Here is a 72,089-nt window from a genome sequence, read left to right as displayed (position 1 = left end):
TGGAATCAGAGCCCAGATGACAGGAGTCTGCTGCTAAGGAAGACATTTATAGTCACATCACAAGTTAACAAAACACATCTAAATGGCCTTGATCTTCTTTTATACTTCCTGCCTAGGTAGGAGGATGTGGTCTCAGGAGCTAGCACTGCAGATATGAATAAAAAGTGTTAGCTGCTTAAGGAAGTAATATATAAAGTAGCAGCTGTATTTAGCTGTTATTATAGATAATTGTGTTGTAGGTGTTACCAAATATATTTACTGCAATTGGTTGGGCAGATTCTCCAAATATCTTACTCAATACTCACACTTCTTTATTTCTAGCAGAGTTGCCTCTCGTGATAAAAGCTGAAAGTACCAGATTCTTGCTTTCCCAGGTTCACTTGAAGCTAAAGACGGCCACAAGAGCCAGTTCTGGCCAATGAGAGGTAAGAGGAAGACCATACTGGAAATGTCTGGGGACATTCTTCTTCCAGTTAAAAGGATGAGCATCGTGCCTGTGAACATGGTTGTGTGAGGACATGATTTCTTCAACTATGGCAACCATAGTTCCACGTCTAAAGACCAAGAGCCAGTGATGAAGCTAAAGAAACAAAAGGATAAAAGAAGTCTGGTCAGCTGTAGTATTTTGCAGCTGATGAACCAAAGTAGGACCTTTGCACTTCTTTTGTGAGACAGTGAAAGCTGCTATTGAGGCTTTTAAATATTCTTGTTACCTGCCAATGAAAGCATTTTGATATATTAAAAATGTGAAACTATCCAGAAGCTGGAATTGTAAATATATAAAATATGTTAGTGTGTGGATAAGGACAGGATGGTATAATGACTGATACCAGGATATTCTATAGAGAGGTGAGAAAAGGAGGCACAGGGCTCAGTTCTGGACATTCTGATTTAATTAGCCTGGGAGGACCCAAATGTTGGTTTTGAGTTGTTGGGGTTTTTTTTAATGCCCTCTGGGTGATGCTAATATGTACAGGCAGGTTTGAGAACCTGCAATCTAGTCCAGCTCACTCTTTGTGTTACATTTGAAGAAACAGAATCAAGCAATGTGATTAGTAGAAACCATATTATGCAAAGGTGGCTTCTCTGGTAGCTCAGCTGGTAAAGAATCCGCCTGCAATGCGGGAGACTTGGGTTCAATTCCTGGGTTGGGAAGATCCCCTGGAGGAGGGCATGGCAACCCACTCCAGTATTCTTGCCTGGAGAATCCCCATGGACAGAGGAGCCTGGCAGGCTACAGTCCATGGAGTCACAAAGAGTCGGACATGACTGAGCGACTAAGCACAGCACAGCAATCCAAGAGAGCATTGTGCAAAAGTCTTCAGGGTCACTTCTTCCTCTTACCTCAACCCTTCTGGATATGCAGTGTCTTCTAAATCCTTTCTGCACTGAGCCCTCAAATATTGCACCCTCCAGGGCAAGGTTCTATGTCCTTTCCTAGGCCCCTATTCTGGTCAAAACTCTCATTCCCTCAGGGATCTGCTGGGCAACCAGCAAACTAATCTTGAATGAATTCCAGCCAAGGTGTTAATGACAGATAATGGCTTAATGCATTACTCCTCCCAGATAACATTTCCAGTTTAATAGAAGTCTTTCAATGCCTAACCCAAAGGAAGCAGCCTGAAAAGTGCAGAGGCTGCAAATACCTGGCACCTCTGCCCCTTCTCTTTCCCTAGAGGTCATCTCCAAATTGTGACCGAGGCTTTCTGAGAAGTCAGTCCACAGGGCTCTGGACAGCCCTCACCAACCAGTGGTGGGAGTGATCTTGTAAGATGAAATCTATTGTCGAACAAATATTTACCAAGGAGTAAGGAGACTTGAATCCTACTCTGGGGCTTTGACATTACGTGGATATATGGCCTTAAACAAACTATTAAACATTTCCAGGTCTCAGTTTCCTTATCTGTAGAATGGCATTAGAATTGAGCTTCTCCACTGAGTAGCTCATGATCTGCCAGAGACTCTCAAAACTTGACCTGATAGCACTCCAAGCTGCTTGTTGCTACTAAGTACCTCTTCCCTTTACTCCTCACTAAGGAAGGAACATGCCCCTGAAGTAGGGACATCACCTTTCCAGCTCTATTATGTCCCTAAAAGGCCCTGGAGAAATAAAGTAAACCAGCATTTGAGGTGCCTGCTAAGAGGCCAAATCCCATGACACTGGGAGCCCAATGATGTGGTTCGAGGAGCCCAAGAGTGGCCCAGTGGAGAGTATTCTATCAGTCAGAGGTGCAGAGCCTCTATGCAAGATCTGTCAGGGATGGGTGTGACCGTTATAGAAGACACATCAAGTGGGGAAAAAATCAGGTGTGCAGATAACGTTTTGTAAATGCCTTTCTAATTCTCAATGCTTCACGAAGGAATCTCAGAGATTAAATTAAGCTGTTAACCCTCTAGGCGCTCCTGTCGTTTATTGTTAAGGAATTAATAGGAATGTGGGAATGCAGATGGCCTGGCTGTCAGCTCGGAGAGGCGATTTTTCTGATCTCCACGGACTTTTCCAGCATCTTTCATTAAGCGCTCATGTACCAATTTGTCATTTTAACCGAGCAGGAAAGAAACTCCCACTGAACTCCCTGGCTCAGGTGCTGGGAGTTAAATCCTCCCACGACAAGGCCTACAGGGTCGCATCCGCGGGGGAGGCTCTGGCTTCCAGGGGTGGTGAGTGGCCTCTGATGGAGGTGGGGTGGAGCGGAGCCACTCCAGGAAGGAAGTCGGGAATCCCCAAACCTAGCTGTCCTGGGCACAGGTTTCAGGGGACTGCAGAAGAGCCGGCTCTAGAAATACTAGAGCAGAGATGTAAAGAAACTTATTTCCTCTAGCGCGCCCGGGCGCAGGTAGCCTGCTCAACGAGTGGAGGCGCCACCTACAGGAGAGAGAAAGGCCTGCAACCTGGTCCGGAGAATTCAACCGCTCGATGGCAGGGACTGACCTGCCCCTCCTCTTTCTCAGCCTCTGACGTGCCTCTGACGTTTATCCAGTGCTTTTCTCGTGTCAGACACTGTCGTAAGCGCTTAACATATATTAACGCTTTTAAACTTGACAACCACCCTATGAGGTAGGTTTTTATTGTCGGCCTTGTTCTACAGACTAGAAAACTACAGCTCCGAGAGTAACATGCCCAAAGTCACACAGTTGATAAGTGGGAGGTTGAAATCCCAACCCTGAGAGTCTGGCTCAGAGCCTGAATGCTCACCAAGCATTACCCTAAGGAGTGTGTGGTGGAATACAGTCAGTCCTAACTCCTCCCATGATTCACAGTGTAACTCAGGGCCAAGTATTTAACTTAGCCTTCAATTCTGCACCTTGGTGTTCCCATGTTTTTGAGACTCCCTTAGGTAGCTCAACATTCAGAAAACTAAGATCATGGCATCCGGTCCCATCACCTCATGGCAAATAGATGGGGAAACAGTGGAAACAGTGGCTGACTTTATTTTTGGGGTTCCAAAATCACTGCAGATGGTGACTGCAGCCATGAAATTAAAAGACGCTTACTCCTTGAAAGGGAAAGTTATGACCAACCTAGACAGCATATTAAAAAGCAGAAACATTACTTTGCCAACAAAGGTCCGTCTAGTCAAGGCTATGGTTTTTCCAGTGGTCAGGTATGGATGTGAGAGTTGGACTATAAAGAAAGCTGAGCACTGAAGAATTGATGCTTTTGAACTGTGGTGTTGGAGAAGACTCTTGAGAGTCCTTTGGACTGCAAGGAGATCCAACCAGTCCATCCTAAAGGAGATCAGTCCTGGGTGTTCACTGGAAGGACTGATTTTGAAGCTGAAACTCCAATACTTTGGCCACCTCATGTGAAGAGTTGACTCATTGGAAAAGACCCTGATCCTGAGAGGGATTGGGGGCAGGAGGAGAAGGAGATGATGGAGGATAAGATGGTTGGACGGCATCATCGACTCAATGAACATGAGTTTGGGTAAACTCCGGGAGTTGGTAATGGACAGGGAGGCCTGGCATGCTGCAGTCCATGGGGTCGCAAAGATTTGGACATGACTGAGTGACTGAACTGAACTGAACTAGGTATGTGAAGAGAAAACTGTTGTTCAGGTAATCTTAATCTTTTGTAATAAGAAAAGGAGGGAGGGAGGGGGGAGGGGGAAGAAAAAAAAGAAAAGGGGGGAGGGAGTAGGGGTGGGAGAGCTGTGTAGCTCCCATCTTCAGTTAATAGATGAGAATTAGAGAGAGAAGGACCCAAGCCTGATGACATTCTCAGTGACAGGGCAAGAACTAGAATCCAGGTCTTCTGAATCCATGTTTTCCACCCATACAGCACCTCCTCTTTAATCATGATAGCCAGGATGGGCTCTGTGGATGGAAGAAAGCTAATCACACACATTGTGGCTTCAGAGGCTCCAGGTCCACCCTCTGAGCAAAAAAAAAAAAAAAAAAAAAAAGCTTTTTTTTTTTTTTAAACCTGGTGGCTGTTATCTGAAATCCCACCATTAGTGATTCATGTCTTTCACTAAGACTTGGATCCTATCCTCTCAGGACTAGTAAAACTTTTACTGTTGGCTGTCATTTTATGTGTATATGATTGACTTCTAAAGCAGTGCTCCTGAAGTGTGGCCAATGACAAAAGCATCTCTGTCATCTCCATATTGTTAGCACTGCAAGTCATGGCTTCTGCCCCAGACCTACTGAGTCAGACCTACCTTGGTTTGCAAATTTCAGTGGATGTGCTTAAGTTGAAAAGTTTATTAAAACACAGCTTCCTGGAACAACTCCTCCCTACCCCATCCCCAGAGATTCTGATTCAACAAGTCAGGGAGAGAGGCCCAATAATTTGCATTTCTAACAAGTTCTCAGGTAATGCAGTTGCCATGGTCTGCAGTCTATACCTTGAGTAGCACTGAAACAGTTCCTGGGAGCAGATGCTGAGAGGGGAGGAGAATGAGCACCTTGGGGTAAAAAGACAGAAACAGGTTATTGTTGAGGGTACAGATTGAAAACTTGAAGTGAAAAGCTGCTGAGGGTATGGGTTCACAATCATGCCTCTATCTTTCCATTTGAATAAGTTCAAATATTAAAACCATTAAGGGATTTAATACGATATATAAATGTGTGTAAACTGAATTTATCTAGCCATGGTAAAGTCTATTCTTGCCTTGCCTTTTGCTGAGCCCTGCCTCTCTCGGTTACAAATGGAAATCTTCCCGGTCCCCTCTGACCATCAGTTAGCTCTCCAATTTCATTCCAGATTTAACTGCACTGCAGTGGCAGACAAAGCTGACCTGATGGCAGGAATACTGTTCCCCAATGATATCAGAACCTCTTCTGTATTTATGTTTGCTCTGCGACTGTCACTTGTATACAATCACATAGAGACTCTGATATTAAGACTTGGGCTACAAATCACCCCCATGGCACAGCTCTGGTGGAAAAGGAAAAGGGGCTTCAGTGGCAACCAGATAGGAAACACGAATTACATTGCCCTTGTACCAAAATAGGCATCTTTAAGAAATCATGTCTTCTGGTCCTCCTTTGCTGTACTTCAGCTAATATGGTACCCAGAGGAACCCAGATAGATAACAATCTCTTCTATTTGTAAAGACCACTTGTGAAGGAAACACCATAACCTCCTGGTGCTGGAGTGTATTATTGTTCAGCAAGTATTCACTGTCCTCTCTGCCCTTCCATGGGGGGAGAAAACTTACCACTCCACGGGTGATGGATTTAACCATGTGACTTGCTTTGGCCAATGAAACATAAGCAGAGATTTATTTCAACTCTACTTGCTTGGTCTGGCTTGGCTTTTCCATTTCCATCCTTGGCTGTGAGAAGAGCACACTCCTGTCACTTTGGCCTGGGTCCCAGAATGAGAAGGTACACAGAGTGGACCTGAACAAGAGCCACAGCCTGCAACAGAAGTACTGTAGCCCATCTGCAAACCAGTAAGCAAGAAATAAGTGTTGTAACCTCTAGGATTTTAGGTTATTTGTTATACAGCATGCTAAGTCACTTTAGTCGTGTCCGACTCTTTGTGACCCCATGAACTATAGCCCTCCAGGTTTGTCTGACCATAGCATTCTCCAGGCAAGAATACTGGAGTGGATTGCTATACCCTCCTCCAGGGGATCTTCCTGACTCAGGAACTGAACCCACATTTCTTACTTCTCCTGCACTGGCAGGCAGGTTCTTTACCACTAGCACTAGCTGGCAAGACTTCAGAAGCCCCGGGAAGCTACCTGGGAAGCCCTGGGAAGGTATACAGCACTATTAGTAAAGTTGACTGATACACTCCCTCAGGCATCTGTTCCACTGAAATTTTGCCAGTAAGTTTTTCCCTATGTCTAACCGGAATCCCTCATATATTAAGGTAAAGATTCATTTCCATCTGCAGGCCAAACAAGGAGTCACTAGGTTATATCCTTGATTCTAAGTTCAAGAAATGTAGCTTGATTTGTTTGATATCTATTTGGGCTACAAAAATAGAGATGCACTAGGGGCATGAGGCTTCCCAGGTGGCACTAGTAGTAAAGAACCTGCCTGCCAATGCAGGAGAGGTAAGAGATGCTGGTTCCCTCCCTGAGTCAGGAAGATCCCCTGGAGGAGGGTGTGGCAACCCACTCCAGTATTCTTGCCTGGCAAATCCCATGGACAGAGGAGCCTGGTGGGCTGCTGTCCAGTGGTTTGCAAAGAGTTGGACACGACTGATGCAACTTGGCACACAGGCACAGGGGAATGATTTATTTTACAAAGTATTATTTATGCCTGACTTTTTTGGAGCTATTAGAGGTTGGTTCTTCAGAAGTGACCATATCCTTCAGGAACCAGAGAGGTAGCAGTGGGAGAGGTAAGAGTTTAGAAACCTGATGAAAATACCATTAAAATGACTCAGTCATGTCCAACCCTTTGCGACCACATGGACTATAGCCCACCAGGCTCCTCTGTCCATGGGATTCTCCAGACAAGAATACTGGAGTGGGTAGCCATTCCCTTCTCCAGGAGATCTTCCCAACCCAGGGATAAAACCCTGGTCTCCTTCATTAGGAGGCAGATTCTTTACCACTAGTGCCACCTTCCTTTTTTCTCTCTCAACTCTTACTTAGCACTTATCACAGTTTCCAATATTTCCATTATTTGCCTGTTTTCTTTTTTTATTTGTCTCCCCTACTAGAAAGTGTTTTCATATGGCTAGGGACAGTGTTCATCATGCTTATTATCACTTTATCCTCCAGTTCTCAGCAGACCCTGGCATGTAGCAGTAGCTCAAAAAATATTTGTTGAATAAATAAATGAATTCTAATTAGGCATGTCACTAGCCAGGTAAGGGGAAAACAATGAAAAAACAATGAGATCTACAATATAAAAATATAACTCCAGCATTATGTAATTTTTGTTTAATGGGCACCTAATTATGAAAAACTTTGAATAATAATAATATAATAATATTAATATATAATAATAATATAATAATAATAATGTCAGTGGGGAGCCACAGAAGAATTTTCAGCTGGGGAAGGACATGATCAAGACAGCATCTTTATACTGTACATAGAAAACCCTACAGATAGTATCAGAAAATTGCTAGAACTAATCAGTGAATTTAGCAAATTTATAGGATACAAAATCAATACACAGAAATCACTTGTATTTCTATATACTAACAATGAAAAATCAGAAAGAGAAATTTAGGAATCAATCCCATTCACCATTGCAACAAAAAGAATCAAATATCTAGGAATAAACTTACCTAAGGAGACAAAGAACTGTACACAGAAAATTATAAGACACTAATGAAAGAAATCAAAGATGACATAAACAGATGGAGAGATATTCCATGTTCCTGGGTAGGAAGAATCAATACTGTGAAAATGACCATGCTACCAAATGCAATCTACAGATTCAATACGATCCCTGCTAAATTACCAATGATATTTTTCACAGAACTAGAACAAAAAATTTCACAATTCATATGTAAATACAAAAGACCCCAAATAGCCAAAGCAGTCTTGAGAAAGAAGAATGGAGCTGGAGGAATCAACTTTCCTGACTTCAGATTAAACTATAAAGTTATAGTCATCAAGACAGTATGGTACTGGCACAAAAACATAAATATAGACCAATGAAACAAGATAGAAAGCCCAGAAATAAACCCATGCACCTATGGGTACCTTATTTTTGATAAAGGAGGCAAGAATATACAGTGGGGCAAAGACAGCCTCTTCAATAAATGGGGATGGGAAAACGGGACAGCTACATATAAAAGAATGAAATTAGAACACTTCCTAACACCATACACAAAGATAAAACTCATAATGGATTTAAAGACCTAAATGTAAGACCAGAAACTATAAAACTCTTAGAAGAAAAAACATAGGCAGAATACTTGATGACATAAATCAAAACAAGATTTTCTATGACCCACCTCAGGAACCTATAAGCAAGGTGAAAAGACAACCCTCAGAATAGGACAAAATAATAGCAAATGAAACAACTGATGAAGGATAACTTCCAAAATATACAAGCACTCATACAACTCAATACCAGTAAAACAAACAACCCAATCAAAAAGTGAGAAAAAGACCTAAACAGACATTTCTCCAAAGAGGACATACAGATGGCTAACAAACACATGAAAAAATGCTCAACATCGCTCATTATTAGAGCAATTCAAATCAAAACTACAATGAGATATCACCTCACACCAGTCAGAATGGCCATCATCAAAAAGTCTACAAACAATAAATGCTGGAGAGGGTGTGGAGAAAAGGGAATGTTCTTGCTCTGTTGGTGGAAATGTAAATTGATACAGCCTTTATGGAAGACGATATGGAGATTCCGTTAAAAACTAGGAATAAAACCACCATTTGACCCAGCAATCCCACTCTTAGGCATATACCCTAAGGAAACAAAAATTGAAAAAGACACATGTATCCCATTGTTCATTGCAGCGCTATTTACAATAGCTAGAACATGGAAGCAACCTAGATGTCCATCAACAGATGAATGGATAAAGAGGTTGTGGTACATATATGCAATGGAATATTACTCAGCCACAAAAAGGAATGCCTTTGAGTCAGTTCTAATGAGGTGGATGAACCTAGAACCTATTACACAGAGTGAAGTAGGTCAGAAAGAGAAAGATAAATATCATATTCTAACACATATATGTGGAATCTAGAAAAATAGTACTGAAGAATTTACTTACAGGGTAGCAATGGAGAAACAGACTTAGAGAACAGACTTATGGACATAGAGGGGAGGAGAGGGTGAGATGTATGGAAAGAGTAACAAGGAAACTTACTTTACCATATGTAAAATAGATAGCCAATGGGAATTTTCTAAGGAAATATGGCTAAGCAAACTCAATCAGGGGCTCTGTATCAACCTAGTGGGGTGGGATGGGGAGGGAGATGGGAGGGAAGTTCGAAAGAGAGGGGATATATGTATACCTATGGCTGATTCATGTTGAGGTCTGACAGAAAACAACAAAATTCTGTAAAGCAACTATCCTTCAATTAAGAAAAAAAAAGCACCTGGGGATAATGTATCTAATTGCTGTGTTCGGGGCTGGTTTCACAGAAAGACCAGGTAGGAGGAAATTTCAAAGTGAGATGATAACAGCTTGGAGTGTGGGCTGGTGGTGGAAGTTGAAAGGCATGAGATTGGGATAGAAGATTCAGTGAGCTTCTCACCAGATTGGAAAGGGGGTCAGCAGATGGGGAGTGTCTGTATAGTTGAAAGCAGAAGCACACTTTAGAAATATGGAAGTTTGGAGAACAGGCCAACTGTGTTTGGATGAGATGATAGGTTAATTTAGACACATGGAGTTTTAGATAGTGGCTGGTCATAAAGTGAAAACACCCAGTCCCCGGTTAGAAATTCAGGACTGGATCTTGAGAGAGAGATCAGAGCTGGAAACCTGCACACAGACATTAGACTCATGGAAGTGATGGAGTAGGAAGAGAAAAGCCAAAGACTAAAGCCAGCCTTGAACACTGACTAGTTACAAGTAGCAGGAGGATCGGGAGTGGCTGATGAAAGGGCCAGAGCAAGCAGAATCAGCAAAGGGTCTCAAAGGCCAAAGTAAGGGGGTGGACAGTATTTTGAGGTCCAGCCCCGTCTCTTGCTCTTTGGCTGTCAGACTTTGTGAGGCCTCTTTTAGGAGCAGAGGGAAATATCCTTCAACCTGACTCCCTTGCCTCTAACCACCTGGGTGGCTGGGGGCCCCAAGGCTCCATGAGCCTTTGAAGAAGATTCTAGGGAAAGGAAAATGGAGAAATATGATCAATAACAAGTCTTGTTTTTGTTTTTTTTTTCCCACTTCATATGCAGGAAGAAATCCAGGGCTGTAGCTGGTGCTATGATGGGTGTATTCTGCATGTTCAAAAGGTCATCTGGCATGGAGACAGGCTAAATTATTGCTGGAGTGTATGAATCTGAGGAGGTTCTCCATTAACATTTATTAGGAATTGTCATCGCTTCAACCCGAATGGGCCCCAGATGTGGAAACCCCGGCTGCCCCAGACTTCTCTTCCGGGCTGCAATCTCTCCTCTGATTTATTGTTATTAAACATGACCAGATTTTGTAGAGGGGAAAATTGAAGAAAGCAACACACACATGGGGAACTGTTGGGTGCAGGCTGCCAAGAGAAACAAGCCATTTTATTCTATCTGGTGACAGTGGGAGCACATGGAGACACAAACCATTGTGCCTCTTTCCTAAATCAAAAACACACAGGCCTGAACCTCTAGGCATCTGTTCACAGGGCAAATGTCTTCACCCTGAGGGTGAGCAAGGGTCAGTTGAAGGTAATGAGAAAGGCTAAAAATAGTCTGCTCTTAGAATTCTAGAAGCCACGGCAGGGACCCTCTTCCTCAAAATATATTACCTTCCAGGGCAGACTACTTCTTGGGAGTAAGTCACACCCTCTGGATATTAGGTCATTTTTCTTATCAGTAATAGTTACTCTTCCACTGTGTAATGATTGTGAAAGATCCCAAGAAGTCAAAGTTAGAGCCCCACCTTCAGGTCTCTTATAATCTATTTCATTTATTCACTCATTCAACATAATTTTATTAAGCACATATGATGTATCAGGCACTGTCACAGGTGTTGAGGAAATATTAGTAAACCAGAGAGATGAAGTCCAGGCTATCAGGGCACCGACATATATGTGAGGGAACAAAGTCAGAAGCTATGATAACAGTAGCTGATAGGCAAAGAAGTGTGTGAAAAGGAAGGCAGCAGAAAGAAAAGATACTGTATTAGGAATTAGGAAACCTGAATCCCAGTCCTGGCCCCACTCCCTAAGAGTCTTGTGCCCTTACATAGGCTATTTAACTTTTTGAAACCCCAGCTTCTTGATTATAAAATGGTGATAAACCTGCCTCACCTTATCTCATAGATTTCTTGTAAAAATTAAACGATGTGTTTGAGAGCTTCCCTGGTGGCTTGGTGGTGAAGAATTCGCCTGCCAATGCAGGAGATGCGGGTTCAATCCCTGGGTTGGGAAGATTCCCTGGAGAAGGGAATGGCAACCCACTCCAGTATTCTTGCCTGGGAAATCCCATGGACAGAGGATCCTGGCGGGCTACAGTCCATGGGGTCGCAAAAGAGTCAGACTTGACTTCATGACTAACAATAACAATAACAAATGGATTTGTAGAGTTCCTTGTAAATTGCAAGTTGCACTATGGTGTCAGGAGCTTTTGTGATAAGTGCCAAATAAATGAAAAGGCAAGTGTTATAGGACAGTATGTTCCTGAGCCAGAAATCTGGGGACTCTTTTGCTTTCTCTTGGAAGAAGGAACAAGGATTATCCCCAGGCATAGGACACATGTCCCTGTGCTGTGCTTAGTCGCTCAGTCGTGTCCAACTCTTTGCGACCCCATGGACAGTAAGTAGCCTTCCAGTTTCCTCTGTCCATGGAGATTCTCCAGGCAAGAATACTGGAGTGGAGTGGGTTGCCATGCCCTCCTCCAGGGAATCTTCCCAACCCAGGGATCAAACCCAGGTCTCCCACATTGCATGTGGATTCTATACCATCTGAGCCACCAGCGAAGCCCAAGAATACTGGAGTGGGTAGCCTATCCCTTCTCCAGGGGAACTTCCCAACCCAGGAATCAAACTGGGTTCTCCTGCATTGCAGGTGGATTCTTTACCAGCTGAGCTACCTGGGAAGCCCCATGTGTGCCTAGGGGAGTCTTTTAATCATGGGATCTGGATATCTTGCTGATCTTACTAACAGACCTTCACTATGCCTTTTCCTAGAAATGATTCTATGCAGGAGTTGTGGCAAGTGAACACAGGTAATGAGGAAAGTCTCAAAGGCACTGAATCCGATTACCTTTGTCGCTGCTTTGTCCCCCTTTAAGATTATCTAGGTTCTGAGGAGAAGGAATTATGTTCATTCATTTCCTTTATCCACTTTCCACCTTTACATCCCTTGGCCACCCCCAATGTATTTAGAGCATATGTATAAGTTAGCACACACACACTTGCATTGTATCTGGAATTAATGGGGATATCCCTAGGGCCTGACTTTCTTATACCAAGAACCAAAGCCACAGCTGCTTCCTCCTGTTTTGGAATGTGGCTAACCTTGTGGTATCCTTCCTAAGCCTCACAAGCCCATACATCCTTGACATATAAAGGATAAAGGCTTAACCTGCTCCCTAGCACTCATCACTCGCTGAGTGAGGATTCCCATTAATCCAAAAACAGGAGCATCTCTGGCTTGTGCATGTTCAGGAATGGGAGTACCGCCCAAGAGTTTTCTCCTGGTGGCCATACTTCCAACACACAAACACAAGCACATTTGTTTATTCAGTATTTAGGGTTTCTGAATAGTTTCTAGAGCTGTGCCTTCAAAAGGGCTTGCATTATGTGCCAGCCATGGAGAGGGGCCTGAATCATAGCCAAGGTCCATCAGTAAGGACACTCTGGCAGCACCAAGGATACAGTGGCCCTTGGGTTGTTATTCTACCCAGGGGAAAATTCTGGTGAGGATTTGGGGGCACTTCCCACTTATTCCATTGCAGAGTTTGGCTGAAAATGTTTTCCTTTTAGGAGATCACTGACTTTCTCAAGCCACTTTGACTGTGGGGGTGAGAACAAAGAGAGGAGGAAATAGAGGAGGTTGTAGGGAATTGGAAATATTCTCTGAGGGTTTCCTCCAGTGGAGAGGACTGCCTTCAGCGAAGCCTCTGCAAATCCACTTCTTTCTAGCTTGGTGCTGGGAGGAGGGGGCAAACAGAGAACAGAATCCAGGGAGACAACTGAGATTATTGAGTTACACCAGAGAGTATCTGGATAGAAGGAAAAGAAGAGGAGGTAAGAAGTGGGAAGGGAATGACTAAGGGGGATTTTTACAGCTCTGATTTTTCATTAGACAAGCTCACTGGGGCTTAGATGGTAGGATGAGTGTGGCCTAAGAGCCTGTTATCCAAAAGGTAGTTCACAAGCCTCAGCATCAGCCTCACCTGGGATCTTAGGCCACGACCAAAACCTGTTGAATCAGAAATCACCTTCTAACCCCTAAACCATTAGTTTGGCCACTGAAGTTTCAAAAGCCTAGGATCCTAGGGTGGGAATGACTACTTGCAATGACCCACCAAAGTCTGTGCTGGATGACCTCTCCTTCCTTTTCCTCCCCTGTTCTTGAAGCTAGTGTGGGGAAGTGACCCCTAAGAATAGCTTCAGCAGGCTCCCTTGCCCTCTGATTTCTGGTTGGGTTCAGCCAGTGTTCAGGAAACAGTGCCTTTACCTGAAGTTTTTAAAGGGGAAAGTGAAAGTTGCTTAGTCATGTCCGACTCTTTGAGACCCCATGGACTATGTAGTCCATGGAATTCTCCAGGCTAGAATACTGGAGTGGGTAGCCGTTCCCTTCTCCAGGGAATCTTCCCAACCCAGGGATAGAACACAGGTCTCCTGCATTGTAGGTGGTTTCTTTACCAGCTGAGCCACCAGGGAAGCCCAAGAATACTGGAGTGGGTAGCTTATTTTTTCTCCAGGGGATCTTCCCGACACGGGAATCAAACTGGAGTCTCCTGCATTGCAGGCAGATTCTTCACCAGCTGAGCTACCAGGAAAGTCCTTTTAAAGAGGAAGGAGGACACATTTGCATCATACAGTGAGTCCTCAGAGAAGACTGAAGATGGGGGAGTGGGAGATGGGGGTCCTTGTTCCCCAGGTCCCTGCCAACAGGGCCTCAGGTTGGCAGTGGCTGTGTTCCTCAACTGAAGGCCACAGCTCCTGTGGGGCACCCTCTCTACAGCTGTCTTCAGATTCTGGGGAATGGGTTCCCCACTCTGGCTATCTTCACTACCCTGTACCTTTCTCTGAACCTTGCCTGTATCTTCAGGGATACGCCTTTATTAAACTCTTAGTAAACAGGCCCTGTCCGAATGTGCCATACCTTCCCCAGGGGACCCTGATCAATACAGGACCCTGGAGAACAGACTCAGGAAGAGTTCTTGCACATGGTTAGGGAAGGGGACTAGATGAGCACCTCCAATTTGAGGATCTTTGAGACTGAAGGAGCCATTTTCAATCCTACATACTATTTGTTGTGTGATTCTTTTCTTAAAATAATTTTTAAAGTTTTTGTTGAATTTGTTGCAATATTGCTTCTGTTTTCAACTTTGGTTTTTTGGCTGTGAGGCATGTGGCATCTTAGCTCTCCAGCCAGGGACTGAACCTGCACCCCCTGCATTGGAAGGCAAAATCCTAACCACTGGACAAGGGAAGTGGAAGTCCCTGTTGTGTGATTCTTATTTCTGGAATAGAAAAATACATCACAGGAGCGCTTGGGACTTTCTCTAACATGCCTTGGCTTCTGTGCAACAGTCTTGTCTGTTTTTGTGTTGTTGTGTGAGCCATAGAGGGGTAGACTGGAGCTGCTTTGTGAACACTGATTTTTTTTTTGTTTTCAAGAATTTTATGAAACAACTGTTTAAAAAAACTAAAATACAGCTGAATTAAATAAACTATATTTTTAAACAAAAATAGTAAAAACTCATCCCTTCGTAATTATTTTGCTAAATTTTACTATAACCTAATCTTTCGGAGTTATTTGTGTCTATTGTAGCTATATGGTAGAAATACTGTGTGATGATGTGCTACTACACATCTCTTCCCAGTTCTGTGCTCAATGATGTCATAATGATAGTTTGAAAGAAAGCATGGTGGAAGTATTTACACCAAGGAAATTGGCAAGTGCTACAAATCAGGACAAGACTTTTTGTTTCTGGAAAGCTGTTTATTAAACATTTTCTAGCCCATCACGGGGGTTCGTTCCTGTCTTTGAAGGAGGCTGGAGAGATGAATGGGAAGAAGGGAATCCTTTGATATGGTCATGGTATTTGGTCTTGGGTATTTTTAGGAGGGATCCATATGCTCTGTTTCTGCAGAGAGAGAGCGAAGTGGAACAGACTTGGCAATTGACAAGAAAGGATAAACAGAGAGGGAAATGTCCTCTAGGGCTCCTGGGGGCAGGGTGGATTAAGCAGGCTTTTTAGCATGTGAGATGTGGTATTAATAATAGCTTACTTTCACAATGGGGTTGTTTGTTTAAAAGCTCTCAGAGTACTTTACATCTATTACCTCTTTCATCTTTCAAGTATTTGAGTGAGCAAGGGAGAAGCAATAGAGACATTTCTTCTTAAAGATGGAACTTAACCAGGGAGGTTAAGCGACCTTTTTAACCTCAGAAAAGTGAGGCCCAGGGGCAACAAGGTCCAAAACCCAGAACTGGACACTGATAAAAATCCCTGCATTTTCTAAGCAGAGTTTCTCTCCTATGAGAAATTCTGTCAATGAAATGATTTACAGTATAATTACATTTTCTATTATACATTATATTCCATTATACATATAGAGTGATTTGCAGAAGTTTATCCCACCACTTTTTCTAGGAACCTCAGAACCCTTTCTCTATGAACCCTGTGGCAAGAATTACAATTATAATCACTTTACATTGAGAGAAACTGAGGCCTGGCGAGTTGCCCAGGGTCTCGACTTGTAAATAGCTGAGTCAGGATTTGAACCTGGCATTGTACACTGCACAGCACCATGCTTGGTATGAGTTTTCCTTCCTCAGAGTAGACATGTTCTAGTCTGCCTTCTAGTCAGTTCAGTCACTCAGTTGTGTCCGACTCTCTGTGACCCTGTGGACTGCAGCACGCCAGGCTTCCCTGTCCATCACCAACTCCTGGAGCTTGCTCAGACTTGTGTCCACCAAGTAGGTGATGCCATCCAACCATCTCATCCTCTGTCGTTCCCTTCTCCTCCTGCCTTCAATCTTTCCCAGCATCAGGGTCTTTTCCAATGAGTCAGTTCTTCACATCAGGTGGCCAAAGTACTGGAGCTTCAGTTTCAGCATCAGTCCTTCCAATGAATATTCAGGACTGATTTCCCTTAGGAAATCTTCTGCCTTCAAGAGGAAACTTTTAATTCTGCTCTGCCATTTAGTTAAACTGTCTAGACTGAGAGCCTGTAGTGGGTAGACTCCTGAGCTAGATACCAGGTCCTGGATAAGAAGTTAGGAGATCTCGGTTGGAGTTCTGACTCCTGCCCTGACATGCTATACAGCCTTGGGCAAGAAGAGAAGTCAAGAGGCAGGAAGGTACCGTGTTGTGGATGATGCCATGTTCCAGGCAACTTTACATCATTCTTTTATGTAGTCTTCACTACCACTCTGTGAGAATCATTATTTTAATTTTTAAAATGTGGAAACTGAGTCTCAGAGAGCTTAAGAAACTTTTTCAAGGTCATCTAGGTAGTAAGTGATAGAGAGAGCATTTGAACCTGTGTCTCCAACTCTAAGCACCACCTTCGCTTCCCATACCACCTTACTCCTCTACGTCCTGTTTTCTGAGACAAATCCAGGCCCCTGACCTCTCTGGATCCCAGCTCACACTTTCCATCAGCTGCTAGGTTATGTCCCTAATCTGGCAGGAGGCACAGGGCTGGGAAACTTTCTTGCCCTCATCAATCTTCTCCCCAGTTCAAAGGTCAAAAGTTAGGGATTTTGATTACCCCAGCCCTCCACCTCTGGGATGACAGCGCATTTTACTTGGGGTCAGCAACCACACCTCTCCACTTCTGCAACATTCTTCAGAATGTGGGCTTCCCACCCACAACTCATACCTACCCCGGGGCCAGAGTGCTCATTAAGGGGCAGGCGGGGCAGAGGCGAATCGCACAGAGATCCATCAGGGTGCTGAGCTGACAGGTGCAGGCACTAGCCTCCAGCCAGAGGAGAACCTGCCTCATCCAAGAGGACTTTGTCTGGAAAAGGAAGGGAGGATGGAAAAAGAGAGAGACAGAGAGAGCGAGATCAGATCACTCTAATTATACGGTTCTAAATCACCGAGAATCTTGGCTCAAACACCCAAGTGGTGGAGGATAGATTTTTCACCTTGACTCCTGATAATTTTCATTGATTTATGTGGCCTGAAAGCCGTTATTTGCTACTTAGAGGCAGCGTGCTTCTGCATGGGAGGCCCGGGACTCCCCTTGATGCTCCCGTGGTAGAGAGGTAGGAGGTAGAGCAAGGGCCAAGTTTCCTGCTTGGTTTCAGTTGCTGCCTGAGAGCCATGGGGCTTAATGGGAGCCGCTGGCCCGCCACAGCCGCCTCCCTCCTCCCGTCCCCTGAGCCTGCCTGCTTCTGGTCACAGCTCCTTGAGTTTAACACTCCTGGCAGCTTAGCATTCTGGTTTTTATGTGCTAGGCCATAATATTTGGTGAGCTGTGAGATGAGGTGGAAGCATTTGCAACTGGCACTTCCCTTCCAGCCCTGACCTGTGATTTGGGCCAATGGTGTGACAAAGCGAGGCCAGCCCTCCCCACCACTGTGACTCCCACCTGTGGCTATTTGGCCCCAGGTCCTTCCTTCGTTTTCTCCTCTTCCCCATGATCCCATGTCGGCTAGACTCCCATAGCTCCTGGCTCTTGAAAGACAGTATTCTGTCCACACATTCTAAATCATGAGCTCAGTTTAAACGTTTCAAAGAGCAATTCTGAGTCTGCCCAGGACCACATTCTAAAAGGGGAGGGGTGCGTGTCAGGAGGAAGGCTTTCTAAATGTCACAGGCTATGTAAAAGTCTTGACTGATGATGACAAACCGATGAGGAAGCCAGTGAGTCAGCCAGCAAAGGTCAAGTTTTCTTGGGGATTCGAAGCATAAGAGAGAAGTGGGCAGACTGAAAATTCCACTTCCTCTATCAGAGGCCCTTGATGAGTCATTTGGGCACCTCTGGTCCATTTCTCTCGGTATATGGCCCCTGAGTTTTCCCTGGCCCGGGTGAACTACAGTTCAGATTCCTGTGGGTCCTTCAGGTGTCCTCCATCTACAGTTCTCTTATTTTCTGCTTTGTGTTCCCCACCGTGGGCTTCTACTTGCAGCTACTTTCCAGGAATAGAGTAGGTTTTGTTATGACAGCATGGTACAAGGAAATGTACTTGTTATTGTTAGGGGGTATATAGAGCCGATTATTCTTAGGGGGTATATAGGCCAGGAGTTCTTTAATAAAGTTATTACCAGAAGATGACTCCCACCTAGATGCAAACCCAGCCTTCAGAAACAATAGGAACAGTGGAATCTCCTAAAGTGTCTTCTTTGGCACTTTGACCTAGACATAATAGGATGTATAAGGAAATTTCTGGATTTCTGGGGGAGAAGCAATGCAAATAAATAATTAGTATGAAATAGTTAACTCATAAAAAGATGTCTCATGATAGAAGTTTAACAAGATTAACAAGATAGAAGTTTATTTTTCTCTCTCAGAACAATCCAAGTTCCAGGTTGGCAAGAAGCTCTCCTTCATGCAGTCATTCAAGGACCCAGGTTCCCTCATTCTTGCTTTTCCACCATCCCCACCATCTTGCTTTTCCACTGTGGTCTTTGTCTGCTTGATCCAAACTGCTTTGAGAGTACATGTGTGTCCTGGGTCCCAGGAAGAACAAAAAGTATAAAAGAGGCATACCCATTTGTTAAGGTCCCAGCTTGTAAGTAGTCCACATCACTCCTTCCTCCATTCTTTTACCGAGAACTTAGTTACTTATGTACGTATATGTGTGTGTGTGTATACACACTCATCTATCTATCCATCTATATATATATATATATATATATACAGTCTTGTGTCCAACCATTCAATTATTCTGAAAGAAGAATGACTGGATTTTTTATAGTGTTACCACATCAACCTATATGTGACACAAACACCACCAAATAGAGAATCTTCATTTATTATAAGGCTGGAGATTTTGTTAAAGCTGGAACGCAGAAAAGTGTGATTCATAGAAGACATAATGTCTCAGGGGTTTGAAAAGAACCTATTTGATTTGTTTTTCCAGACATGAGACCTGGGGGCAGTCAGCAGTAAGCAAGAGTGACTGATACCTATAATATTGCTTATATTTGAACAATGCTTTATATTTGAATAATGATTTCTATCTTATGAGGACCTTTTCCACACATTATCTGACTGAATGTGAAATCATTCCTGATTCAGGAAAGCAAGGTTCAGAAAGGTGAAGGGTCTTGCTTGAAGACTCATAAGCTGCAAAGGTGGGATCAGAACCCAGATCTTCCAAGTTCAAGTCCTGGAACTTTCTACAGAACAATATGCTGCCTATTCAGGTTATAGTCCAGGAAGGTGACTAGTTGGATGTCCTGTGGGGAATCAGGGCTTTACTTTTTTTTACTGGACTACTTTTTCAGTCTCCATGTGATTTAGGTGCCATTATTAAGATATCAAAAGTCTGCTGAATAATAATAGTACTGGCTCTTACTTGTCGACCATAAATCTTATCTACTTGTCATGATGACCCAGGAAGGGAGACATAATTATCTTACAGAGAAGGAAACTGAAGAGGCTAGGTAACTTTTCCCAAACACACAGCTAATCAGTGATTGAGCCAGGACGTGAAACCAAGTTGATCTATGTCTTTTCTCTCTGTTCTGGCTTGAAAGATGAAAGGTATTTGCTGCTTGGGCCTTAGGAAAGGACACACCAGCAAAATTTGGTAATCACAAGCCTGAATTAGACCAAATTATTTAAGCTTATCCCAAACTCCTGACCTCCCATTGGATATCTTAGAAATTGAACCTATAGTCAGGTCTTCACTTGCCATGACCTCCAGATGCCCTTGTGCATTGGACTCACAGATGTTTTTGGTGTCGGAACTGGGAGAAAACAAAGTTCCTCTGATCCAACATGTCCTTTTTATAGATGGCAAAACTGAGACCCAGAAGGAAAAAAAATAGCTTGCCAGTGGTATCAGGACTAATTCTTTGGCAAAACAAACACATCCATTTGATTCTTGAGGCTCCAGGCCCCTGATGACCTCCTGGACTAAGTACTGGCCTTGGCTACCACCTGTCAGAGCTTTCTTCCAGCCAGGAAACAGAGGGGCAGAACTCACCAGGCTCTGTGCAGCCATAGCTAGAGCTGTCCCTTCTCCCTACTCCATCCCCACCCAGCTGGGCGGGCTTGCAGTTTTTCTGAGGCAGGGCCAACCTGTCCTGAGCTGCAAGATGTATTAATCAATTTGATGAGGATGTTAAAGCTTTCTCTTTGCAACTAATTATGGCCTGATTTATAGGCCTGGCCTTGGTTTGATAGAGCTCTCCTCCTGACAGGGATGAATGTGGTACTGGCATAGACCCCTTCATCTCTTCCATTTCTCTCTCTTCCTCCCTCCTCCCTCCCTCCCACGTCTCCGGCCTCCTGCCTCTGCTCTTGGTTCCCACAGGAACACCCTAGTGACACGTTGACAAGCTGGGGAAGCATAGCTCCCTCTCTGGTGCATCCACCTCTGGCAACACCGATCCTACTGTATTCTCTGACGTGGGCAGATGGAGGCCCTGGCAGGCCCCAGCCATCACTCAGGTGCTGAGCTTGAAGAAGCTCTACACCCCTTCTTTTTGGAAACAGAGAATATTAAAACAATTTGGGGTTGACACAGCATCTTCCTTCCCAAACACTTGAAGAGCTTGAACTTCATCCCCAGTTGAATTGGGTTGAATGAGGGTTTCAGATAAGTTTATTCTGGCTATTTTACAGATGGGAAAACTAAGGCAGGGAAGTGAACTTGCCTGTGATTGCATACACGGTAAAAGAACAAAGGTGAGAATGGATTAGTGTCCCGACTTCTAGCTCCAAGATCTTCACCCTGGTGTACTGCTCCTAGGAACCCCTGCCTCCAGGCTGGCTTCCTTGTACCCACAACAGTTTGACAGAAGAGGAACCCCTGTGTATACACTGGTTTCCTAATCTTAAGCATGAGTGGTTTTGTGACTGTGGTATGCAAATAAAATATGAGATAAGATCTAAATATTGGCACAACATACATACACCTGTACACATTTACACATGGGTCGGTTTTCAGTAATCTTTATGTCACACAAAAAAATAAGGAACATCTCCAAATACTCCTCTTCCTTAGATTTGAAGGCCACACTTGAAGGTACTGCTCATGAGTCCCCTCTCCCCAGAAGAGAAAATATTAAAGGAGATGAAATTCAGACTTGGTTGACTAGTTAGCTATCTCAGAGGACACTGGTGAAGGAGGGTGGGTTTAAAATATATTTTATATAATATATAATAAGATTAGTGGGAAATCTTAATAATGATGCTATTTAGTGGTGATATTCTTTTTTTCCAATATTCTTTTAAATTAAGAAAAGTTTATTTATTTTTTGGCCACACCACACAGCTTGTAAGATCTCAGCTCCCAAACCAAGGACTGAACCCAGGCCATAGCAGTGAAAGCCCAGAATCCTAACCACTAGGCAACCAGGGGACTCCCAAGAAAATTTTAAACCTGCTATCCTGCTTGATCTTTAAATTATGTTAAAGGTTGATGAGATAGGCCATATTATCCTCAACTGAAAAGTAAGCACAGAGATGTTAAAGATTTTGCCCAAGACCACTCAGCAAGGTAGCAGGAGAGCCTAGCCAGATGGCTCGATTCACCACCTAGTTTCTACTCTTTTATCCTGCTTGTGATCTTCACCACTGTTATCTTCCATTTCCTCCCATTTCATGCAGATATCCAAGAATCCTCTACATTTCTCTTTAGAATTTAGAAAAACCTCAGGAGTGTGTTCAGGGTTTGAGAAGTGGAAACAGAGCCAGTGGTGGGTGTGTAATTAGGAGCATTAATCCAAATGACCAAGTTAATCCAATGGACCAATGACAAACATTTCTAAAAGCTCCAACCTGGAGAATTCCCTTGTGGTCCAGTGGTTTAGAATCCACCTTGCAATTCAGGGAATGCAGGTTCCATCCCTGGTCGGGCAACTAAGACCCCACATGCTGTGGAGGAGCTAGGCCCACGTGCTGCATCTCCTGAGCTCACGTGCTCCAGAGCTCGCATCACAACTAGAGTCCCCAGGATGCACCGAAAGACCCTGCAGGACTCAACCAAGATCCTGAGGGTCATGACTAAGATCCAAAGCAGCCTAAATGATAAATAAATAAAAGCTCCTACTTGAACTGGGGGAGGGGATAGGTGGAGAGAAGGTAACCAGGAAGACAGGAGCAGGTGAAAGCCTGGGAAGATGGGGCTTGGTGTCGGGTTGAAGAGCTGAAGAGCCCGTGGTGCAAAATGAGAGGAACCAGTTCAGAGCCTCAGGAAGAACTAAGGACAGTCCTGATTTGCCTACATCTTTCTTTCTGTAAGGTCAATGCTCCCTTCTGGGGCAAACACTTTCCCAGGACTCTCTTTCATGTGGAACCTGGAGCCTTACATCCACAATCCTATGAGCATTATTACAGAGGCTTGTGACAAAGCAGAGTTTGCTCATGTGGGCATTAAATAAGAAAGCAGTGAACAGCGAAGGATGAGGGGAAACCCAGGCCAAAAAGATTGTGACTGAGGAGGATCTAGTTGGGAGGAGCAAGGTTAGTGAGTCCTGGTGAGTTGTGCTGAGTCTGCACACCTAAAATGTAGGGCAAACCAAACATCTAGAGCTCAGATGTAAAGGAAAGAGCCCTGGACTCAGGCCAGAGGCCTGTATTTGAATCTCGTCTTGGATGCAGACTTTAGACAAGTCACTTCTCACAGTCTCTCCATCTGGAAATTAACAGGGTTGGACTAGATCTTAAAGTCGCTTTTGACTTTGACATTATAGAATTCCTGACTTCCCAGTTGAAACTACAGTGTGCCATGGAAACAACATCAATGTCCATTGACAGAAGAATGGATACAGAAGATGTACATGTATACAATGGAATATTACTCAGCCACAAAAAGAATGAAATAATGCCGTTTGCAGCAACATGGATAGACCTAGAGATTAGGATACTAAGTGAAGTAAGTCAGAAACAGAAAAATAAATACTATATGATATCACTTATAAGTGGAATCTAAAATATTACATGAACTTATCTACGAAACAGATACATAGACATAGAGAACAGACTTGTGGTTGCCAAGGGAGAAAGCTGGTAGAGGAGGGAATGGCTTGGGATTAGCAGGTGCAAACTATCATATATAGAATGACTAACCAACAAGGTCCTACTATATAGCATATGGAACTCTTCAATATCCCGTGATAAACCATAGTAGGAAAGAACAGAATAATTGTATGTATATGTATAACTGAATCACTTTGCAGAAATTAACACAACATTGTGAAATCAACTACGTGTCAATAAAAACAAACCAAAAAACCACCCTGTGCACATCTTTTTCTGTCTTCCCTCTACACTCCCCACTGAGCACTTACTGGATTTGTTTTCTGGTGGGTAGAAGTCCCTGTTTTCTCCCACTAGACACAAGCCTCTGAAAGACAAGGACCGTCTGGATCTCCTAGCTCTCGGAGCCTCCAGTGGAGAGCTTTGCTTGCCAAAGAGGCGCCATGAGGTCCTCAGACACCAATGCCTCTCCTGTCACATGCCTCTCTGTGTTCCTGAAGCTGCCCCTGCCCTGGGCCCAAGCCTCAGGGCTGCCTGGCCAGGAGCAGAGGATTCTGGGAGCCCTCCACGACTGCACATTAATCCCGCTGGCGCTGGAGGCCCCCCCACCCTGAGGAGCTGACGTTTCTTGATGAGGAGCCTGGCTGCCCTGAGTAGATGAAAAGCCGCCTTCACAGTGGAGTGAATTCCCTCAGACCCAAAGCAGCTGTTCCTCGAGGTCTCCAAAAACAAAAATCCTTATGAATAAATATTAGGGGAGAAATGACATTTCCCAAGAACAAAAGCAGAGTTGAGGAAGTTATTGAAAGAAGATGGGATCTTTCATCTCATGAAATATGTCACTTGCATGTCGCCCCAGACTCCCCTTGCCAACCCCCCTCCCATTCCACTGACCCGGAGCCACATCCTGCTTCCCTCACATGGAAACAGGCAGCACCTAGGAGATCATCTGCTCAGACTTTCCTTCAGAGGAAAAGAGAAACCACAAACAGCTGCCCCACTGGCCCTCCTGCCAAATTCCAGCTCAAACTGGGGATCTCGATGACTTCATCAGTATCTGAGCTGGAACTGACTTCTCCAGAGACAGAGGGGCTGCCAGCATCACTTCAGAGTCCCTGGAAGGAGAGAAGGATACCTGGTGAGTTTGCACCTGGGCTACTCACGCAGAGGTGTGCTGAGATCTGCACCCAAGGGCTGAGTCATAGACCAGGCCCTGCCTTGCCAGCTGGCATCTGGACTGGGTCCCTCCCCTGCCTCCCCCCTACCCCTTCAAAAGCCCTTTACCACTGCAATCAAAAGAAGTCCAAATTAGAGCCTCATTCCCTCTCATCTGGATCCCAGTGGAAACGCAAATACTCTTGGGAGAAAATGTACCTCTGTGAGAATGAATGTATCAGAGCCTGTCCAGACTAGTTTTGCCGAAACAGAAGGTCTGACAGAGCAGGCGGACCCTGGGGAGGCAGTGGGGTGAAGGGGTCAGGACTTCAAAGCTCCCACAGGATCAACACTGCAGGCGGAGCCTCAGACACCTTGTAGAACAAAGCCCTCATGTGGCAGAGGAGGCGACCAAGGCCCAGAGAAGGCAGCTGTCTCTCCAGGGTCACACAGCGAGTTAGTAGCAGGAGTTGCAACTCAAGTCTCCTAACTCTTAGCCCTCTGCCAGCTGCAGAAAAGGAAAGCCCAAGGCCTGAAAAAAAACTGTTGCCTGCTTTACGGGTTTGCCTGAGGCTTCACACCTCCATCTTCATAGAAGCTGGCTCCACTAGGAGTGACCTCTGTTCTTAGCTGGGAGCAGTTGCAAAGCAGCATGAGTGGGTAGAAGGGGGTGGATGAGACTGGGGAAGGGGTAAAGATCTTCCTGAACAGAGATTTTGAGAGAAGTCTGAATCCTCAACTGCATCAGACTCTGTAAATGATGTTAAACCTTGACTGAGAGTGGGGCTGCTGGCTAGTACTGCTTTCTGGCCCCAACTACCCAGAGAAAAATAGTCATGCTATTGTATTTGGAGGCAAAGGATGCCACACTAGTAAATTATTCCTTGTTTGGATTCCTCTAAGGACACATTGGGCTTCCCTGGTGGCTCAGACGGTAAAGAATCTGCCTGCAATGCTGGAGACTCGGGTTTGATCCCTGGATTGGGAAGATCCTCTGGAGAATGGAATGGCAACCCACTCCAGTATTCTTGCCTGGAGAATTCCATGGACAGAGGAGCCTGGCAGGCTAGTCCATGGGGTCACAGAGAGTCAGACATGACTGAGCAACTAACACTTTCACTTTTTTTCACAAGGACACTTTCCTTTCTTCCTTATCTTTGTTTCTATAAGAGAAGAAAAATGGGACCTTAGAATCAGATCTGGGATAGGTGGCTTAAACTTTAAAAAAATTTGTTTTATTATGGAGAAATATACATAACAAAATTTGCCATCTTTTTTAATGATGTATAATTGATTTACAATATTGCATTAGTTTCAGGTGTATAGCAAACTGATTTAGTTATACATACATATACCTATATACATATATATCTACATTCTTTTTTCTATACTTTTTCATTAAAGTTCATTACAAAATATTGGATATAGACCCCTGTGCTATCCAGGGATTATTGTTAAAATTTGTTATTAAAATTTACCATCATGGGGAGTTCCCTGGTGGCCCAATAGTCAGGACTCCCTGCTTTCACTGCTGTGGCCCAGGTTTAATCCCTGGTCGAGGAACTAAGATCCTGCAAGCCAATCAGTGCTGCCAAAGAAAAATTGACTATCTTATTCATTTTTAAGCGTTCAGTTCACTAGTGTTCACATTCACATCAGTAAGCAACCAATCTTCAGAACTCCTTTCATCTTGAAACCCTGAGTGCCCATTAAACAAATATTCCCCATGCCCTGCTCCCCTATACCCTGGCAACTACCATTCCATTGTCTGTCTCTATGACTTTGTTCTGGGTACCTCATTTAAAAGGAATCATTCGGTATTTGTCTTTTTGTGACTGGATTATTTCAGGTAGCATAATGTCACTAAGTTTCATCCAAGTTGTAATGCAAGAAATGTAGGATTTCCTTCCTTTCTGAGGCTGAATTATATTCCATCGTATGCATATACCACATTTTTTGTTCATTCATCTGTTGGTGGACACTTGGGCTGCTTTTGCCTTTTGGTGATTATGAATAGTGCTGCTACAGTCATGGGTTGGACCATACTGAGACCCTGCTTTCAATTCTTTTTTTTTTAATTTTTTAATTTATTTTTTTATTAGTTGGAGGCTAATTACTTCACAACATTTCAGTGGGTTTTGTCATACATTGATATGAATCAGCCATAGAGTTACACGCATTCCCCATCCCGATCCCCCCTCCCACCTCCCTCTCCACCCGATTCCTCTGGGTTTTCCCAGTGCACCAGGCCAGAGCACTTGTCTCATGCATCCCACCTGGGCTGGTGATCTGTTTCACCATAGATAATATACATGCTGTTCTTTCAAAACATCCCACCCTCACCTTCTCCCACAGAGTTCAAACCTGCTTTCAATTCTTTTGAGTATATACCCAGAAGTGGGATTGCTGAATCAGATGGTCATCCTATTTTTAATTTTTTGAGGAAATACCATACAATTGACTTAAACTTTGGAGGCTTTGGTTTCTTCACCTATAAAATAGGCTCAAAGTTGTTATGGATATTGTAGAAATAATGTACAGAAAGCTCCTGGCTTGAGACTTGGTACATGGTAGGAATTTAAGAAATGATTTTTCCCCCATGGACTCTTGAGGGGTTGTGTTTTATTTCCACACCCCAAGCTTTTAGCACAATGCCAGAGTGGGTGTTTGATATATGACTGTTAGTGAAAGAATAAATAATCAATAAGTGCATCTTTATAATCCCTAGAGTACTTATAATAATTCCTGTATACTATGTGTTCAATAAATGTTAGTTGAATGAATGTGTATATTATTTCTTATAGATGCTTATTTTTCCTGTATCCCACTACATGAGAAAAGGAATTTGTTCATGTCTCTAAAGTTCCTGGCAGGACAATTCAGAATCAAGTATTTGGCCTTTTGCCACTTATGCCAGTGCTGACAAAGACTCCCACTTTCTAAGGTCCCTCCCTTTTCTTCCCCTACAGCAAATGAATCCCATTGCACAAGGAGGGTAAAGAAGGAAGATCTCCATTTGAAAGTAACCAGAGCACTTCTAGGCTGTACTGGACATGCTAGGGTTTCTTGCTTCCTATTATATTCATAGAACACTTACCATGGGCTCTGAGGCATATTGCAAAGCCTTGTCTGTGTTGGATTCTTTTAGTCCAGGCAACTCAGGGAATTTCAGACACCAGGCCCAAGTCCAACAGCAATTACCAAGTCTCACCTCTCAGAGCATCTCCATTCTGTGACTGCCTGCTTGACCCAGGGACTTACCAGATCTTATGATGGAACTGAATTTTTTTCTTCCCACAAGTTTGGCTTCTACTTCTCTAAGCACTGCCCACAGTACACCCAATGTTGTAACAACTCAGCTCCCTGGAACCTCTGTATACCATCTTTTCTTTTTCTGAAACGTCCTTCCTATTCACAGGTATATTGGCCAAAACTGCCCACAGTGGTGACTGGGAACAAGATCAAGAGGAAGGGAAATTCCCTCCTGGGTGTATGGATTAGGAACTCAGAATGGACGTCCTTACCACCTTACATAAGACTTGTCACACGGGAAGAGCTCAGTTAAGTACATGTGAAATAGGTAAATGTTGGTGTCATGTACCACATTCCTATATGATTCTCTTTAGATTATCAGGTCCCCAAGCATGAGCTTAAGAAACATGTCTCTCCCCTCAGACAGGATGTCTCCTAACCCAGAGGCACTATCTCCCTACTCTGTGGAAGCCTTCTGAGTCCAAATTCCTGCCACCTCCATTGTCTATTAAACAATAATAACAACCATGTCCTATGAGCTCCAAAATTTCACCAAGAATCTTGCTTGTGATGATAACTTAGACCTCAGCATTTTTGACATTCTGGACAGATAATTCTTTGATGTGGGGGGCTGTGCAGCGAACTATAGGATGTTTAGCAACATGGCCTCCACTCTCTAGATGCCAGTAGCCACTCCCTCTCAGTTTCAACAACTGAAAACTTCTCCAAACAATACCAATTGTCTCTTGTGGTTTTAGGGGGTGGGGGAAGGAGGCAAAACCACTGGCTTAGACTGAAGCAGAAGCAATTTCCCTACTTTTTATTGCCTTATGGGAATGGAAAATACTACTCTAGTAGAGGAAAAGTTAAGAACTGATGACTAATGTAATTCCAACCCCTGGGGTTTCTCAGAATTGAAACTGGGAGCATTCCAGGTGAGATAATCCCTGACTGGGACAAAATTTCCATGTCAGGTCATTGGGGTGCAGAATGAAATGACAGAAAAAGGAAGTAGAAAAGTGTGAGGGCATGCCCCAGCAGAAGTTACTGGAAATAGCAATGACTCTCCATTCCTCAGATGGGACCTGCCAGTATTCTAAATCTAGAGTCACATACATAAAGGCCCACTCTGGTTGGATTGTACCTGCCTGCAGAAATTGGCGCCCAGAGAGACTAAAGGACATTCCTGATGTTGCATAGCACACCAAAGACAAAATCAGGACTTGAACTCCCTTTGAAGTTGAACATCTGAAAAACATGAGCACCCTCAGCTGCCCAGGGGCTTTTCTTTTTTTTTTTTAATTAATTTATTTATTTTAATTGGAGGCTAATGACAATATTGCAGTGGTTTTTGCCATACATTGACATGGATCAGCCATGGGTATACGTGTGTCCCCCATCCTGAACCGCCCTCCCACTTCCCTCCCCATCCCATCCCTCTGGGTCATCCAAGTGCACTGGCCCTGAGTGCCCTGTGTCATGCATTGAACCTAGACTGGCGATCTATTTCACATATGGTATTGTACATGTTTCAATGCTACTATCTCAAATCATCCCACCCTCGACTTCTCCCACAGAGTCCAAAAGTCTGTTCTTTACATCTGTGTCTCTTTTACTGTCTCACATATAGGGTCAACATTACCATCTTTCTAAATTCCATATATATGCATTAATATGTTGTATTGGTGTCTTTCTTTCTGACTTACTTCACTCTGTATAATAGGCTCCAGTTTCATCCACCTCATTAGAACTGATTCAAATGCATTCTTTTTAATAGTTGAGTGTGTATATATTCCATTGTGTATATATACCACAGCTTTCTTATCCATTTGTCTGGCGATGGACATCTAGGTTGCTTCCATGTCCTGGCTATTGTAAACAGTGCTGTGATGAACATTGGGGTACACGTGTCTCTTTCAGTTCTGGTTTCCTCGGTGTGTTTGCCCAGTAGTGGGATTGCTGGGTTGTATGGGAGTTCTATTTCCAGTTTTTTAAGGAATCTCCACACTGTTCTCCATAGTGGCTGTACTAGTTTGCATTCCCACCAACAGTGTAAGAGGGTTCCTTTTTCTCCGCACCCTCTCCAGCATTTATTGCTTGTAGACTTTGGGATAGCAGCCATCCTGACTGGCGTGAGATGGTACCTTGTTGTGGTTTTAATTTGCATTTCTCTGATAATGAGTGATGTTGAGCATCTTTTCATGTGTTTGTCAGCCATCTGTATGTCTTCTTTGGAGAAATGTCTGTTTAGTTCTTCGGCAGGGCCTTTTCTTTTGTCTGTCCAAACTGGCTATAGAAGCACAGTCTAGACCAGAAAGACAGAAGTATCTACGTGTGCTCTTGGCTTGGGGGTAGGGGGTGTGGTTAGGGGAACAGGACTGTTCACAACAGCCGGCCATTTCCCGAAATGCTTTGGGGTGGCTGACTTCTAAGCACACTATCTCACTTTCTTGTTGTTTCGTGGAGATAAGCTATCGGCTCCTGCACAGGATCAACTGAGGAAGTCGGGAGGGAGGGGGGGCCTTGGCAGCCGGCAGGAAAGGGCTGGCAACAGAGAAAGCAAAGCATCCTGGGGACAAAACTGCTGACTGGACTGTTATGAAGGAAAGAAGGAGGGAAGAAAAGGCAAGGTGAGGGGAGAAAATAGGGAGGGAAAAGCCAAGAAAGGCAGAGAGACCCACAAAAACTATCAAGACTCAACAAAACAGACACCAGGAGAGAGTTTTTCTGCTCTTTCTATTAAATATGTATTCTCTCACCAAGCTGTAGACATGCCATTTTAAAATGTGCTTTTCTTCTGTCTTGGCCTTCAAAGAGTTAATGCAAACCAAATATTCTTTTTTTGCATTTCTGTTTTCTTAATTGAAATATAGTTGACTTACAATATTGTGTTAGTTTTGGATGTACAGCAAAAGGATTCAGTAATACATACATATATATTTTTATTCAGGTTCTTTTCGCTTATAGGTTATTTCAGAATACTGAGTAGGGTTCCCTGTGCTATACAGTAGTTATCTTTTTATGCATGGTAGCATGCATATATTAATCCCAAACTCCTAATTTATCCCTCTCCCTCAAACCCTGAAGCCGGGAAAGTTTGAGGGCAGGAGGAGAAGGGGACGACAGAGGACGAGATAGTTGGACGGCATCACTGACTCAGTGAACGTGAGTTTGGGTGAGCTCCAGGAGATGGTGAGGGACAGAGAAGCCTGGTGTGCTGCAGTCCATGGGGTCACAAAGAGTTGAACATGACTGAGTGACTGAACAACAACTCAAACCAAATATTTTTGAAACTTATCCAGTAAAGAATCAAGTCTTCAAGAGTAATTTACTGTGTGATTGCAGAAAATTCATTCAACTGTTCTGAGGTTTATGCTCCCCTCTTATTAAAAAAAAAATAATGCAGAGGACTTCCCTGGTGGCTCAGTGGTAAAGAATCTTGCCAGTGCAGTAGACAAAGGTTCGATCCCTGGTCCCAGAAGATCCCACATGCTGTGGAGCAATGAGGCCCATACACCGGAACTACTGAGCTTGTGCACCAGAGCCTGGGAACCAACTACTGAGTCCACATGTTGCAACTACTGAAGCCTTTGCCCTAGAGCTTGTGCTGTGCGGCAACAAGAGAAGCCACCACAATGAGAAGCCTGCACACCGCCACTAGAGAGTAGCCCCCGCTTTCTGTAACTAGAGAAAAGCCCACTCAGCAACAAAGATCCAGCACAAAAATAAATAAATCAAATTATATTTTAAAAATGCAGAGTCTATCCCACCAGCTATAAGGAGAGGCTTCACTGTCTAACTCACTAGAAGTGCTAAAGAGCTGTTCTTTCATCTGGAAATACCCAGGGAGAGATTTTCTTACCATGAGCTTTTACATCCTCATTCATTTGAATTGTCGCTCTGGGAGCCAGGCAGGGAACAGGTATTTTTATTTTACTTTAATGGATAAGCAGTGGTATAACTAGTAAAAAATGGATCTCTCCTCTGTTACACTCCTCTGTGTACTATGAACAAGGCCCTGACTTTCTCCTTTGAGCTGGATTCCAGGACTTGGCTGAGCAGATCAGATTTGAGGGAGTGTGGGTTCCTGTGCTTTGGGGAGGGGAGGGACCCACAGACTAGCAGAGAGGCTGCTGGTGTCATCAAAAGTCTTGAATTCAAGAGCCCCTCTTCTGAACCCAGCTGCCGGAGCCCCTCACAGTTCTGTGGGTCCACAGTTTTGGCTGCTCTGGCTTGGCCTCACCTCTGTGACTAAAAAACAGCAGGGGACAGCATTCTATCCCCCTCTGACAGACCAAGTTAGGGTTGAGTTAGGAATCAAGAATCACAACAAAAATAACCAGGTTTGTACCTTTAGTGAGCAGAGTTACTTCCTCTTCTTATTCTGTTGTATAAGTTCACTCCCAGTTTCTCTTTCCTCAAGCTTCCTCTCCATTCCCATCCAACTTGTAGGTGGCAGCTGCTTCTTTATTTATACCCTTTTCCAAAGCCCACATCCTCCAGGAGGTCTACTCAGATTACACCTGCTTTGAGGAATCCTTCCTTCACTTTGTTATTAGATACCCAAATTCGTCTTCAAGAACAAGACCCTGCGCACACAGAAAGACAACAGTAAATTAGGAGTGAGTTATATGTCTAGTGTAATGTATATGCTAGCGTGTAAGTTAATGCCACGTGGAGGAAATCCAGAACTGTCCCTGATGATACACTGCCTTGGGCTCGGAAATTCCCATTTTTAGGGAACTGGTTCCTGCAGAGTTGAAGGGATTATGATTCCATTAGTCATGGGGCGATTCCCCTTGGTTGTTAGAATGACTGGATTCTTTCGCTCTGTCAAACACAGCCCTGGCTCTAAGCCCCACCTCCCCAGAACCAAGTTGGAGAAGGTACCCCATTGGATGAGGGTTTCACCCAGAACCCGCCCCCCTTCCTTGGATATCACTGTCCTGCTTGCTGTTGAAGCATCTCCTCTCTGTTCAGACATCCAGGACAGAAGAGTCTCCAAAGGGAGGAGGGCTCCCACATGCAGAAGAGGAAGGGGAGTTCTAGGTTCAAGTCTAGGAACAGCCACAGAGAGAGGAAGCAGCATCGAGCAGGACAGCCTTTCCCTCCTCCCTGCGAGGATACAAAATCGCCAAGCAGCACCAGTATCACTCTACCCGAAGTGATGTCCAAGACCATTCCCGGCCCCTCTGCCTCTCCTGAAATGGTCAGTCACAGAGAGAGCTCTCCTAACCTTGCAGCAGTCCCCTGGGCCAGGCTGGGTCAGGTGACAACTCAAGGAAGCTCCCAGGACAGGGAAAGAGTAGGCGCATCCAGGCCCAGGGTCCTCTCCAGCCCCTGCCGCGGCTGCACAGGGGCAGCAGGTGCAGTTTCGCAGCAGGATGGAGTGGGTGCCTCTGCTCTTGACAAATTTGTTTTTCAGGGCGGTGCACTCTTGGGTGCATGAACTGAGGGTGCGAACAAGAGAGACGGGAAGGAGGAAGGGAGATGAGGGGCGTCCGGAGAGCAGAGAAGCTCTCCTCCGGCGGGCGCACGGGCAGCCGCTAGGGTGCAGCTGTGGGCTGATGCGGGCGCCGGGCCGCTGGCGGAGCGCGCCGGGGAGACCCGCGGGCAGCGCTGGCGAGGAGGTTCGGGTGTTGTGTTTCCACTGTAACGATAATTAGGCGGATTCTGTGTTTATTTAGGCTGAGAGCTGTAAGATAAATGACAGCTTCGAAGATGCTTTTCAGCACTTCATAAATCACCCACCAGCCCGGGCAGTTTGCTTCTGCCAAGTCTGGGTTCTTCCTCGCGTCCTCCCCGCCACCCCCGCCACCAACCCCCCACCCCGCCCGCACTCACCGGGAAGAGGGCACCCCCAGGACGACCCGGTGCTCTCGCCACAAGGGCCAGAAGAGCAAAGGGGAAAGTATGCCCGGCCTTCCCGAAGCTCGTCGGCCCCGGGCAGCGGCCGGGAAAGCTGTCAGGAGAGACGCTTCCTCCCAAAGGGGTCCCCGCGGGCTTGGGGGGCTCGCTTGACAGGCAGGCCTGCCCTCCTCCGGGAGAATACGGTCTCTAATGGGCTCTAATTCAAACTCTCTTCCCTGTGCCTCGCCGACACAGCTGGAGATTTACAGGAGACACAGACAAGTATTTATAGTGCGGGGGATGTTGCTTCTTCCTCCAGTGACGGTCCGCACCTCTCCCGGGGACTCAGCCGGGCAGAAGGTTCCTGTCCTTGCCCCCGGGAGAACACATTCTTGCAGAAGGCTTGTGGCCAACAGGCCGGGCCTGTCTTTCTATGGGAGCTTGGGACTCCTTGGCCACTAAGAAGGGCAAAGACCTGGAAGGTGAGGCGCCCCCTAGTCAGGCGTGGGTCAGGTCAGTTCAGTCCTCGGGAAGAGGGAGTGGGTGTGGGGAGTCAGATGCTGAGCCTGTGGAGCTGTGACCAGAAGCTGCAAACAGCACAGTGGAGGTGATGCCTTCCCACGTGGAGGTTTCAAGTCAGACATAGTGGGATCTCAGGTCAGACATCAGGGTCTCTGGTGTGTCCCCTTCTCCCAGTTTGAAAACATGGATCTGGGGAAATTGGCCTTGGGTCAAAACAGCCAGGTAAGCCTTCGGTAGGCAACAAGCTCCAATAATCTTCTTATGAGACCAGTGCTGCCAAACTCAGGTCATCCACAGCTTGGGGAAGTGCAACCAAGCCACCAAGGAGAGGGAGGGATTTCTGGCTCCAGACACCGAACTAGTGAGAAGGGCACCATACGGCCACTGCCCTCTTCCACCTGCATGTGCTGTCACTGAAATCATGTCCGACTCTGCGACCCTACGGACTGTAGCCCACCAGGCTCCTCTGGCCACGGGATCCTCTAGGCAAGACTGGAGTGAGTTGCCATGCCCTCCTCCGGGGGATCTTCCCGATGGATGGAACCAGCCTCTCTTACAACTCCTTCATTGGCAGGCGGGTTCTTTACCACTAGCACCACCCAGGGAGCCCTCCACCTGCATAGCCTTCGCCTAATAAAGGGTCTGCTGTCACACTGGAGAACAAAGGCAGCTTCCCTTGTGGAACACTCTGCCTACTGGTAGTCCAGGCACCACAGCCCCTGGGTTTGTAGAGCCCATCCTCACTGGGAGGGCGCTATCTGGACTGCCAGAATGCACCCAGAAAAGAAGAAACTGGGCCAGACACTAAGCTTCAGAGATTGGAAGATTAGCTACTGACACTTCTGTTTTGTAAGACATGAAAGAGGCTGCTCTTTTTCTGACAAGGAAACTAAGCAGAAAGGACAGATGTGGTGGGTCAGGTCCCCAACTCAGGGGCTCTGAATTGTCATGCTAGTGCTGGATAATCCTATGAGCTCTATCAGAGCTCTATTCAGCATTTATCAGCCACCATCTCTGTGCCAGACACTGCAGTAGGTGCTGGAAATAAAAGATAAAAGATACATCCCCTTTGTCTTCTATTCTAAATTAAGAATGCATGCTCAATCGTGTCCGACTCTTTGCGACCCCATGGACTGTAGCCCACCAGGCTCCTCTGTCCATGGGTTTATTCCAGCAGGAACACTGGAGTGGGTTGCTATTTCCTTCTCCAGGGGATCTTCCCAACCCAGGGATCGAACCTGCATTTTTTGTGTCTCCTGCACTGGCAGGCAGATTCTTTACCACTGAGCTACCAGGGAAGCCCTCTAATGGAAGAGATGAACATAAAAACAAAGCATTACAAACAGCTATAGTGGAGGTGTGTACAAAATAGGATGAGGACTTTCATTGATGAGATGGATTTCCTTTTTCAGCAAAGGTGCTCAGTTCTCCATAGTGGAATATTGCTTAAATCTGAGTAAAGCTATGAAAATACTGTAGTTAAGAACATGGACTCTGCTAGGGGGCATATTGAGCTGAAATTCCAGCTCTGCCACTTATTAATTATATGATCTTGGGCAAGTTTAACTTCTTGTGCCTCTTCTATAAAATGAGAAGAATGATTACTGTGATTATTATTTTATTGGGGTTACCTCATAGGGTTATAGTGAAGTTTAAGTGAGAGGATGCCAAAGTGCCTGGAATATAGTAAATGCTCAATAACTGTTAGCAATGGGGGTGGGGGATGGGGTTGTGGGGAGAGAAAGTCAGAGAAATGCTCCAGTTCCCTGAATAAGACAGCAGTAAAGCTCTTGCATAGTCACTGCCATCTTCTTCAGTTTCACAGCATTGTATCATTATTTAAAAGGCTTTGGTTCTAATCCCACCTCTTCCCTTAGCTGGTGATGTGTTCTTGCTCAGTTTCTGAGTTTCAATTCCTCCCTTGTCAAAAAAAGGGGTGAACTCCTTCTACAGACTTTTCACCTTAGACATTTTCTAGTTCTGTTTAAGAATACACACAAAAAGTGAACATTCATATGTATATCAATAATTTTACAATTAACAAAATTTATTGTTGCAACAGCCTCTAAGCGATGCTCAATCACTGATAAATGTCCTTTGTGGCACTCAAAATGATGATATTTTAAAAGCTGTCCTCAGTCCTGACAAATATCTCTGTGATGCTGAAGCTGTAGCAATGCTAAGATTGAAGAGATCAAATCTCTAATCCCAGAACCATTTCGGAAGTTGACTCCAGGCCCAGTTTACTCGGAAGAACTTAGATCTACTGTTTTTCTTTTGGAGACTTGGATCTCTCTGGTTGACTCATCTTCTCCTTTCAACTCTCCTTGTTCATCCAATTTAATCAACTCTACAGAATATTTCCATGTGCCAGACATCTGGGCTAGATGGTTAGTATAAAGACAAATGTGACTCCTTTCCTCAAAATGTTCACTGTCTTTTAAGGAGAGATACATGAAAACATACCAAATAAATGTAATAAAATACTGTAAATGCTGTGATGGAAGTCTGAGGATGGGACATTGAGGGTGGCCAAGAAGAAGTGGTTGATTATCTCCCATGCCTCCATAGCATTCTACACATCCATACTTGTTGTATGAATGAATCAACCAGCAACGAGGCTGGAGTAGAAGATTTTGGTGAGGAGAATAGCAGGAAGGGAAAGAAAGCTATCTGCCTCCCAACAATGCTATGAGACAAATAAAGCAGTAAATTAAAGGCAAGAGTCATGGAGTTACACATGTCTGAGAACACCTCCTTGAAGCTAGAAATAGATATACTTTGAAGCTGGTATTGCCTTTCTCTCTGATCTAGCTTGTAGACAATCCTAAGGCTGCACATTGCCTAGCCAAAACAAGTTGAGCAGGGTAGGGACAAAGGCGGGCTAGGAGGACTTTCTGCCCCCACACATCAGAAGAGCTGAATCTCCTCCTCCCCAGACTGTGATGTGGAAGCAAAATAGTCATAATGCTGGCTACTAAGGAAGTTGGACAAAGATGAACCAAGCCTCTCTAATCTTTCTGTGATCAAAGGCCACATTGCATCTTGTTGCATCTGGGGCTCACTTGCTCTATAGCTAAGGATCTGGCATGCTCAAAGGAAGACAAAGTTATAGGATTATCTGTCTTATGGCCCACAGATTTCACCAAACACCAAGAAGGCTGGGTGAGAACATGTGAACGGGGCAGCACAACTAGTCATACCCAGGTAGAAGAACCCCCAAATACATGCCCTGTTCACAGAGGGGAGGGTTGACACCTTCCTTGGAAAAGACAGTACATTCCTTTCACTTATGCTTTGGTGTGAAGTGCTAAAGTACAAGAAGTGGAACAGCTGTCAAATTTACTACTGAGGTCCATCTTCATAGCTCAGATCTTCAGAAAATATTTTATGATATAATAATTCAACCCTCCTCAGAGCTTTGCTTCATTTCTGCTCCCTTGGAGAAGCAAGCAAAGAAAGCTAGGCATTTCTAACTCAGCCCTGTGTTGGTTTAGATGCACTGAAATCCCCTGTGTGGTTAACTTTAGCTTTTTCCCATTGTCAACAATCTCAGAGAAAGCCTCAAACACTAGCCAATGTTTACAAGCAGATCTCAGTAACTGTCACCCAGTAATCTCTTTCTGCTGACCCCTGGCTTCAAACTTGGCTCTGCCAGTGCTCTTGACTCTTCCCACACTTTCCAAGCTCCCAGTCAAAGAAAATGCAGCAGAGTCTGTTCTCCAGTGTGAGCATGTAAATTCTGCCCTCAACAACTCCAGGCCTTCCCAGATCCTGGCTTGGACCCTATCCAGAGGACAGATAGGCACAGACAATGGAATTTCTTTTTAAAATCTGCCCTTCAGGTTGAGAAGATGGTGTCCCTAATTCCTGCCAGGAGGACTTGTAATTTGAATGTTACTCTAAGACTAGAGAGGGGAGTCACCAAAACCTGGAACACTACTTTACCGGTACACCTTGGTAATCAACAGCTGAGAGCTTGCACTAATGCTGGGTAATTCTATTTGACTCAACAAACATTTGTTGAGTACATACTAAATGCCGGGCACTGTGACAGGTGCTGGCAATTATTGCTAACAGCCTGCCCTTCTGAAGCAGTTGGCTCAGGTTAGAGATGCTGTTACATAACTGGGGGAAAAGGGACTGAAGAAAGAACTGAGCTCAATACCACAGCTCTCCCTCTTTCAGAGAGCGTCTTACATGTGAGAAAAACAGGAGCACAAAGGGGCTAGGTCGCAGGACATTTCATTTGTACTGAGTTAGCTGCTTATCTCTCCTTCTGAATTCTGGCCTGGTAGACAGAGCTTGGGATGTGGAATCAAAAACCCTTGGGTCCAGGGACTTCCCTGGTTGCCCAGTTGCCACTCGCAATGCAGGGGGCCCTGGGTTTGATCCTTGGGTCAGGGACCCAGAGTCCACATGCTGCAACTAAAGATACTGCATGCCACAACTTAGACCTGGCTCAGCCAAATAAATAAATTTAAAAAATTAAAAGACTTGAGTCCAAATTCCAAACACTGCATTTAATTGTATGAGCATGGGCAAGTTTCTTTTCTGTTTTTTGAGCATGGGCAAGTTTCTTGACCTCTGAGTTTCAATTTTCATTGATATGTAGTGAAAATAAAAGTAGTTGTCCTGCCTACCTCATAGATAGAAGAGAATATCAGATGAGATCATGCAATATGTATCAGTGCTTCTCAAACTTTAATGGGCATGTGATTCATGTGGTGATCTTGTTAAATTACAGACTCAGAGTCAGTGGATCTGGGTAGGCCTGAGATTCTGCACTTTTAATAGGCTCCCAGATGATGCTATTGAGGCTGATCCAAATCACACTTTGGGTAAAACGCTATGGACTATTTATTGGTGGTGGTGGTTTAGTCACTAAGTCATGTCCGACTCTTGCTACCCCATGGGCTGTAACCCGCCAGGTTCCTCTGTACATGGGATTCTCCAGGCAAGAATACTGGAGTGGGTTGCCATTTCCTTCTCCAGGGGACCTTCCCGACCCAGGGATTGAACCCAGGTCTCCTGCATTGCAGGCAGATTCTTTATCGAGTGAGCTACAAGGGAAGACTGGACTGTTTACTAATCAAATGGAAAGGATGGCACTGAGGAACATCTCCAACTAAGTAAACATCCAAAACTCATTCAGAAATCAATAGAGCCCTACTAAGTGAATAGAACTGAGGTAGACAGTCACTGTGTGGGTAACAAGAAATTTATGACGTGTCTTTGCTTACTTAGGTGAAACCATTAGAGGATAATAAGAATCCATCCAAACTTAGCAGTTGGGTCAAAAAAAAGTGGGATTCTTCTATCTCCTTCAGTTAAAAATATTTACTCTGGATATAAAACACTGAAATAAAAATCAGGAGGTCCTTCATCCTGTTAAATCATATCCTACAGATTGCAACTATCTCCTGCCAAATTCTCATCAAATCTTTTGAAACTGTTGGAACAGATATTCTTGAGATTAGAGACCTCATAGCTTCCCCAGTTGTGGGCTTGGGCCTTATCCTAGTGTTCAGAGACCCTTTAGAAGTCATCTCAATGTGCTCACAGTCATTGACATTGTTCCAGATGAGAAATATCTACCTCTTGTATCACCTCACACCAGTCAGAATGGCTAGCATCAAAAAGTCTACAAATAATACATACTGGAGTGGGGGTAGCCAAAAGGGAATCCTCCTACACTGTTGGTGAGAATATAAATTGGTGCAGCCTCTATGGAAAACAGTATGGAGATTCCTTAAAAAAGCTAAAAATAGACTTGCCATATAATTCAGCAATCCCACTCCTGCGTATATGTCTGGAAAAGACAGAAACTCTAACTTGTGAAGATACCTGCACCCCAATGTTTACCGCAGCACTATTTATAATATCCAAGACATAGAAACAACCTGAATGTCCACTGATAGATAAATGGATAAAGATGTGGTATATATATAAACAATGGAATATTAATCAGCTATTAAAAAAAGAATAAAAAAAAGAAAAAAAAAAGAATGAAGTAATGCCACTTGCAGCAATATGGATGGTCCTAGAGATTATCATAGTAAGTCAGAGGACAAATGGTATTACTTATATGTAGAATCTAAAAAATAATACAAATAAACTTATTCACAAAACAGAAACAGACTCACAGACACAGAAAAAAACTTATGGTTCACCAATGGAAAAAGCAGGAGTGGGAGTTTGGGATTAACAGATACACACTACCCTATATAAAACAGATAAACAACAAGGACCTACTGTATAGCACAGGGAACTATATTCAGTATCTTATAATAACCTATAATGGAAAAGAATCTGAATCACTTTGCTGTATACCTGAAACTAATACAATATTATAAATCAACTATACTCAATAAACAAAAAAAGAGAAACATCTACCTCTCTTTCAAATGCCTTCAAAAAATGCCTCTCCATTTCCCTAATAAGAATGATCATTTGCTCACACTCTTAGGGAGCTTAATATTTGGTTAACATCTATATAACTCCTGTAAGTGCATGTGGTATATGGTTAGGTCATTCAGGATGGCTGTTTTCTTGCTGTTTGTGCATCCCCTCTTTGACCAGTCCCTTCTTCACTCATATGACTATCCAATTCTCTTAGTTACAGGGCTTAATTACCCCCTGGTAACTAATGAGCCCACCTGATGTTGATTCCCCTTATAAATGGTAGCCTCCTTCTACCCTAGGAGCCTACCATCTGCCACACATGATAGGGTGTCAATCACTCCAGGACCCTTTGGGTAAGGTTCCCCTGTCCAATAAACTACTGATGTTTCTGTCGCTGTTCTTAGGTTCTTTCTTTGGTCTCAAGGCTGAGAAACTACAAGGGGTTATCCTAGTAGTGTGCAACAGAGGAGAAATAAGCTTGAGTCTGCTTGTCCCAGTTACCTACAAGGAGATGATCCATTTCTCAGAACCTGCACAGCCAGGTCTGCAAAGGCCAAAACAAAGCATAAAATTGGGCAATTATTGGAGCAAATATTATAATGAAATATTCCTGATGAGAAGCAAGACTTTCAGATTTTAGTCTTATCTTTGCTACCACCCAGCTTGTCTGGGATGGAGTTCTCAACATTTCTAAACAGAATTTACCTGCTTGTAATGTACATACCTCTTCTATGGCTAGAAAGAATTTATGATTCAAAAGAGAAATGAAAAGAGAGTAGTAAAAAAAAAAAAACACAAAGCAAAACAGTGTTTTTTGTTTGTTTGCTTAAACAACAGAAATTTATGTTCTTAAATTCTGGAGAGGAGAAATCAAAGATCAAGGTGTTGGCAGGGTTATTTTCTTCTACAGTCTCTCTTGTTGGCTTGTAAATGTTGTCATCTTGTCTTCACATGGTCTTATGTTCTAATCACCTCTTCATATGAGTACACTAGCCATACTGAATTGGGGCCCACTCTAATGGCCTCATTTTACCTTAATTACCTCTTTAAAGAACTTGTCTGCAAATATATTCTTGAGGTCCTGGAGTACACAATTTAAAATTAACATTCCCCTGGTGGTTTTTACATGTATTTTTGCAACAGTTGCTAATTTCCAGCTCCTCTTTGGGCCTGGAGAGTTGGATTCAGCTGGAGCTAACGGAAATCAAATACATGTCTAATGAGAGTTCCCTAAAGTCTCGACTCCAAAACTTCTCTGGAGAGCAACAGGCACTAGGGCTCCTGCTCCTGCAAGCCCGCTGCTGATGCAAAGCGGGGAGTGTTTCCTGGAGAAGGGAGGCCTGGGAGGGGTAAGTGGTGACAGTTTATCTGAAGCTGGCGCTGGGTTCATTAAGAGGCCTGGTGCAGTTTATCTGCTTCTTGTCCACAAGGCTCAGCTTCTCTGCACACTGAGTCCAGGCTTGTCACCATCCCAGTCCTGGTGGCGTCAGGTTGGAAGAGTGTGAAACAGAGCATCCCCCCGCTACCCCACCCCAATCTCCCCTTGTCTCCAACTGTCTGTCCTCAACGGGTCAGATAGGAGCTGCAATTGCAGGAATAAAGCTTGAAGCCTTCAGTCAGTACTTTCTGCCCGCAGACAGTAAGGTCCTGGGAGATGATTTGGCTGCTCCAAAAAAGAAGGCCCAGACGTCAGCCGAAGGAGGTAGAAGGACAACAGAGACATGGACTTACCTTTGTCAAAGCCACCTTGCCTTGAATGTAGCGGACACCTATTTTAAGTGGTCCCACTTGTCCTTGACACATTCTAATAACAGAGAATGGAACCAAGTTCTGTGTTTCAGAAGAGGAGGTCCAGGAATTGTGAGGCCTCTTTCTTAATGCCTCACAGTAACTCAGTGGTGGAATAAACAATGGAACACATCCTGAGTCCTGGACCAGCCTTTCCTGGGACTGAAACCTTTACCTCAGGCTTTCAGTCCTCTTCTCCACTCAGCTGCCAATAATATTACAACTATCTTTGAGAGTAAAGATGCTCCAAACCCCGCAACAGGGTTGTTTGATAGCCAGGGACGATCATTCTGCGCCATCCTCTCCCTCTTCCCTGGTTCTCCAAGATCATCAGGACAACAGGTGCATCTGTGGGGGCTGAAAGGTCCAGTCTGTGAACAGAAAGAAGATCCCTTGGCCAGACCCAGTTCCTCCAATGCAGAGGAAGGTGCCGACCTGTCTGACAACTCCAAACACTTACCCAGCAGGGAGAGAACACCCTCCTAGAGGGCCAGTGCATTATTCAGCTATTTGGAATTGACTCAAAAACTGAGATGATTAACTTCTGGTTCTATCCAAAGAGTACTACCACAGTCTACTATCAGAATCCATGTCCAAAGGGTTATTGACTTTTACCAGGAGCGTAGGAGGCAGTAAATGGATTTCTCCAAGTCAAAAGGAAGCAGTTGTTTTTAATGGGAATTCTGCCTCTTCAAAACCCCCAAAGCGGTCAGGAGCCCCATTTTCCCCTTCTCCAAATTCTGCTTCCTTGAGGGACCAATTCACACTTACTCTTTGCAATCTGCTTTCTCTAACCCACCAGCTGGGTTACTTTTTCACCCCAGGTGCGAGTACCAGGGTCGTCACCGTGTATAACCAGGCAGCCACGTTCCTAAACACGTGTCGGTGGCCACGTAACTCCATACTCTCACAGTCAGCTGCCCACAGAGTGTCTCTCAACTGCAGCATGGTCATTGAGAGCTTGGGACCTTGGAACGAACTCTCCTGTGTTTAAATCTCAGCTCTTTTTACTGGCTGTATACTTAATCTCTCTAAGCCTCTATTTCCTCATATGTTAAATGGATGTAATAAGAGTATTTACCTCTTGGGTTTTAAATGAGATCAAGTGCTTAGCGCAGGGATTGGGCACATAGTAAGCACCCCATAAATGTTAATTATTATCATGAATGCCTCTCTGTCTTTAGGGGCTTCTAGGGAGGAGGCTTCTGCACTCTTCACACTTAATTCCATCCTTCCTTCCTGAGTGTTGTCTGTCCCAGTGGGTCTTTCTCTACTTTGTCCCCAGCCTTCACATAACAGGGTCATCCCTGCTGTTCTTTGCCCAGCAGATGTCCTTGCTCTCTTATTCTCCTGGAAGTAAAAAAAGGGCAGATGGGTTATTTAGCTACCTCTTTCCAAAATCTGTAAATAAAGAGCAAAATGCCCTGCCACCAGATAGCTGGAATCAGGGCCCACTTGACCTTCTATTTAAACCCTCAGAAGCCCCTGCCCCATCTAGCCCCGTTGCCCTTTGGACTAGTGTGGGGGTCTCAAAAGAGGTATGTATGTGAGGCCTGTAAGTGGCTCTCCCCAGCCCCTCAGAAGGTTGCTTATCAGGGAGTGAAACACCAGCCCTAGCTTGCCATGACAGCAGGAGCTGCCTGAGAAGAGAGGCTGAGATAAATTAAGGATCCTTCATCCCCGTCAGCGTGGGCCAGACAGAAACCAGGTGCAAGGCCGTGAGCCTTCAACTTTTATAAACAATCTTCCATCGCCCACTGCAGCAGCTTGAGCCTGAGATGGGGATTAGAAGAACAGCTTCTGCAAGCCTGGGGCCTCTCAGCTGGACAGCCAGTTAAAGGGCACATAAGATAACTGGCTGCTGGGAAAGATGCTTGAGGAAATCCAGCCATTCGTCAACAGGGGGTTCGCTTGACCTGGCAGGAGAGAATCTGATATCTAAACAGTTCCCTGCATCCCTGAAGCGTTCCGAAAGTTCTCCAGCTAAATATTTGATACCACACCAGATGATAGCCCAAGGCTCTTCTCACCAGTGGGAGAAGGCTGCCGCTAGAGGAGAGGAGCCTAGTCAGTACTGGATTCACTGAAATCAGGCAGGACTTGAGAAGAGGGCATCCCAGCTATGCTGATTTTGGGGTCCTTTAACCTTGTTTAGTTCAACCAGGGGTAAAGACCTTGCCTGCCAAGAGCCGCTTCTCTGGGAATCCACGAAAAGACATGGAACCTAAATACCTTTTGAAGGCAGTTGTCCCCCCTTCCAGTCCTCCACCTGCCTCCTCACTTCTCTGATAGATGTTTTGTTTGCAGGAACTGAAAAAATAGCCATGACCCCTACGCTCAGATGGTCGACACCAGCTTCATCCACCTGAGATTACAAAACAAAGTGAAGTGCTTGAATCCCCTCAGGGAGGTGGGGACAGACTGGCCTGGCTGAGCATGAAAGAGCTTTTGTGTTTACAAGTCATATTTATTCAGCAGTGGGGATGAGAAGGTCTACAATTCCATGTTCAGAGTTTCTTGTATAATGCTGAGAAGGAAAGCACATTTCAGAGAAAACTGCCTCCAAGAGAAGGATGTTGTTCCCCCTCTGGTTGGAAGGTAGAAAATAGGAGTCAAAAATAAGGCTCTCAGATCAGTCAGGCTCGAGCTCATGTCTCTGCTCTGATATTTACTCCAGTTGTCGTTGTGATCTTGGAAAGTTATGCGACCTCTCTAAGCTTCAGTTTCCTTGTCTGCACAGTGGGGATGGTAGTAACTAGTTGTAGGGTGGTTGTGAGGAGGACTAAACAGTGAGGCTTATGAAGAAAGCACTTACCTGAGTGATACAACATAATACTCAGTAAATGGCAGCTACAATCAGTAATGAGGTCTCTACCTTTGGAAGAAAACAGATCGAAAAATGAAAATTATCTAAGAACAGTTTGGAAAGGGCAGAATTTCAACACAGAACACATGTTCATTCTTTCAAAACCCCCTTGGTGTTATAAAAAAATTATATACATAAATAAAAAGATATAATGGACTCCCATTTACCCAATAGTTTCACAACTATCAAGGCCAATCTTATATCATCCATACCCCCTACACAGGTATAGTCTGTTTTGAGTTAGCTATTTTGGCCTTCAGTGTGGATTATTTTCTTATAGGAGAGGGAATATGGGATTTAGAGTCTAAAAAGTTGTTCCCTCCTTGATTAACTGTTTGACTTTGGGCATGTCACTTAATTCATTTAATTCTCAGTTTCTTCATCTGTAAAATGAAGTTGTTAATAATTAGACCTGCCATACATACTTCAAAGAGCTCTTGCATAGAGGAAATTAGATGTCTGTGAAAGGGCCTTGTAAAAGGAAGTCTATGCCAATAGTACTGGTTGTTACAGCTCTACCTCTGACTAGGGGTGGCACCGAGTATGTGCTCAGCAAACATTTATTAAGGTTGTGTTAAGTGCCAGGCCAGGTCAGGCCAAAGACCTGCTCTGCAGTCTTAGGTTGCATCCCCGAGCCTAGCTGGTCACATTGCAAACACTGTCACTAAGGCAACAGGGATCACTCAATGTGTCCCAGCCCTACACTCGGATAAGTACATCCCTCAGTATACACATCCTGTTGGACCAAGAGTCACTTCTTATACCATATGTCCTTGTTCAATATCAAGGCCTGGAAAATGTCAAATTATGTCTAGTTTCCAGTGCTGTAGTTCCATTAAGGATGAGAATGAGAATTACAGAGACTGTGGGTAAGACCTCAAAATTACATGTTGAAAAAAGAAGCTTTTTTCATGTCAAGAACATAACCCAAATCATCCTTTCAAAAGCTATTTGGGGATAGGTCTTAGGTCCAGAATTTAAAGTTGCAATGGGAAACCAGAGGGGGATCCCTGATCCAAAGGGTGACCCTGAAGCTGTTTTGGCTAGAGCTGGAGAGATGCTATTTCTCTCTCATTTTTCTTTCCTTAGAAGAGAATTTCATATTTGCCCCAGCCTCTGCATCCTGGTAACCCATGAAAACAATATTTTCCTGCTCAGCAGGGCAAAACCTCTTATTTCCTGCTGTCCTTTTCCCATCTCCTAGCTCCACACTGAAGTCCTTGCTGTAGACAGATTTCTCCAGCAAGTTATTTTCTCACCACCGAGCCCCAGCTGTTTTGTATCCCTGAAGCATGTCAGGGCCAGAGAAGAAATGAAAGGACTGAGGCAGTGTCAGCTACAAGGGGACCCAGGTCACTAGTGATCAGATTTTTTTAATGAACCTGAGGGCCAGGGACTTGAAAGGAAGGTCAGGGGTCACAGAAGGGTGATGGCAATACACGTACAGATTATTAAATCCTGAACGTGAAGATGTTGATGTTCTTCCAATACCCATTCCTCCCAGGAGCTCAGTGCTGCGCTGAGCAGTTAGGGCTTCATGACCTGATTGCACGAGCAGACAGCAGTCTCCTGGAAACCTCTGACTTCATGCTGCCAGAGAAGCATGAAAGACATTTGACAACTGGATCATATCCGAAGACTTTGGTTCCTACTCTGATTCCCCGGGTTGCTGACATCTCCTTTCTCCCAGAAATAATTCAAGGTCAAGTTTTCAAAGTGGTTCTAGGAGAAGAATGTGGTGTACAGAGAGGAATTCTTGCTTAACAGTCCCCTCTGGCCTGTTGCTAATACACCTGTTTCTCTCATTCCCATCCAATTATACCTCTGAGTTTTGGAGATCTTGATTTCTTGGTTCCACCTGGAATGAGGGCTTTCTTAGTAGTATGATCCTAAGCATCACTGAAAGGAACACATTTCTTGATTAGAATCAATCTATATTTATTTCAGTTCAGAATTGTTTTCATTATTTGCTTCTGGGAACAAGGTACAACTCAGTCTTCTACAAAGGGGTGATGTCCAACTTTACTGGTGGTTGTGGTTAAGCCAGCCATGCAAATGTTCCCAGGACATATGTTCACAAGAGATACGGGGAAAGACCCAAAGAGAATCTTAAAGTCATTGAGAGATCTCAGGGTCATCTGGTCCAGGCTCCCATCCAAGAACTTTCCTTTCAGATGGCCATATGCTGATGCTTTAACACCCCAAGTTATAGGAAGTTAATTAGAAAGTCCAGTTCAAATTTGGACAGCTTTTATTGTCAAAAAGTTCTTCCTATTACCTTCCTAATCTCACTCATAAGAGCTGAACAGGATAAATGGAAGCCCTCTCAAGAACCCCATGTGATATTTTTTCAGATCTTTGAAAATGTCTATAATACCTGCTCTAAGTCTTTTCTACTCCAAGCTAAGCATTTTCAGTTACTTCAACAATGCCCTATTACAGGAAAAGAACAATGAACTGGTAGTGAAAAGGCCTGGGTCCAAGTCCTGGCCCCACCAATTTTTGTCTATGTAGCCTTAAGAAAGTCAATGAACCTCTCACAAGTTCACCTTCTTCCTCTGTAAAATGAAGATTAAATATATATACTTTACCTACTGTTCTGAGGATCAAATAAGATAACATAATACCACAGAAATGCAAAGGATCACAAGAGACTACTGTGAACAATTATATGCCAACAAATTGGATAACCTTGAAGAAGTGGATAAATTCCTAGAAACATACAACCAACCAAGACTGAATATTGAAGAAAAAGAAAATCTAAACAGACCAGTAATGAGTCAGGAGATTGAATCAGTAATCAAGAATCCCTAATAAAGAAAAGCCGAGGACCAGTTGGCTTCACTGGTAAATCTACCAAACATTTAAAGAAGAACTAGCATCAATCCTTCTCAAATGTTTCTTAAAATTTAAAGAGAAGAGAACACTTCCAAACTCATTTTACAAGGCCAGCATTACCCTGATACCAACGCCCGATAAGAACACTATAAGCAAAGAAAGTTATAGCCAATATCCTTAATGAACATAGATGCAAGAACCCTCAACAAAATACTAGCAGATGAATTCAACAGCACATTAAAAGGATCAAACACTATGATCAAGTAGGATTTATCCCTGCAAGCATGAGTCAACATACGCAAATTAATAAATGTGATGTACTGCATTAACATAATGAAGGATAAAAACCATATAATCACCTTAATAGATGCAGAAAAGGCATTTAACAAAATTCAAAATCCTCTCATGATTCAAAACTCTCCACAAATTAAGTATAGAATAAAGTACCTCAACATAAGAAGGCCATCTATGACAAACCCACTAACATCACACTCAGTGATAAAAAGTTGACACCTTTTCCTCTAAGGTCAAAAACATGACAAAGATACCCACTCTTGTAACTGCTATTCAACATTACACTGGAAGACCTAGCTGGAGCAGTTAGGCAAGAAAAATAAAAGACATCTACATCAGAAAAGAAGTTAAATTCTCTCTAATTGTAGTTGACAGGAACTTATGTATAGAAATACCTAAAGACACTACTAAAACACTAATGAAAAAATTCAGTATAGTTGCAGGATATAAAATTAATGTAAAAAAATCAGTTTCATTTCTATACACTAACAATGAACTATCAAAAAGGAAATTAAGAAAACAGTCCAATTTATAATAGCACCAGTAAAATAGAATACAAGGAGGTGAAATATTTGTACACTGAAAACTATCAGACACTGATGAGAGAAATTGAAAAAGATGCCAATAAATGGAAAGATATCTCATATTTATGAATTAGAAGAATTAATATTGTTAAAATGTTCATACTACCCAAAATGATCTACAGATTCAATGCAGTCCATCAAAATTTCAATGGCATTTTCACAGAAATAAAAAAAGAAATCCTAAAATTCATATGGAACCACAAAAGACCCTGACTAGTCAAGGAAATCTTGAGAAAGAAGAATAAACCTGGAGACATAATACTTTCTGACTTCAAACTATACTGTAAAGCTATAGTAATCAGAACAGTATGATACTGGCATAAAAACAGACACATAGACCAATGGAACAGAATACAGAGCCTAGAAATAAATCTACACATATATGGTCAACTAATCTTTGACAAGGGCATCAAGAATATATAACTTATAATACATAAGAAAAGGATAATCTCTTCAATAAGTAGTGTTGGGGAAATTGGATATCCACATGCAACAGAATGCACTGGGGCCTATCTTACACATATGCAAAAAATAATTCAAAATGGATTAGATTTCAATGTAAAACCTGAGGGATTTCCCTGGCAGTCCAGTGGTTAAGACTCCACACTTCCTCTGCAGGGGGTATGGATTTGATCCCTGGTCAGGAAGTTAAGATCTTGCATGCCATGCAGTGCAGCCAAAAATAAAATAAAAGTAAAACCTGAAACCATATAACTCCTAGAAGAAAACATAGAGGGAAAACTCCTTGATACTGGTTTTGGCAATAATTTTTTGGGTATAACACCAAAAGCACAGGCAACAAGAGCAAAATTAAATAAATGGGACTATGTCAAAGTAAAAACAAGCAAAGTAACATACAGCAAAGTGAACCATCAACAAAATGAAAAGGCAACCTATGGATTGAGAGAAGATATTTGCAAACCATATATCTGATAAGTTAATATCCAAAATACACAAAGAACTCATAGCAAAAAAATAAAAATTACTGGATTAAAAGGACCTGAGATGACATTTTTTCAAAGAAGGCATACAAATGGCCAACAGGTATATGAAAAGGTGCTAAACATCACTAATCATCAGAGATATGTAAACCAAAACCACAGTGAAATATAACCTCACATCAATTAAGATGGTTAACATCAGTTCAGTTCAGTTCAGTCGCTCAGTCGTGTCCTACTCTTTGAGACCCCATGAATCACAGCATGCTGTAAGATAAGAGATGACTAGTGTTGGTGAAAATGTGGACAAGGGAACCCTTGTACACTGCTGATGGGAATGTAAATTTGGACAACCATTATAGAAAAAAGTATTGAGGTTTCTCAAAAAAATAAAAATAGAACTACTATATGATCTAGCAATCCCACTTCTGGGTATACATCAAAAGGAAATGGAATCAGTATGTTGAAGAGATGTCTTCATCCTCATGTTTGTTGCAGTATTATTTACAATAGCCAATATATGGAAACAGCCTGGGAATTCCCTAGTGGTCCAGTGGTTAGGATTCCATGCTTTCACTGCCAAGATATGGATGCACTGACATATGAATGGAGAAAGAAAATGTGACACACATAGGAATGTTACTCAGCCGTTAAAAAAGAGATTGTGCCATTTACAACAACATGGATGAATCTGAAGGACATTATGCTAAGTGAAATAAACCAGACACAGAAAGACAATTGCTGTGTGATCTCACATATATGTGGAATCTAAAAAAGTTGAACTCATAGAAACAAACAGTAGAATGGTAGTTGCTAAGCACTGAGATATAGAGGCTATGGGGAGATGTTGGTCGAAAGGTACAAACTTTTGGTCATAAGATGAATAAGTTCAGGGAAACTAGTATATATTATCTTGTTGTTGTTGTTCAGTCACTAAGTTGTGTCCGACTCTTTGTGACCCCATGGACTGCGGCACACCAGGCTCCCCTGTCCTTCACTATCTCCTGGAGACTGTTCACATTCATGTCCATTGAGTCAGTGATGCTATCTAATCACCTCATCTTCTGCTGCCCCTTCTCCTTTTGCCTTCAATCTTTCCCAGCATCAGGGTCTTTTCCAATAAGTCAGCTCTTCGCATCAGGTGGCCAAAGTATTGGAGCTTCAGCTTCAGCATCAGTCCTTCCAATATATATTCAGGATTGATTTCCTATAGGATTGACTGGTTTGATCTCTTTGCAGTCCAAAGGACTCCCAAGAGTCTTCTCCAACATCAATCTGCATATCTGAGGTTGTTGAAAGCATCAATTCTTCTGCACTCAGCCTCCTTTATGATCCAGCCCTCACATCCGTACATGACTACTGGAAAAACCATAGCTTTGACTATACGGAAATGGGAATACCAGACCACCTTACCTGTCTCCTGAGAAACATGTATGGGGGTCAAGAAGCAATAGTTAGAATGGAACATAGAACAGCTGAGTGGTTCAAAATTGGGAAAGGAATATGACAAGGCTGTATATTGTCATTTTGCTTATTTAACTTTTATGCAGAGTGTGCATGCATGAGTGTGTGCTTAATTGCTTCAGTCGTGTTCAACTCTGCGGTTCTTTGTAGTCTGCCAGGCTCCTCTGTCAGAGAAGGCAACGGCAACCCACTCCAGTACTCTTGCCTGGAAAATCCACGGATGGAGGAGCCTGGTAGGCTGCAGTCCATGGTATCACTAAGAGTCTGACATGACTGAGCGACTTCACTTTCACTTTTCACTTTCATGCTTTGGAGACGGAAATGGCAACCCACTCCAGTGTTCTTGCCTGGAGCATCCCAGGGATGGGGGAGCCTGGTGGGCTGCCGTCTATGGGGTCGCACAGAGTCAGACACGACTGAAGTGACTTAGCAGCAGCATTAGGCTCCTCTGTCCATGGGATTCTCCAGGCAAGAATACTGGATTGGGTTGCCATGCCCACCTTCAGGGGAACTTTCCAAATCAAGGATTGAACTCGCATCTCCTGCACCTTCTGCATTTACCCACTGAGCCACCTGGGAAACCCCTATATGCAGAGTATATCCTGCAAAATGCCTGGCTGGAAGAATCACAAGCTGGAATCAAGATTGTCAGGGGAAATATCAACAACCTCAGATATGCAGATGATACCACCCTAATGGCAGAAAGTGAAGAAGAACTAAAGAGTCTCTTGATGAGGGTGAAAGAAGAGTGAAAAAGCTGGCTTGAAACTCAACATTAAAAAAAACCTAAGATCATGGCAACCAGTCCCATCACTTCATGGCAAAGTGGAAGCAGTGACAGATTTTATTTCCTTGAGCTCCAAAATTACTGCAGATGGTGACTGCCCCCATGAAAATAAAAGACACTTACTCCTTGGAAGGAAAGCTATGACAAACTTCGGCTGCATATTAAAAAGCAGAGATATATATTTGCTGACAAAGGTCCATAGTTAATAATAGTGTATATTTGTATATTTGGTATTTGGGGAATGAGTAGATACTAAGTGTCCTCACCACAAGACAAACAAAATTATGTGAGGTGATGGATGTATTAATTAAGTTGATTGTGGTAACAATTTCACAATGTATATGTATATTAAATCATCACATTGTACTTTTTTAAAAAAAATGACATTGTACAACCTAAATACATACAAGTTTTGTCAATCATACCTCAATAAAGCTGGGTGGAATGAAATAATATATGCCTACATTATTTGATGATTGTAAAATATTACACACATGCTTTTTAATCATCATCACTTTCCTCCATTCTTGGTGACTTCCTCTGATCTCTCTAGTTCAGAGTGTTCAGCTAAATATAACATTTGCTAGTTCAATAGGAGTTTATGAGTCACTCTTCTAGGCACCAGGAAAATAAAGACGAACAAAGTGGTCTTTGCCTTCAAGGTAATCAGAGGGCTATAACACACTAGACTAAAAGCCATAATAGAGGCTCCTGCAGAGAATACTCTAGGAATACAGTTGTAAAACTTCCAACTCAGATGGAGTGGAAGAAGCGACAACGGGGCTGAGTATTAGAGGATGCAGAACATTATCCAAACAGAAGAAGGTAGGAGGACATTCTAGGTAGAGATAAAACATGCAAAGACATGAAGTTTAGGCAGAACAAAGGTATTTTGAATTCAAAAAGTCACTGTTTCATCAAAGGACATAATCAATACAGTGAAAGGCAATCCACAGAAAGGGAGAAAATATTTACAAATCTTATATCTGAGAAGGGATTAATATCCAAAATGTATAAAGAATTCTTACAATTCAACAACAAAAAATAAACAACTTGATTACAAATAGGCAGAGGACTTGAATAGACATTTCTCTAAAGAAGATATACAAATGGCCAATAAGCACATGAAAGGATGTCCAGCATCACTAATCATTAAGGAAGAGTAATTTAAACCACAATGAGAAACCACATCACATCCATTAGAATAGCTACCATCAAAGAAAAAGAGAAAGAAAGAAAGAAAAGAAAAAAAGTATTGGTGAGGATGTAAAGAAATTAAAACCCCTGCACACTGTTGGTAAGAAGTGAGCAGCTGCTGGGGAAAGCAGTATAAAGGTCCCTCTCAAAATTACATGAATTATCATACAACCAGCAATTACACTTCTGGGTATATACTCCAAAGAATTCAGATAAAGGCTTCAAAGAGATACTTATGCATTCATGTTCATAGCAGCACTATTCAAAATAGCATAAAGGTAGAAGCTACTCAAGTGTCCATCAACAGGTGAATGAATAAATATGATATAAACACACAGTGGAATATAACTCAGCCTTAAAAAGGATGGAGAGTCTATATTTCCCACACTACAACATGGATGAATTTTGAGGACATTATGCTAAGTAAAATAAACCAGTCATAAAAATGACAAACATTGTATGATTTCACTTACATGAAGTATCCAGAGTAGTCAAATTCATAGAGATAGATGATGGAACGGTGGTTATCATGGGCTGGGGGAAAAGGGAATGAGGAGTGATTATTTAATGGATACAGAGTTTCAGTTTTTCAAGGTGAAAAAGTTCTAGAATTGTTTGCACCCATGTGCTTAACACTTGTGCTCTATACACTTAAAAATTATTAAAATTATAATTTTTATGTGATGTGTATTATACCACAATTTTTTGCAAAAGATATTTTGGGAAAGTTAAAGGAGTTTGTAAGGACTGGGTATTATTGCTAACTTTTTTAGGTGTGACAATTGGTTATATAGTACAATATTCTTTATTCTTAAGAAATGCATACTAAAATATTTAAGGAAGAAGTGCAACCTATTTTGAAATTCATGGATGGAAAGATGGATGTATAAATAAAAAGTTATATAAAACCAACCCAACAAAATGATAACCACTGGATTTAGGTGGTAGATGTACAGTGTTCATTGTACTAGTCTTTCAATATTTTCTCAATATTTGAAAATTTGTATAATAAAATTTGGAGGAAAAAAACTTCTTAATTGCTTTATGAAGGTGGAAATAATGACCAAGTCATCACATATGCAGAAAATATATGTTTCAGTAGGAGTTAACTCTGGGTATGACTGCTCCCCAAAAGCCAACAAAACAAAACAAAAAAGAATTACAAGCTGTATTAATAGAAATGCAGTACTCATAGTGTGACTCTGGGCAAGTATTTACCCTCTACAAGTCTGTTTCATCATGTACAAAATGGGAAAAGAATTAAGTGAGACACTGTGTGTAAAGAGCTTGAAACAGAAGCAAATATTCAACAAGTCTCCATAAGTAGCTGGGAGGATTGCAAGAATAAGGAAAATGCTACAATCCTAGTGGACTTCTGTGCTGGTGGCACCATGCAGAACAGTTTATACTCTGCGCCGGGTGTGGTCAGAGCATATTCCTCTGGTTTCTTGGGTGATATTGTCATGTCATATAATGAGCTGCTGAAGGATAACAGAGTTTCACCTGGAGTGGGAAAGACTGAGGTAGGAAAGGCATTATGACTGTCTTCTGATAGATGAAGGATTAGCCTTAGGAGCAAAAGGAGAAAGTTCATTAAAACAAATCTCATGTTAAATAAGGTTTGAAGAGAAAACTGACTGTGTCAGGAGGTTGTTAGCTCCCTGACTCTGGTGATGGGTGAGTTGCAATCAGAGGCTGGACAACCACTTGATGAAAACATTGTCAGAAAAATGAGATTGGGCCAGATAATCTTCATGGTCCCTTCCAATTCAGGGAGTCTAAGATGCTCTTAAAATATAGCACCTGGAACTGAATGATGCCATAGAGGTGAGTTAGTGAGACAAATACCCTCCTTGCTAAAGCTATTGTTACTTAAATCTTGAAGATTTCTGTTATGTGAAGAAGAGAGAAAATTCAAAATTAAACATATTTGTTATATCTGTCTGTTGTTAATATTATGTCACCTATGCCAGATGTTTGATCTATTCATCTTTACCCTTGTATTCATTCACTTATCTTTTCAATATTTCATATTTATTTACAAGATATGTCTTTCCCCTCAGGTATTAAGGATACAAAAATGAACAGACATAAAAACAAGAAACACATGCAATGTAAGGGTCCAGTGGTGGAATTAAAAGACATGGGCAGAAAAGATAAGGATAGAGATTCACTCTGGCTAGGGATGGTGGGAAGTCTTCCTTGAAATATTTGAGCTGCATCTTAGAAGACAGATGAGGTTTTCCAGATGTAGAATGAGTGGAAAATCATTCAGGCAAATGGAAGAGCTTATTAGAAGTCAAAATAGAAAAGAGTGCCATGTTTTGGAGGGAAATGTAACCAGGTAAGACCTGGTCTCAAGAATATATGAAAGGCCAAGAACATTAGGAATATGTATCACAATTCTAAAAGGAAAGAGACTTCAACACCCAGCTTTCTCTTTCTTCTCTTCTTCTCATTTTTCGAGATCCCCTCATAAAACCCAATATGTTTTCATTCTTTAAACTGGTGACTTCATTCAGAATGTAAGTTTTAGAATTTTCTTGCCTCCCACCTATCCTCATATTTTAAGAGAATTTGAAGCTATAAGAATCTGGAATTAGTCTCTTCCTGGTAGTACATTTCAGATTATTGATTCCTCAGAATACACCCCACCTCCTCTGTACTCCTTTTGTTTGGCTTGCTTTAGATCTCCCATCAGAACCCTCTCTGCAAGCTTGTCATGTGTGGAGCACTCTTGGGTTCCTTTAATGTTGCCTCCAATTAATTGAAATTCCTTTTCCCTCTGTTTCTTTAGCTAACAAGAAATGTTGATGATGGGAAAGATGAAAGTGAGAGCTGAAGAGGCTCATGAAGTCTTAACTTGACCTATAAAAGAACTCTAGTATGATCCCTGCGAAATCTGTATACAGGTCAAGAAGCAACAGTTAGAACCAGACATGGAACAATGGACTGGCTCAAAATTGGGAAAGGACTATGTCAAGACTGTATATTGTCACCCTCCTTATTTAACTTACATGAAGAGTACATCAAGCAAAATGCCGGGCTGGATGAAGCACAAGCTAGAATCAAGATTGCCGGGCGAAATGTCAATAACCAGATATGCAGATGACACTACCCTTAAGCCAGAAAGCGAATAGGAACTAAAGAGCCTCTTGATGAAGGTGAAAGAGGAGAGTGAAAAAGCTGGCTTAAAAGTCAACATTCAGAAAACTAAGATCATGGCATCTGGTCCCATCACTTCATGGCAAACAGATGGGGAAATAGTGGAAACAGTGACAGACTTTATTTTTGGGGGTTCCAAATCACTACAGATGGTGACTGCTTCCTCCTTGGAAGAAAAGGTATGACCAACCTAGACAGCATATTAAAAAACAGAGATATTAGCAACAATCATGATCCCAATATGGGTTCAGTCAGTTCAGTCGCTCAGTTGTGTCCGAATCTTTGCGACCCCATGGACTGCAGCACATCAGGCTTCCCTGTCCTTCACCATCTCCCAGAGCTTGCTCAAACTCATGTCCATAGAGTCAGTGATGCCATCCAACCATCTCATCCTCTGTCATCCCCTTCTCCTCCTGCCCTCAATCTTTCCCAGCATCAGGGTCTTTTCAAAGGAGTCAGTTCTTTGCATCAGGTGACAAAAGTATTGGAGTTTCAGCTTCAACATTAGCCCCTCCAATGAACACTCAGGACTGATCTCCTTTAGGATGGACTGTTTGGATCTCCCTGCAGTCGCAGGGACTCTCAAGAGTCTTCTCCAACACCACAGTTCAAAAGCATCAATTCTTCAGCGCTCAGCTTTCTTTATAGTCCAACTCTCACATCCATACATGACTACTGGAAAAACCATAGCTTTGACTAGATGGACCTTTGTTGGCAAAGTAATGTCTCTGCTTTTTAATACACTGTCTAGGTTGGTCATAACGTTTCTTCCAAGGAGCAAGCATCTTTTTATTTCATGGCTGCAGTCACCATCTGCAGTGATTTTGGAACCCCAAAAAATAAAGTCTGTCACTGTTTCCCCATCTATTTACCATGAAGTGATGGGACCAGATGCCATAATCTTAGTTTTCTGAACTTAGGTTTAAGCCAACTTTTCACTCTTCTCTTTTACTGTCATCAAAAGGCTCTTTAGTTCTTCTTTGCTTTCTGTCATAAGGGTGGTATCATCTGCATATCTGAGGTTATTGATATTTCTCCTGGCAATCTTGATTCCAGCTTGTGCTTCATCCAGCCGAGTGTTTCTCATGATGTATTCTGCATATAAGTTAAATAAGCATATAAGTTAAATAGATAGCCTGGACATACTCCTTTCCCTATTTGGAACCAGTCTTTTGTTCCATGTCCAGTTCTAACTGGGGCTTCCTGACATGCATACAGATTTCTCAAGAGGCAGGTCAGGCGGCCTGGTATTCCCATCTCTTTAAGAATTTTCCACAGTTTGTGGTGATCCACACAGTTGAAGGCTTTGGCATAGTCAATAAAGCAGAAGTAGATGTTTTTCTGGAATGCTGTTGCTTTTTCGATGATCCAACGGATGTTGGCAATTTGATCTCTGGTTCCTCTGCCTTTTCTAAATCTAGCTTGAAAATCTGAAAGTTCATGGTTCACATACTGTTGAAGCCTGACTTGGAGAATTTTGAGCATTACTTTACTAGCGTGTGAGATGAGTGCAATTGTGCAGTAGTTTGAGCATTCTTCGGGATTGCCTTTCTTTGGAAGTGGAATGAAAACTGACCTTTTCCAGTCCTGTGGCCACTGCTGAGTTGTCCAAATTTTCTGGCATATTGAATGCAGCACTTTCACAGCATCATCTCTTAGGATTTGAAATAGCTCAACTGGGATTCCATCACCTCCCTTAGCTTTGTTCCTAGTGATGCTTCCTAAGGCCCACTTGACTTCATATTCCAGGATGTCTGGCTCTAGGTGAGTGATCACACCATCATGATTATCTGGGTCTTGACGATCTTTTTTGTATCGTTCTTCTGTGTTTTCTTGCCACACATTCTTCTTAATATCTTCTGGTTCTGTTAGGTCCATACCATTTCTGTTCTTTATTGAGCCCATCTTTGCATGAAATGTTCCCTTGGTATCTCTAATTTTCTTGAAGAGATCTCTAGTCTTTCCCATTCTATTGTTTTCCTCTATTTCTTTGCATTGATCATTGAGGAAGGCTTTCTTATTTCTCCTTGCTATCCTTTGGAACTCTGCATTCCAATGGGTTATTCAGTTTTAATCCTGTTTTCATCTCTATGTGTACAGCAGTAGTTTTAATAAAGAACTGCTGAGAGAAAGAAAGAACTGTAATCCCCCCATCACTGCTATTTAATGATTTCAGCAATAACTGATACTCCCGTTGGTCAAGGGGTTGAGTGTGACTATCTGCAAAGAAGATAAAATATGGCGTGCCTGCTCGCTGTCTCCGCCCACACCGCCGCTGCTTAGGGCCCGGCTTCGCTCCTCCTGCTTCTCCGCCTTCTTGCCTGTGCGCTGCACCCCCGGCCGCCATGGAGAACGTGGCCGACTGGAAACTGTACATCCAGGGCGTCCCGCCAGGCGCCAGCGAGAACGAACTGAAGAAGCCATAGAGAAAGTTAGACAAAGAATACCATCCTGATAAGAATCCAAATGCTGATGGCAAATTCAAAGAAATAAGTTTTTCATATGAAGTACTATCAAATCCTGAGAAGTGCAAACTATATGGCAGATATGGAGAACAAGATTTTCGGGAAGGTAGAGGTGGAAGTGGTGGCATGGATGATATTTTCTCTCACATTTTTGGAGGAGGTTTATTTGGCTTCATGGTCAATCAGAGCAGAAATTGAAATGACAGAAGAAGAGGAGAAGACACGATGCATCCACTCAAAGTATTTTTAGAAGACCTGTGTAATGGCAAGACAGCCAAACTACAACTTAGCAAGAATGCACTCTGTAGCGCATGCAGTGGTCAAGGTGAGAAATCTGGAGCTGTTCAGAAGTGTAGTGCTGGTCGGGGTCGAGGTGTACACGGCATGATCAAACAGCTGGCTCCAGGAATGGTACAGCAGATGCAGTCTGTGTGTTCTGACTGTAATGGAGAAGCAGAGGTAATTAATGAAAAGGACCGCTGTAAAAAATGTGAAGGGAAGAAGGTGATTAAAGAAGTCCAGATTCTTGAAGTCCACGTAGACAAAGGCGTGAAACATGGACAGAGAATTACATTTACTGGGGAAGCAGACCAGGTCCCAGGAGTGGACCCAGGAGACGTTGTTCTTTTGCTTCAAGAAAAAGAACATGAGGTGTTCCAGAGAGAAGGGGATGATTTGCACATGACATATAAGATAGGACTTGTTGAAGCTCTGTGTGAATTTCAGTTCACATTTAAGCACCTTGATGGACCTCAGATTGTGGTAAAATGCCCCCCTGTCAAAGTAATCAAACCAGGATGTGTTCTTATAGTTCAAGGTGAAGGAATGCCACAATATCATAATCCCTTTGAAAAAGGTGATTTTTACATAAAATTTGATGTGCAGTTTCCTGGATCAACCTAGACAAGCTTTCTGAATTAGAAGATCTTCTGCCATCTAGACCTGATGTTCCAAATATTATTGGAGACACAGAGGAGGTAGCGCTTCAAGAATTTGATAGCACTCAGGGCTCAGGAGGTGGTCAGAGGCGTGAAGCCTATAATGATAGCTCTGATGAAGAAAGCAGTAGCCATCATGGACCAGGAGAGCAATGTGCCCATCAGTAAACTATGCAAACAAATTGCACAAGTGGATTTTCTTTCCACATTGGCCTGGTTTGTTTTCCGCAATCCAGCTGGAGCATCTGGTCAACCCAGATGAACTGATGGACATCTCTTGGTCTATGTGTAAGTTTTTAAATTGGTATAGTATCTACAGAGTGTATAATTTAAACTCACCACAAAGCTTTACATCTTCATCTCAACTGTTCTATAGCAGAATAAAACACTTGAAAGGAAACAAGACTCCCTTTCTCACATGGGTTATAAGTTTCAGTCCTGATATCTATGCTTGATTTTTATCAGTTTTGTGTAGACTTTATGTTTCATATTTTAAATTCAAATCCCACATTGTAAAGTTTGTGTACAGTTTGTCCTGAAGCTTTGTGTTTGGCTGCACCTGCATAAACTGCTACAAATAGAATAAAGAATTTCATAGTCTGTTTCTACCATTTAGATGCATGGAAAAATGGGCTTTGCACACAATGGGTTTGGAGCTGACTGGGAACAATGGAAAAAATATCATTAGCTGAGCTGTGGTTATAAAGTTTTGGGTGGGGGTATGTTTCTTTTTCTTTCTATCTTTCTTTTTTTTTTTTTTTTTTTTGGTACCATCTTGTGAAAGGTTTCTGGAACTGAATAATAAAAAGCAGTTGGTGTTTATTAAAAAAAAAAAAAAAATAAGGCGTGCTTGGAGTCCCTTAGCTTGTGAAATCACCAAGACCCATTATTTCAGCATGGTTGTCTCTAGGCCAGCTTCAACACAAGAAAAAAGGACTGGTAAGATGCCTTCCCCTGAACAGTTTAATTTGTTTGACACATCTTATTGGTAAAAGCTCAGGTGAAGGGATACTGAAGCCGGACGAGGGCTGGGATCTCTAAATATGTTGAAAATGTTATCTGTTCTTTCTCAAATATGTCTCTCCCCTTTAGGTATTTGCTCTGTGATAGCCTTTTCCCTTGGCAGCCGTTGAGTCTCTGTGCCTCGTATTTCAAAACCGATAAGGAAAGGCCAGACCCTCCTGTGCTGAGCGGGGCACCTGGGGAAGAGAGGCCATATGTGACTTGGGCTGCGTAGCCTCAGCCAGTGCTTGCCCACCTCCCCCTGTTGTGCAGGCCTCGCTTGGCTAGACAGCAGAAGGTAACAGGGAAGGAGAAAATAAATGGGCTTTCTCTGAAGGACTCACACATGCACTCTCTCTAGTGATCTCCTTACCTGCACACTTGGCAAATTCTTTACAACATCTGATCAAGGAAGGACTTTTTTTGATGTTTTTGCATGTTCTAGATTTACTGCCCTGCTGCTGGGATATGGTGAGATGCCCTTATCAGGAGCCTCTTCAGAGCCTTTTCCAGATGGCTTGCAAAGTCTGTGTATTTTTAAATAAACATCAAACTTGTCCTGGAATGTGGCTTCTCTGGAGCTAAAGCAACATTTGCATAAAGCAGGAGAGTAGATGCCAGACCCTAATCCAACTGTGTCCCTTCTCTCTCCCCTTCCTGTCTCACCCTAGACTTCCCATCATGTTAATTCTGCTGTCAGAACCACTCCGTAAGTCCCCAGGATCAGGACTGAGCTACTGGAAGGGAAGCTCCTCATGGCCTCCAGGCTTCTGCCTTTCCAGCTGCCTTGAGCCTGACTCTGTCAGCCAGTGCTGGGAGGCTCACAGGTGGAAGGAGTTGGAGATTTTTGATGTGCTTACTACTCAAAGGCTTCAAAGCTCTGATCTGTATGTCTACCATGATCAGGATCTCCAATAGAGTGGGGAAGAGGGCAGGAGAGGTGTAGGGGGAGGCTGATTCAAGTGAAAGCAGACACCTGGGCAATAAAGCTGAAAACCCCCACTTCTTTTCCATCCCTGTATCACAACTCCCAGTACCTAGGAAGTCATAGCATTCGCATACCCATCATAATGGGTTCTCAATGAGAACCTCTTCCCAAATTCATGTTAATAGCCCCCTTCCCATTGTCCTCAGCCTTGCTGTAATATGCCAAACCTGAACCCTTCAACATCAAGGTCAATTAATTATGTTCAAAGTATCTATGTATTTCCAAACTTGGAGAAGACACCCCCCAAGTGGAAGATTCCTGAAGCAAAACCTCCCATAATGGACAAGCCCTGGACCTTGAGGAGTTTTCATAGAATCCAGGAGTCAACTGATATCTGACTTGGACTCTGTTTGCAGGAATTCTTGATCTTTAAGGGTTACACCCACACATATATATGCACACACACACACATTCCCTGGTTAAACCTGGTCATCTTGAATATTGGGGTAGTTTGCTTGGTTTATCTTCTTCCACAGGAAAAAAGCAGTGATTCAGACTCTATAAACAACAACTGGTGGTCTGAGAGCTAAGGCAGGATTAAGAGTAGGATGAGGTGGAAAACAGGCTGACATCCTAAATGCATTGCATCCAGATATGTGGACTTATATATAAATTCTAGAGGGTCAGAGGCAGAAAAAGGAAATGATATGTTGCTTTTCAGATATGTGATCTTGGGTACATATTTTCTCTGAGCCTTGGGCTCTTCACATGTGAAAACAATGATCATACTCACCTCCCAGAGATGTGATAAGACGTAAAGGCTAATGGCCAAGTGTTATATGAATGTCAATAACAACAGCAATGATAACAAAAATAATAACAGCTGCCACCAAGAAGGGAAGTAGGGAAAAGCACTGCAAAAGAAGTAGAGTTACCTGGACAGCAGAACTGGAGAAGCTGCCTTAGCCTAGGTAAATCTGCACTTCCTTCTCTTGAGATAAGAGGGCTGCTCCTTCTCACCTTCCACATTGTTTCTCTACTCTAATGCTCCTTTCTCTTCTCACAAATTACACAGACTCAGCTCAGCAAATGTTTGTTCCTCACAATGGCTGCCAGTCTGGCCGCTTCCTCACCGACCTTGGGGATTTGTGTGGATCATAGTATCAGTGACTAATGCAGCCCTAGAGGTCAAGTAGATGGACACAGTTTGAAAGAGAGAAAGGATTCCTCCCATTTCTCACCAGCCTGCTCCATTTTCCTTCCCTGCTTAAGCTATCCTGTCTGAAATATAGTGCCAAGATCGAGGGATATAAATTTCCACTCTACTTAGACCTGGTCTAATCACACTTTATATTTTCTGTTCAATTCTAGACACTTTGTTTTGTAGAAAATATTAACTAAGGAAAAAAGAGCAGGATGAGGAAAGATCTGGAAATCAGGTCTTAGGAGAAACAAATTAAGGAACTGGAAATGTATATTACTCGAGGGGTACACATGACAGCTCCCTTCAAATATTTGGAGACACAGCCTGTGGAAAACCAATTAAGAGCTGTGTGTTGCCCCCAGAAGGCAGCAAAGGAGTAAGCTCAATGGATGCAAGTCCTAAGGAGACAAACTCCTATTCCATATAAAGAAGTATTTTCTAGTATATAAAGCAGTTCAAAATCAGGGGAATCTCCCTTATAAATAGTGATCTCCCCATTGCAAGTGGTACCAACTCCAGAACATTGTAGTGAAGATTGAATGAGGGTATAAAGGATAAAGTCTTTACATTCCTTCCATATCCAAGCTTTTTGTTGTCCTTTTGCCCACTTTCATTTGTCCCCCTTTAATTCTCTAAGTCTTTCGCAGAGTGGCACCAGTGAGGTTGAAATAAGCAAGGAATGCCCAGCAGTTTTCAGCTTCAGCAGTGATATATCTTGGGAAACTCACTGACCTAAGAAAAAACAAAAGACTCTTGGATTATGTTCAGGAAGTGTGTGGGGGAAAGAGAGAAGGGAACAGATTCCATCTCTCTCTATGAGCTAAGAAGCACCTAGATGGCCATCAAAATATCCAAAGGCAATGTTGATTTGAAAGCTGGGTTAGTAGTTAATGGTATCTCACTATTGGTGTTTCTCTCTACATCTGCCAGATCAGCTCAGTTGCTCAGTCATGTCTGACTCTTTGTGACCCCATGGACTGCAGCATGCCAGGCCTCCCTGTCCATCACCAACTCCCAGAGTTTACTCAAGCTCATGTCCATTGAGTCGGTGATGCCATCCAACCATCTCATCCTCTGTCGTCCCCTTCTTCTCCCGCCTTCAATCTTTCCCAGCATCAGGGTCTTTTCAAATGAGTCAGTTCTTTGCATCAGGTGACAAAAGTATTGGAGTTTCAGCTTCAACATCAGTTCTTCTAGTGAATATTCAGGACTGATCTCCTTTGGGATGGACTGTTTGGATCTCCCTGCAGTCACAGGGACTCTCAAGAGTCTTCTCCAACACCACAGTTCAAAAGCATCAATTCTTCAGTGCTCAGCTTTCTTTATAGTCCAACTTTCACATCCATACATGACTACTGGAAAAACCATAGCTTTGACTAGATGGACCTTTGTTGGCAAAGTAATGTCTCTGCTTTTTAATATGCTGTCTAGGTTGGTTATAACGTTTCTTCCAAGGAGTAAGCATCTTTTAATTTCATGGCTGCAATCACCATCTGCAGTGATTTTGGAGCCCAAAAAGATAAAGTCTGTCACTGTTTCCCCATCCATTTTCCATGAAGTGATGGGACAAGATGCCATGATCTTAGTTTTCTGAATGTTGAATTTTAACCCAAATTTTTCCCTCTCCTCTTTCACTTTCATCAAGAGGCTCTTTAGTTTTTCTTTGCTTTCTGCCATAAGGGTGGTGTCATCTGCATATCTGAGGTTATTGATATTTCTCCCAGCAATCTTGATTCCAGCTTGTGTTTCATCCAGCCCAGTGTTTCTCATGATGTACTCTGCATATAAGTTAAATAAGCAGCGTGACAATACTTTGACGTATTCCTTTCCCTATTTGGAACCAGTCTTTTGTTCCATGTCCAGTTCTAACTGTGGCTTCCTGACATGCATACAGGTTTCTCAAGAGGCAGGTCAGGCGGCCTGGTATTCCCATCTCTTTAAGAATTTTCCACAGTTTATTGTGATCCACACAGTTAAAGGCTTTGGCATAGTCAATAAAGCAGATGTTTTTCTGGAATGCTGTTGCTTTTTCGATGATCCAATGGATGTTGACAATTTGATCTCTGGTTCCTCTGCCTTTTCTAAATCCAGCTTGAACATCTGGAAGTTCATGGTTCACGTACTGTTGAAGCCTGACTTGGAGAATTTTGAGCATTACTTTACTAGCGTGTGAGATGAGTGCAATTGTGCAGTAGTTTGAGCATTCTTTGGCATTGCCTTTCTTTGGAAGTGGAATGAAAACTGACCTTTTCCAGTCCTGTGGCCACTGCTGAGTTGTCCACATTTGCTGGCATATTGAATGCAGCACTTTCACAGCATCATCTCTTAGGATTTGAAATAGCTCAACTGGGATTCCATCACCTCCACTAGCTTTGTTCGTAGTGATGCTTCCTAAGGCCCACTTGATTTCGTACTCCAGGATGTCTGGCTCTAGGTGAGTGATCATACCATCATGATTATCTGGGTCTTGACGATCTTTTTTGTATAGTTCTTCTGTGTATTCTTGCCACCTCTTCTTAATATCTTCTGGTTCTGTTAGGTCCATACCATTTCTGTTCTTTATTGAGCCCATCTTTGCATGAAATGTTCCCTTGGTATCTCTAATTTTCTTGAAGAGATCTCTAGTCTTTCCCATTCTATTGTTTTCCTCTATTTCTTTGCACTAATCACTGAGGAAGGCTTTCTTATCTCTCCTTGCTATTCTTTGGAACTCTACATTCAAATGGGTATATCTTTCCTTTTCTCCTTTGCTTTTCACTTCTCTTCTTTTCACAGTTATTTGTAAGGCCTCCTCAGACAGCCATTTTGCTTTTTTTCATTTCTTTTCCATGGGGATGGTCTTGATCCCTGTCCCCTGTACAATGTCACGAACCTCTGTCCATAGTTCATCAGGCATTCTGTCTGTCAGATCTAATCCCTTGAATCTATTTCTCACTTCTACTGTATAATCATAAGGGATTTGATTTAAGTAATATCTGAATGGTCTAGTGGTTTTCCCTACTTTCTTCAATTTAAGTCTGAATTTGGCAACATCTGCCAGAGTTCTGAGCAAAAACACCTCTCCCCATTGCCTTTACAATCCCTTAAACCTTAAAAAACCCTTCATTAAGCTTGCAGAATTGTGTGTGTGTGTGTGTGTGTGTGTGTGTGTGTGTGTTGGAAGAAAAGGAAAGTCCTTTCTCTCCAGGTTCATCTACATAGTAAGATTACTATTCACACACATTAGGGACCCATGAGCTTTTCTCTCTCCTTTCCCAATCAAGAGCTTCAGACCTCAAGAGAGAATGGACTCTATGATTCAGGAAACAGCTCTCACTTCAAAAAAAATCAGCTTTCCAGATCTTTGGTACTCTGTGAAGGAGAAGTGAAATGGAAAGAGGCAGTAAGGGTGCTGAGTGAGACCCACTCTGACTGCAAAAAACCTATGTATGTCTGGAGCCCTGCCTCAGTTGAAAGGAGAGGATGGAAGAGGACTCCTGACCCCAGAGAAGAATCTGAGTTATGTCTCAGCAACTGAACAAACATTTACACTTGTCACCAAAAATAAAACTGAAAACTAAATTTGAGAATTCTGGGGAGAGGGAAAAAAGAGAGAATCCAGTCATTTCTTGTTTTCCAAGGGAGAAATCTGAGATTGGGAGCAGTTCAGCCCCTGGCCAACGCAGAAGACGTAAAAGCAATAAGTATTTTGTACTGATTAAATTAAATTCAAACCTAGGACCCTGTTTTTCAGAGAACTGCGTGTAAGAGGGCTGGAGGAAAAGAAAGAGTAAAGCAAAACATTTTCCAGTTTCTACATCCCTTTGACTTAGAGACAGTATTCAAAGAGAGGAATTAAAAAAATAATTTTTTTTCTCTAGTGAAACAGAGAGAGTTTTTCATAAAGGGAGGATTCTGGAAGACACTCTGATTATTTTTGGTAGATTTATTTAACACACTTTTGAATTTTTTTTTTAAATATGATGTTGAAGAACCCAAAGCAAGGACTGATATTGGGTAATTTTTGGCACTTTTGGGCACTGATATTGGGATGCTTTTTTTTCTTTTGTTTTGTGTCTGTCTCTCATTACATTCTAGGGATAAGCACAAGCTCTTTTTCTTTTTTCTACTCAAGGTGGGAAGACTCAGGTAAAGCCTACTGAACTCTGATCCAAAGACCAAAATGAAAATCAGGGGGGGGGGGGGGGGAATCAGCTTTCCAGATCTTTGTTACTCTGTGCAGGACAAGTCCTGTTTGGGATTGTTTTGCTTGTTTTGCTTTCTCTTAATTTTTGCTTTCCCAATGAGTGCACAGCCACATGCCACCCAACATGGAGAAATGACTCATAACTTGCCTCCTTCCTTTTCATTTCTATCCTGGGAATTCTGTAGAGATGGATTAGAGGGAAGTATTTTTAGGAAAAGGCCCCCTTCCTTTTCACCTCTATGCAGACAACTTTTCTCCGAAACTTCATTTTATACCACTTAACAGTCAAAACATAAATTCCAAAGAGTGAAGAGAAAGAGAACTTTCCCAAGCAGGTAACAACACTTGTTTCCCCCAGTCTTTCTCTGACTGTTGCAGCCACATGTGCAGAACTGTGTACAAGGTCTGTTTGAATGCAGTTCGGAGGCATAAGTAACAATACTTCTTTATAGATAGGTCTTTGAACGTGTGAGGGAAGTTGGTATCTCTTTGGGAATGTGTCAAGGTGTGGATTTCAACAGGTTTTGAAATGTGTGGCAAGGCAAGCATGCAAACCCTTTCAAAGGTGTCTTTGCAATCCCCATCCAATGCACCCAAATCACTGAATTTGAATTGCTGAATACAGACCCCCTGCAGGATTAGGAACTTGCCCCACCCCACCCACCCTTCAGAGAAGGCGTGGCTCTCTTGCCTTCCTCTAACTCAGGGTAGTGTCCCTCCCACCAGGCCCCAAAGGTGGGGATTGAAAATTGATTTCTGAAGAATGACTGAGTGTTAATTGAAGAGACAGCGGAGTAACTGGAAGTGGTGGAGGGTGGGAAGCTCGGGGCTGGGGAGGATCGTGGGACAGCTCTTTCTGCCAATTGCCAGCCTGTTTCCTCACACATGCCTCGGAGGCTTTTCTTCTGCACAGCTTGTTGTCCACCTTCTGCCTCTTCAGACTCCCCAGCCCCCAAAACATTAGCTTCCAGCAAAGGCTGTGTCTGAAATGGAGAATCAGAGAACTCTGGTTAAAACTGTCAGAACCATGCCTAGGACCCTTGAACCTTTGAGTTTTTTCAGGTCACTGCTGAGGAATTCCCTTCCCCAACTCCGTTCTTCTTAGGGGGCCCTTGATCTAGAAATCTAACCCCAGAGAGGAACTCCAGGAGCTGGAGATTTTTTTCTTTTCCATGACACTTCTCACTTCCTTTTTCTTGCTTTAAGTTAGGTTCCTGTTCTGTGACCAGGATCCACATGTGTAGAGCTACAGTGGGAGTAAGCAAGAGGATGTCATTAATTCCCAACAATTTCCAACAATGGTAACTAGCCACACCAGAATGGATGATCTTCCCAAGAGTTCTGAGAAACTTCCAGTAGGTAACCATTATCGCCCTTGACTTCCGTTAAGCATTAAAAGTAATGCTCCCCTCAATGTTCTCTTTCAGACCCAAACAAACCTAAGCACTCCTGTGTGTGATTTCACTTTATTGGGCCTAGAAGGGGAGAACATCCCAAACATTTTCAGAAAAGGAAACCTTGGTCCATTGGTGTGTAAAGGACACTGCACCCTGTGGAGTTGAGTTGAGTGACGGGAAATAGAAAGGAAAGCTTGTTTGCAGCAGAAGCACCTGCCTAGATATCCCTGCAGAAGGACAGTTTCTTTATTTTCTATCAACATTTCTACCAATCTAAACATCCAGCTGGGCCTTCAAACCCTTGACATTTCTAAAATTGAGTCTTTTCTTGAGTTTACACTTGCTACAGTAAAGGAAGCTCAAACAAAACAAACAAACAAAAGCTCTATGGGTGAGCCCTGGAAGCACACTTGTTCTGGAGCTGCAAAGGAAACTCTGTCATTAGCCTGAGATAAATACCTTTAATGAATGAACGGAAGTCAAGGAAGAAAATGCCTCCTAAGTCCCCATCCATCTGTTGCCCTACTTTCATTATTTTCATATGAATCCATTGATCATGGTAACACTCTTGGACTAATTAAACGTCTGAAACGACATCGTTTCAGAATACCATTTTGGGGAGTGAGCGATTTCTAGACAAGAGGAATTTGCTTCAGTATTCACTTGTCCAACAAATATTTACTGAGCATCTACTATGTTCCAGGCATTGTTGAAGGCACTAGAAATGCAGCAATGAGCAAGACAGAAATCTCAGCTTTCATGGATCTTACAGTCTAAAAAGTTAGGAAGTTAGAGGCTACTTTCATATGTGGATGCTGGTAACATGCATGTCACTTCTTTATTGTCTTAGGGCTTTTAGTATCTTTGGGAAGAGAGTCCAAGCTATTACAAGTTTACCAAATTTTTCTACCATTAGGTGTAGTTCAATGACACTAATAACATGGCCCTTTGCAGTCCTGGATCATGTCCCCAACCTGACAGTCCCATTTTAGCCAATCTCCAAACACCCCTTCCCCAAAAAGACAACCATTTGCTGAGCCGTCTCTCCTCTGGGAGGCCCAGGCACTGGTCCAGCAAGAGTAGAGAGACCAGGGCATGACCCCACGACCGGGACCCTTCCCCCGCCCTCTGGCCTCCCCTGGACAGGCAGCTCCTCTGGGGCTGGGGGGTGGGGGGCTGCAAGCCATTCAGGGCTGAACTCTCCATGAACCAGGAAGGGAAGGGGGTGGGGGCTGCGGAGCAGAGCCAGCAGGAGCTGGCTGGGGAGGCCAGGCTTCTGGGCAAACCTCTCTGGCTGAGTAAATACTGAGCTGCCTCATCTCCAAGGTGGGGGTTGAAACGGAGCTGTCAGGCCAGAGTAAACTGAAGGGAGCTTTGGGGCCTCTGAGGAACAGAAGGCACATGTTTTGTGGGGCTCCCTCCCTCCTACGTTCTCCCTCCAGGCAGAGAGGGTTATAGGGCTCAGAACTGTCTAGACCCAGGCCAGTGATCTTGAGAGCTGGAGGAAACTGACTGGAGTGGGTGGTGGAGAAACAGTAATTTTGATTAGCTCTAACTAAGCCTGTAGACTATATCCAACATGATGCTCTCCCCACCCCTCCCTACCAGCCCCTATCCCAGACCAAGTTTAACATTCTTTCTCACTTACATCTTCTCGGAAGGAAGGATGAGTAAAGCTGTAGTGAGATAATGCAACTTATATTAAAGACTGGGAAAGCAGGCACACAGAGGTTAAATGACTGACTCAAGGCCGCCCTTGGTAGAGGAAGCTCTGGTCTCCTGACTTCCTACAAAATTCTTTCTTCTCTGTAGCACCTGATCTACTTATTTCCCAGTGAAGAGAATGACAGTGGCCAAGAGGTCCTACTTTGAATGGAAGTCAACAGCTGCTTGAGCCATTCTGTTCTCCCAGGAATGGACATTAAATATTTTGCATCTCCAACTCTTGTTCTATGAAATTGCAAAAGATGAAGCATCTGGAATATTGTGGTTGAGTCATATAAAGGAGGCCATGCAAGGAAGTTCATAGAGCTAGGACCGAACCGTCACAAAATAAAATCTGGTACAATGGCAGGGAGTGCCAAAGTCATGGACAACAGTGAGAATGTGCTCCCAGAATTATGCAATAAGACTGTCTGGCCCAAAGTATGTCTCATTCCAATGTTGCACTTGCTATAAACTAGTATTCTGTGGGGCTACCCTGAACATTTTCATTCATGACTGTTTTACTTCCCAGCAGCAAATTCCATGGTTATGGTACCACATGAGTCTGCAGGTACGATGCTGGACGATGAAGGTTAGAGAATGTCTGCTTCTAGGATACCAAGGCCAAGCACACCTTAATAAAAAATGTCTTATATGAACACCTAAAACAGAAAACCTCTACTGTACACTGCCAGGCAGTGTTCTAAGCTTGTCTCCTGTATCTCACTTATTCAACTTCCCTCATTTTACATCTGAAGAAACAGAAGCACAGGTAAACTGATTAACTGGCATAAACTCATTCATCCAGCTGATAAGAGAACCACACTGAAACTAAAGGGACCCACACTGAAAACTAAGCTACGCAGAGCCCTTGCCCTCCACTACTCTAAATTAGGAACTCACCGTGTCTGCCTTCAGGACTTCTGACCCACCCTCCCAGTAGAGAAGGGAGAGACAGTGCTGGAGGCCCAGGACAACTCTCCTCTTCTGCAGGTGAGTGGGCTGAGACTTGAAGGAAAAGGTCTCAGCCAGACCCACCTGAGTGTTCTCAGCGGCTAAGAAGGGAATCCCCTCTACCTGTCCTTAGCTCCAGAACCTGTCCCTGGTCTCATCCACCATTCAGGGATCAGACAAGGCATGAGGGTGAGAAGTGAAAATGTGTGTGTACCCCAGAGGGTCAAGATGTACTCTGGAATTGATTAGGGACATGTTCCCTTTAATAATTATAGGTGTTATCAGAGCTCACATTTGTTTTTTAGGGACTGCTCCCTAATATTTTATACATATAAACCTATTTATTAATATCAACCCTATGAAATAGATGATGCCCATCTTGGAGAAAATTAAACTGGGCAACCTGCCCAAGGCCACAAGGCTGTGAGAAGCAGGTCCCACCATGTAGCCTCCACTCCACCCAACCCTCTGAAGGATTTGAACCCATATATCTTGTCCTTCCTTTCAGGTTCATGTGGATCTCTGTGCTCTTAGTCATCAGAAGATGCCCCCAGCCTCCCCACCTCCTCCAAGCCCCATCCCACCAACTCCCCTCCAGCAACCCAGTGGTATTGGTGCAAGGAATATTCATAACAAAGACATCCACATTAAAAGTAAGAACTTCAGGGCTTTTAAATCTCTTTTTTCTTGTCTCTCTCATCTAGATCAAAGGGCCTCACATTGGAAGAACAAACGCTGAAGAAAAAAAGCAAATGAAAGAGGAAAAGTTCACACTTAGGGCTGAGAAACAGATGGTGCAGAGAGTTGGGTGGAGTGG

At 43.2% G+C, this 72,089-nt stretch overlaps 1 pseudogene; it reads left to right on the top strand.

The window, feature by feature from the left end:
* Positions 1-58,839: 58,839 nt before the first annotated feature.
* LOC122693506 lies at positions 58,840-60,072 on the top strand (annotated as a pseudogene).
* Positions 60,073-72,089: the final 12,017 nt, after the last annotated feature.

Source organism: Cervus elaphus, chromosome 5 (assembly GCF_910594005.1).
Source record: "Cervus elaphus chromosome 5, mCerEla1.1, whole genome shotgun sequence".
Taxonomy (NCBI): domain Eukaryota; kingdom Metazoa; phylum Chordata; class Mammalia; order Artiodactyla; family Cervidae; genus Cervus; species Cervus elaphus.
The sequence above is the reverse complement of the archived record's forward strand: the minus strand, read 5'-3'. Positions and strand labels throughout refer to the sequence as shown.